Source organism: Lolium rigidum, chromosome 4 (genome assembly GCF_022539505.1).
Source record: "Lolium rigidum isolate FL_2022 chromosome 4, APGP_CSIRO_Lrig_0.1, whole genome shotgun sequence".
NCBI lineage: Eukaryota > Viridiplantae > Streptophyta > Magnoliopsida > Poales > Poaceae > Lolium > Lolium rigidum.
In genome coordinates this window covers 272,676,902-272,748,990 of record NC_061511.1, presented here as the reverse complement: position 1 = coordinate 272,748,990, position 72,089 = coordinate 272,676,902, and the positions used below count along the sequence as shown (strand labels likewise).

General features: G+C 42.3%; 4 protein-coding genes across 4 annotated transcripts; 3 read left to right on the top strand and 1 right to left on the bottom strand.

Annotated features, from left to right (window-relative positions):
- The first annotated feature begins 31,932 nt into the window (after positions 1-31,932).
- On the top strand, positions 31,933-34,264 carry LOC124650595 (acyl carrier protein 2, mitochondrial-like). The gene is made up of 2 exons (XM_047190112.1): positions 31,933-32,187; positions 33,782-34,264. The coding sequence occupies exons 1-2, from the start codon at positions 31,981-31,983 to the stop codon at positions 33,956-33,958; spliced, it is 384 nt and encodes a 127-aa protein (XP_047046068.1). The 5' UTR covers positions 31,933-31,980; the 3' UTR covers positions 33,959-34,264.
- Positions 34,265-35,008: 744 nt separating this feature from the next.
- On the bottom strand, positions 35,009-44,334 carry LOC124648793. The gene is made up of 5 exons (XM_047188500.1): positions 43,773-44,334; positions 43,266-43,466; positions 42,563-42,682; positions 41,438-42,410; positions 35,009-35,350 (listed from the first exon to the last, which is right to left on the bottom strand). The coding sequence occupies exons 1-4, from the start codon at positions 44,332-44,334 to the stop codon at positions 41,440-41,442; spliced, it is 1,854 nt and encodes a 617-aa protein (XP_047044456.1). The 3' UTR covers positions 35,009-35,350; positions 41,438-41,439.
- Positions 44,335-48,181: 3,847 nt separating this feature from the next.
- On the top strand, positions 48,182-57,141 carry LOC124648792. The gene is made up of 14 exons (XM_047188499.1): positions 48,182-48,257; positions 48,325-48,453; positions 48,565-48,597; positions 48,718-48,785; positions 49,187-49,284; positions 49,446-49,497; positions 50,259-50,351; positions 51,823-51,933; positions 53,073-53,271; positions 53,890-54,302; positions 54,476-54,585; positions 54,761-54,819; positions 55,178-55,365; positions 56,770-57,141. The coding sequence occupies exons 1-14, from the start codon at positions 48,182-48,184 to the stop codon at positions 56,968-56,970; spliced, it is 1,830 nt and encodes a 609-aa protein (XP_047044455.1). The 3' UTR covers positions 56,971-57,141.
- Positions 57,142-58,673: 1,532 nt separating this feature from the next.
- On the top strand, positions 58,674-59,548 carry LOC124648791 (dirigent protein 11-like). The gene is made up of 3 exons (XM_047188498.1): positions 58,674-59,122; positions 59,227-59,419; positions 59,522-59,548. Exons 1-3 carry the CDS (start codon positions 58,674-58,676, stop codon positions 59,546-59,548), a joined length of 669 nt encoding a protein of 222 aa, XP_047044454.1.
- Positions 59,549-72,089: the final 12,541 nt, after the last annotated feature.

Below are 72,089 nucleotides of genomic sequence, written 5' to 3'. Positions count from 1 at the left end.
CTGCTCTACGAGGTGGCATTCCTCTCGAGCGTCTCTCCGGTGTTTCTCCGGACTACTCGACTCTCCGTTCATTTGGTTGCGTACGCTATGTCCTTCGCCTCCTCGCGAACGCACCGAACTAACCGCTCAGTCTGTTGAGTGTGTTTTTCTCGGATACAGTGATGAGCATAAGGGCTATCGCTGTTGGGACCCCGTTGGTCATCGGATGCGCATCTCTCGTGACGTCACGTTTGATGAGACGCGTCCCTTCTATCCTCGCCCCACCTTGGGTACTTACCCGGTGGATGATATCTCTTTTCTTCTTTTTCCGGATGCACCCCCTGCTGTCCCTCCTCCCCTCCCTCCTACTTCTGATGCGCCCCCTTCGGCGCCATCCTCTCGTTCGTCTAGTCCACCTAGTACTCCTCGTTCTCCGGCTTCGGCTCCTTCCGATGTTGTCCCTTCTTCCTCTTCTTCTGATGACTTGTCTTCTGCAGATGAGCTTCCCCCTTACGGCCTGTTCGTCGGCGTCGTGCTCCAGCTCGTTACTCTCCTAGTCGGTATGGTCTCTCTGTCGTTTCCGAGCCGACTTCTTATCGGGATGCCGAGCGTCATCCTGAATGGCAGCTTGCCATGGCTGAGGAGATCGCTGCGCTTGAGCGCACTGGCACTTGGGATCTTGTTTCTCCCCCTTCCGGTGTTCGTCCCATCACGTGTAAGTGGGTCTATAAAATTAAGACTCGCTCTTATGGATCTCTTGAGCGCTGTAAAGCGCGTCTTGTGGCTCGTGGTTTTCAGCAAGAGCACGGCCGTGACTATGATGAGACTTTTGCCCATGTGGCTCATATGACTACTGTGCGTACCCTTCTTGATGTTGCTTCTGTTCGCCGCTGGTCTGTCTCCCAGCTTGATGTTCACAATGCTTTTCTTAATGGTGAGTTGAGTGAGGAGGTTTACATGCAGCCTCCTCCACAGGTATTCCGTTCCCGATGGGATGGTTTGTCGTCTTCGACGTTCTCTCTATGGTCTCAAACAGGCCCCTCGTGCCTGGTTTGAGCGCTTTGCCTCTGTGGTGACTGCTGCTGGTTTCTCTCCTAGTCTTCATGATCCAGCTCTTTTCGTTCACACTTCTCCTCGTGGACGTACTCTTCTTCTTCTCTATGTTGATGATATGATCATTACTGGTGATGATCCTGAGTATATTTCCTTCGTCAAGGCTCGTCTTCGTGATCGGTTTCTTATGAGTGATCTTGGTCCTCTTCGCTATTTTCTTGGCATTGAGGTTTCCTCCACTTCGATGGCTTTTTTTATCTCTCGGGAAAAGTACATTCGGGATCTTCTTGCTCGTGCTTGCTCTTGGGGATGAGCGCACGGTCGATACTCCTATGGAGCTTAATGTTAAGCTTCGTCCTGCGATGGTGATCCTCTTCACGAGTCCCACCCGTTATCGCCATCTTGTTGGGAGTCTTGTTTATCTTGCTGTCACTCGTCCTGATATTTCTTATCCTGTTCATATTCTGAGTCAATTTTTCTCAGCTCCTACCACTGTTCACTATAGTCATCTCCTCTGTGATCTTCGTTATCTTCGTGGCACGATCACTCGTCGCCTTTTCTTTCCCCGTTCCAGCTCTCTCCAGCTCCAGTGCTATTCGGATGCTACGTGGGCGAGTGATCCTACGGATCGTCGTTCGCTTTACGCTTCTTGTGTGTTTCTTGGTGGTTCGCTTGTTGCTTGGAAGACGAAGAAACAGGTCGCGGTTTCCCGTTCGAGTGTTGAGGCTGAGTTGCGGGCTATGGCTTTGTTGATTGCTCGGGTGACTTGGTTACGGTGGTTGCTTGCAGATTTTGGGGTCGCTGTTACGACACCCACTCCACTTTTGTACGACGATACAGGTGCTATCGGTATTGCACGTGATCCGGTCAAGCATGAGCTGACCAAGCATATCGGTGTTGATGCTTTTTACACACGTTCACGGGTACGAGGATGATGTTGTTGCGGTTCATTATGTGCCTTCGATTTGCGGTTGGCGGATTTCTTTACAAAGGCACAGACTCGAGCGCAGCATGATTTCTTACTCTCCAAACTCAGTGTTGTGGATCCACCATGAGTTTGAGGGGGGGAGTTAGATGTATATATTTGTCTATTGTAGTTTCCCCATATGTTAGGGGGCTTTCTGCATATGTGCACCTATACATGTTTGGCCCCCTAGTAATACATCAAGAATATTGCCCTAACAACAAGTACATGTACATTCATGCATACGAGCGAGTACAGTCGCGCAGACGAGCGAGTACAGTCGCGTACACGAGCGAGTACAATAGCGCACACGAGCGAGTACATGTAGAAAGTACAGTGATGCACACGGGCAACTACAGGTACAGAAGTACAGTCACGTACACGAGGAAGTACTGGTACAGAAGCATAGGTACAGTAACGCACACGAGCACGAGTACAATTAGGTACACACCACGAGTACAATCACACTAGTATTGGGAGTACGAAAAAAAAAAGTATCTTAAAACCTATCAGCATGGGACCTAGTTTTGAAGACCTCGACGCGATGATCTCAAAAGTGGAAACGGTTGTTAATTTGTACTTATGGTTCACAAGATATTTCATTTTAAAAAAATGAATCTGCAAAAAAAAAACTAGATCATTCCCTGTCCTTCTCTCTCATCTCCTATCTCTCCTTGCTTCCCCTTGACACTTAACGAGCAGAGAGACCACTTTCCACCAAAATTCTGGCACCACAACACACCAGTGTCGCATGCGGAGAGACTTTTAGACTTTGCGAAGACCGGCCTTTTTTTAGAGTTTTCGGTGGGTAGGCAATGAGACGCAGTTGTTGCCTTGTTGGCTAGTAGCCGCAGCCCGACGAGGGAAAGATAGGCCGGTAGAAGATGAGTGTACTCGTTGGTGGGCTTTAGCCCAAAAGGGTCTTGAGTGTACCTATTTGGCTCAGTTATAATAATATCCTAATATGTAATTAACACTTTTCTCTCAAAAATGTAATTAACACTTCATATATAACGCACACGTTACTCCATGCGTCAAAAAAGTAAAACGAAGATACGACTTTGACTTGCCTAAAATTAGCAAAAAGATATATGCTAAAATAATTTAACAGTACTATTGCAATATGTATAATATTATACGTCTATCCTCGATGCATAGTCCGACGGCGCATCTGAGCGGGGAGGTGTGGCGGCGGGTGAGCTTGGCGTGGCGGAGGAGGCAGCAAGGCGACGGGATGGGGGACGCCGGCGGTTGGGCGGCGGCGGCGCGGGCCTGATCTGGGCCCGATGTGGGCCTAGAGGGCCTGGCCGTTCTGCTTCGGACCATGCAGCGCCGTCGGGTTCCTGGCCGGAGATCGCAACTTGCTGCCAAGTCTTCTTCTTTGCAGTCGCCATGGGCTTGGCGGCGACGGCTTAGCGAGGCTACCTCCTTCGTCGTCGTCGGGCGGCGGATGGCAGCGTGGGGGCATGTTCATCCGCATCGAAGAATAAAGGTGACGGTTCTAGTATTCTTCTCGGACCAAGTTTGAAGATCTGTCGGATGCTTGTTCCAACCAGTCTGGGTGAATTGTCGTGTTCTAGAAGGCCCTGCCGGCGAAATTCATTGTGCGAATGCCTGAAGGCTGCTGGATTGGGTGGTTTCGGTCGTGCGCACCCATATTTTTATCTGGCCGTTTGATTTCAGAGGGGCGCTTGAAACTCTGCTTGGTTGTTAATATCATGGAGCTCGTTTTCTTTCCATGGTGCTAGCGGAGAAGGTCATCAAGCCGAGATCGCTGGAATTGTTATGATGGTCGGATCTTGGTGTTGAGGTGGAATTGGCTTGGCGATTCATGACTTGTAACAGCCACTGGTACGTGGGGGCGACTGCATAGGAAAAGTTCAGGGTGAAAATCCAAGGTCTGGCCTTAATTGGTTGTGTCTGGCAATGTTCTTGTTGAAGACATTGTTTTAAAAGAGATGACTTTCTTCGGCCGGGCGAAGACAGCGTTAGTGCACTGTTTCCTTATTGGAGGTGTCGCTTATGGAGAAGCTGAGCTTCTGGTGTTGTCTTGGTGGTGTCAGTGTTGTTGTTTCAAGTTATGGATCTCTGTAGTGGAACCTTTTATTTTCTGTAATTCTTTTTCTCTTTTTTGACTGTGTGCATCCTTTATGTCATTAAGGCATGATGTTGTTGCAGAGGCTGGGTGTAATTAGTATTTCCGCGATATTAATATATGCTCTTTATCGAAAATAAATAGTTCATGACATATTAGTGGCCAAAGTGTCATCAGCACTTCAAATGGATTCAATGTATATATGGTTCCTGCATTTCGTAAAATATTTCCAACTAATACGATGTGATGAAGTGCAAGCACATTCTGACAATTTAGTATAATACTACTATACCAGATTTTATTTTATTTTGGCGAGAAGAGCATACCGAAATTATGAGATCGAGAAAATATGTAACACGCAAAGTGTGGAGCGATAGTGCCAACATTTGCATATGTGTGCATCTGGTGCTGGCATTATTTATATATATGCATTTTGTTTTTTTTCTCTCTGGAGATCAGTTATATGTGCAAATAAACTACTCTTGTATGTATGTTTTCACCACTTTTTTTTGTCTTGACTTGTGTTCTCACCAATTCTTGTTCATGTCCTCACATTATCGGCTATGAATCCAGAGAACAGAGGTCAACAAACAACCAGGCCCTCGAAGCTTCAGGTTAGAAGGAACACAACTACGGAGGAGGGCTCTTCAGCAAATGTGTCGAACCTCCATGACGAGCAGGCGCCCGCTGGATCAGTGTATGCGGCAGTACCCCTCAAGATGGCGTGGACGGTGGATCTCAGAAATGGACTTCATGAAACGATATTGTCGGCGGTGCCTCCAACGCCTACTCCGTGGATGATGAACCCCACGAACATGTCATTGTTCCGATCCGTGCTAGCACCTGCACCACCGGGAGCTGCACCTGCAGCATGAGTATGAGAAGCATGGGTTATTCCTCATCAAGATGTTGCACTCATGCTGCTGCAGCGGTGGCTGAGGGGAGACGGAGCTACTGAACATCGGGTTGAAGTGGATATCCTGCAACGTGTCAGACGACGGTGACGAGCCCATACAGCGTCTGGTGTCCTTGTTCGCCGACGTGCTCGCGCGGCGCGTGGTCCACCCGTGGCTGCAGCACAGGATCACCGCCCCGGCCCATGAGGCCGCTGCCGCACACCGCCACTTCGCCGCGATGTGCCCGTTCCTCCGTATCTCTGGCGTCATGGCCAACCACGCCAAGTTGTCTGTCTGCGCATTAGCTTCCTGTTGCACCCGGTAAGACTCAACATTGATCGGTTCTTCAGCGTCGATGCACTTCGTGTCAGAAGCGGCAAGGTGTTGGTCATTGTCTCCACCCTGCAGCTCCACCGTTTGCTCGTCGACGAAATCACGGAAATGTCATATCCGCCTCAGTATAGGAAATTAAGGGAAGAAAATACAGGCGCATGGAGCGGTGGGCAGCGCGGATGAACGCTGCTGTGTTCGCACCCGCCGCGGCGATGAGACAGATGTGGTGGCGCAGGTGACGATGTTGGCACAGGAGCTGCTACCGAGTGGGGCGTACAGGGTTTCCAGGGTAAATGACGGGCGCCTCTTCATCTGCCGCAACGCCATCCCCATGTTCTCCATCTCGACTTGGCACGCGATTTGATAACGATGCCATCTCATGAAGTTGATTGGCTTTACTTTTGATTATCCAATAATGCATAGATTCGAACTAGTTAATGATTTGTTGTTATTGTTGTTGTAATGCTAGCCGTTGTTTCATCTTATACTACCAACAACAGATCAAACTTGTAATAAATGTTGAAGACATTTTTTATTAATAATGTTGAAGACATTTTTTTTATTAATAAGTGGTTTATTTAATATATTGCATTCATAATTAGTAAAAAATGTTAGACAGGAAATCAACTATTATATGCTTGAATCTGAAGCACAACAAGGAGAGGACAGCCATCTAGCTACTGCTATGGACCCATGGTCCCGTGGAGGACTACTCACGCATCACCTCGGATGAATACATGGCGATGCAGAGGCCTCTCCGGCGGTGATTTCCCTCCCCGGCAGGGTGCCGGGATGGACTGCAGAACCCTCCCGAACTAGGGTTTCAGTTGACGGCGGCGTTGGAACTTTTCGTGGATGGAGGCTCTCGTCTCTGGAGTTTTCCCGATACGAGGAATAAATAGGCGGAAGGGCGGAGCAAACGAGGCGACGAGGCGCTAGTACAAGGGTCAGGCGTGGCCAAGGGTGGGGCCTCGCCTGCCCTATGTACTGCCATGTGGCAGCTCTCCTGCGCGTGTCCTTCTGGCTCCGTCTTCGTCCTGGAAAAATAAGACTCTGGGCTTTTGTTTCGTCCAATTCCGAGAAACTTTCATGTACAACTTTTCTGAAACACAAAAACAGCAGAAAACAAGAACTGGCACTGCGGTACTGCGTTAATAGGTTAGTCCCAGAAAATGCTAAAAAGTGTGGAAAAGTGCACATAAAACATATAAGAATTGTAACAAAACAAGCATGAAGCATCAAAAATTATAGATACGTTTGGGACGTATAAACATCCCCAAGCTTAACTCCTGCTTGTTCTCGAGTAGGTAAGTGATAACAAACAAATAATTTTTGAGGTGACATGCTATCACACTACTTTGATCAATCTAAGTGTAAAAGCAAACATAGCTGGAATCATAGAATCCTAACATAAGCATGATAGATATAATCAAACAATGAAACTTAATAACCACGCTAAAACATGAATAGTAATCAAACAAAAGAAAATGTATAACTTGCATGGAAAGCAAACTGATTGTCAAGAGCATAGCATAGATACATAATAAAGTGGTACTCAGCTTGTCCCATAAGTGGAAGCAAAACGTAAATGCTTGGACACCTTTAAAAGATTATAAAGATGACTAGAAATAAAAAGTTTGAACAAGTAATACCATAATTATGAATCAATCAATAAAATCTTGGGACCATGCACATAAAACTAAGAATGACAACTATGCTCGCATAAGTGGTGCATAAACTAGAAGGTGGAGACTCAACATAAAAGTAAAAGAAGGCCTCACTTTGGTAGGCAAGTAAGATCAATCATGTTCTAAAACTTTTTATTGAAACAACAAGAGTATAAAATGCACTTTTGAGAGGTGGTTGTTCATGTCAACGAGTAGTAAAAAGAGCTATTGTCATCTTCCATACTAAGCAAGTTTGCGAGCGGTTCCGAAATATTTGGGCGAAGCCTCTTTTCATTTATACTACTTATAGAATTGTGACACTCCTCCTACCCTTTGCTTACACATACCATGGCTAACCGAATCCTCGGGTGCCGACCAAGCAATCGCAAACCATGGAGGAGTGCCCTTTTCTTATAATTTTCCTATTTTCTTCCCCTATTGGAAGTTGTGGTCAAACTAGCTCTTCTTTTTTATATACTTTTTTATGTGAAAAGCAAGATGAAGCTCGCGAGTCTTTGAGTTACTTAACTAGTATGGAAGACGACAACCACAATTTTAATTTACTTCCTCATAAGCTAAAAACAATGTCACAAAACGAGGAAATGTTTGAATGTTTTAAAGGTAGCACACTAGCAAACTACTATGGAATGGCAATAAAATGCCACATGTATATATGGTGGACACTTTGGCATATTTGGTTTTTGGTGGTTGGATGCATGAATAAAATACTCACACAAATGGAGGCTAGAAAAGACCAGGTGCGACCAACTAAGAGAGAATAATGGCCATAATAATGCACAACGACAAAAATATTAATCAAAGCATAAATTGATACACAAGTTGCAAACTAAATGATCATAGAGTCAAGAATTGACTAGAATGTAGTCATAACATATTGCAAAACATGTGCCAAGCCGACCCAAATAAAAACATTCGCAGGAGAATATATACCACAACATTATGCTTTTCTATTGTATGCTAAAAACAATGCATGAAACCTTCAATGGCACACTAAACACTCTCAGTATTTGAGAGTAATCATAATGAAAACATAATTAACAAGATCATCATGAGAATAACATCTAGCAAGATATGCAAAAATAACTATGCCACAGTCGAAAAATGCTTCCATTTGCATCACATACACATAAAACTTTTTTTCATGCTTACAACGCCAACCAAATGAAACCAAACAACTCACATATATGAAAAACAAGTAAATGTCCAGAGAGCTATTGAAACTCAAATAAATATAAAAGTGGAGCGTGTCTCTCTCCAACGCAAAATTCATAACAGTGGAGCGTGTCTCACTCCAAAATAAACATGCAAAACAGCGGAGCGTGTCTCACTCCAAAGTAAATATGCAAAGCGGTGGCGCGTGTCTCACTCCAAAGTAACAGAATGAAGGGATCCAAATTTATGAAAGTAAACACACAGCAAAAAGTAAAAACGCTCCAAGGATAACACATATCACATGAAGGAATAAAAATATAGCATGTTGAAAAATGACCTGGTGCTTTTTGTTGATGAAGAGGGGATGCCTTGGGCATTGATACGTCTCAAACGTATCTATATTTTTTTATGTTCCATGCTAGTTTTATGACAATACTCACATGTTTTATATACACTTTATATCATTTTGATGCATTTTTTGGCACTAACCTATTAACAAGATGCCGAAGGGCTAGTTCCTGTTTTCTGCTGTTTTTGGTTTCAGAAATCCTACACAGGAAATATTCTCGGAATTGGACGAAACAAAATCCCACGGTCTTATTTTCCACGGAGCCTTCCAGAACACCGAAGAGGAGCCGGAGAGGGGCGACGAGGCGGCCACACCATAGGGGGGCGTGGCCCCACCCCTGGCCGCGCCGCCTTATGGGGTGGGCCCCTCGAGCGTCCCCCGACTCTGCCCCTTTGCCTATATAATCCTTCCATCGCGAAAACCCTAGTAGCGAGAGCCACGATACGACAAAAGTTACTGTGACGCCGCCGCCGCCAATCCCATCTCGGGGGATTCAGGAGATCACCTCCGGCACCCTGCCGGAGAGGGGAATCATCACCGGAAGGCTCTAAATCACCATGCCCGCCTCCGGACTGATGCGTGAGTAGTTCATCCTTGGACTATGGGTCCATAGCAGTAGCTAGATGGTTGTCTTCTCCTCTTGTGCTATCATGTTTAGATCTTGTGAGCTGCCTATCATGATCAAGATCATCTATTTGTAATGCTACATGTTGTGTTTGTTGGGATCCGATGAATATGGAATACTATGTCAAGTTGATTATTGATCTATCATATATGTGTTGTTTATGATCTTGCATGCTCTCCGTTGCTAGTAGAGGCTCTAGCCAAGTTGATACTTGTAACTCCAAGAGGGAGTATTTATGCTCGATAGTGGGTTCATGCATCCATTGAATCTAGGACAGTGACAGAAAGTTCTAAGGTTATGGATGTGTTGTTGCCACTAGGGATAAAACAACAATGATTTGTCTAAGGATATTTGTATTGTTTACATTACGCACAGTACTTAATGCAATTGTCTATTGTTTGCAACTTAATACTGAAAGGGGTGCGGATGCTAACCCGAAGGTGGACTTTTTAGGCATAGATGCATGTCTGGATAGCGGTCTATGTTCTTTGTCGTAATGCCCTAAGTAAATCTCATATTAGTCATCATGATATGTATGTGCATTGCTATGCCCTCTCTATTTGTCAATTGCCCAACTGTAATTTGTTCACCCAACATGCTATTTCTTATTGGAGAGACACCACTAGTGAACTGTGGAGCCCGGTCCATTCTTTTACATCTAAAATACAATCTACTGCAATCATTGTTCTCTGCTGTTCTTTGCAAACAAACATCATTCTCCACACCATACGTTTAATCCTTTGTTTACAGCAAGCCGGTGAGATTGACAACCTCACTGTTAAGTTGGGGCAAAGTATTTTGATTGTGTTGTCCAGGTTCCACGTTGGCGCCGGAATCCCTGGTGTTGCGCCGCACTACACTCCTCCACCAACAACCTTCACGTGGCCTTCACTCCTACTGGTTCGATAACCTTGGTTTCTTTCTGAGGGAAAACTTGCTGCTGTGCGCATCACACCTTCCTCTTGGGGTTCCCAACGGACGTGTGCATCACGCGTCATCAAGACTGTTTTCTGGCGCCGTTGCCGGGGAGATCAAGACACGCTGCAAGGGGAGTCTCTCACATCCAATCTCTTTACTTTGTTTATTGTCTTGCTTTACTTTATTTTATTTTCTGTCTTGTTTGCTTTCTTTATATCAAAAACACACAAAAAATAGTTACTTGTTTTACTTTACTTAAATTAGTTTGCTTTACTTATTTTTATTATTGTTAAAATGAATACTCCTGAGAACACTAAGTTGTGTGACTTCACTAGCACCAATAATAATGATTTCATATGCACACCTATTGCTCCACTCGCTACTACGGCAGAATTTTATGAAATTAAACCTCGCTTTACTAAATCTTGTTATGAGAGAGCAATTTTCACGGTGTTAGTACCGAGGATGCTGCTGCCCATCTTAATAATTTTGTTGAACTTTGTGAAATACAAAAGTATAAGGATGTAGATGGGGACATTATAAAACTGAAATTGTTTCCTTTCTCCTTAAGAGGAAGAGCTAAATATTGGTTGCTATCTTTGCCTAAGAATAGTATTGATTCATGGACTAAATGTAAGGATGCTTTCATTGGAAGATATTATCCTCCTGCTAAAATTATATCTTTGAGAAGTAGCATTATGAATTTTAAGCAATTGGATAATGAACATGTTGCCCAAGCATGGGAAAGAATGAAATCTTTGGTAAAGAATTGTCCTACCCATGGACTAACTACTTGGATGATCATCCAAACCTTTTATGCAGGATTAAATTTTTCTTCGAGGAACCTATTGGTTTCAGCTGCTGGAGGTACTTTTATGTCCATCACTTTGGGTGCTGCAACAAAGCTTCTTGATGATATGATGATCAACTACTCTGAATGGCACACTGAAAGGACTCCCCAATGTAAGAAGGTAAATTCTGTTGAAGAAACCTCCTCATTGAGTGATAAGAAGGATGTTATTATGTCTATGCTTCTTAATGGTAGATCTAATGTTGATCCTAATAATGTTCCTTTAGCTTCATTGGTTGTCTCAAGAAGAGCATGTTGATGTGAACTTCATTAAAAATAATAATTTCAACAACAATGCGTATAGGAATAATTTTGGTAACAACAACTATATGCCATATCCTTCTAATAGTGGTAATTCTTATGGTAATTCTTATGGTAGATCTGTTTTGCCTAGTGAGGAAAAGATGCTAGAAATCGAAAGAGCTACTGATACGTCCCAAACGTATCTATAATTTCTTATGTTCCATGCTACTTTTATGAATATACTCACATGTTTTATACACATTATATGTCATTATTATGCATTTTCCGGCACTAACCTATTGACGAGATGCCGAAGGGCCAGTTGTTGTTTTCTGCTGTTTTTGGTTTCAGAAATCCTAGTAAGGAAATATTCTCGGAATCGGACGAAATCAACGCCCGGCATCTTATTTTTCCACGAAGCTTCCGGAACACCCGAGAGCCACCAGAGGGGAGCCCTGGTGGGCCCAGATGATAGGGCGGCGCGGCCAGGGCCTGGGCCGCGCCCCCCTACTGTGTCGTCGCCTCGTCAGCCCTCCGACTCCGCCTCTTTGCCTATTTAAAGGTCTCTGACCTAAAACCTCTATACGAAAAAGCCATGGTACGAGAAACCTTCCAGAGCCGCCGCCATCGCGAAGCCAAGATCTGGGGGACAGGAGTCTCTGTTCCGGCACGCCGCCGGGACGGGGAAGTGCCCCCGGAAGGCTCCTCCATCAACACCACCGCCATCTTCATCAACGCTGCTTGTCTCCCATGAGGAGGGAGTAGTTCTCCATCGAGGCTCGGGGCTGTACCGGTAGCTATGTGGTTAAATCTCTCTCCTATGTACTTCAATACAATGATCTCATGAGCTGCCTTACATGATTGAGATTCATATGAGTTTTGTATCACTATTAGTCTATGTGCTACTCTTGTGATGTTATTAAAGTAGTCTATTCCTCCTTCACGGTGTAATGGTGACAGTGTGTGCATCGTGTAGTACTTGGCGTAGGCTATGATCATAATCTCTTGTAGGTTATGGAGTTAATTATTACTATGATAGTATTGATGTGATTTATTCCCCCTTCGTAGTGTGATGGTGACAGGTGTGCATGCTATGTTAGTACTCGGTTTAAATTGCAAAGATCTACTATGCTCTAAAGGTTACTTAAATATGAATGTCGAATGTTGTGGAGCTTGTTAACTCCGGCATTGAGGTGCTCTTGTAGCCCTACACAACGAATGGTGTTCATTATCAAACAAGAGTATATGTAGCACAAAGGAAGAGAACTTATTTATTTATGTGATCAATGTTGAGAGTGTCCACTAGTGAAAGTATGATCCCTAGGCCTTGTTTCCAAATACGCAATCATCGCTTGTTTCATTGTTTTACTCGCATCTTTACTTCCTGCAATATTACTACCATCAATCGCACGCCTGACAAGCACTTTTTTGGCGCCGTTACTACTGCTCATATTCATTCATACCACTTGTATTTCACTATCTCTTCGCCGAACTAGTGCACCTATACATCTGACAAGTGTATTAGGTGTGTTGGGGACACAAGAGACTTCTTGTATCGTGATTGCGGGGTTGCTTGAGAGGGATATCTTTGACCTCTTCCTCCCCGAGTTCGATAAACCTTGGGTGATCCACTTAAGGGAAACTTGCTGCTGTTCTACAAACCTCTGCTCTTGGAGGCCCAACATTGTCTACAAGAATAGAAGCACCCGTAGACATCAAGCACTTTTCTGGCGCTTTTGCCGGGGAGGAAAGCTAAAAGGCACTCATACTCCGGTCCCAGGTAACTAAGTACTTTTCTGTTGCCGTTGTGTGTGTGCTCGAAGCTATTTTCTTTAGATCCTGCAATTGCATCTTTTTGTTTCTTGTTTTTATTTTTCACTAGTTAGGCATAATGGAAAACAACGAGTGAGCTTTTTAATCTATTTCCTGAGTTAAGATATGAATTGTTTGATGCGAAAATTAAAAAACCTATGGAACCTTATCTGCATGATAGTAGCAATGTTATTAGTATGAATGCAATTACTGCTAATGCTATGGAAAAGTCTAAGCTTGGGGAAGCTAGTTTATATAAAAATAATATTTTTTGCTCCTCAGCTTTGGAAGAAATATTTTGCTCGATAATGCTTTATCTCCCATATGCGATAACTCTAATGATGCTTCGATATTTTAAATCCACTCGCTGAAAGTACTCCGTATAAAATACCTATGAAAATTATTGAACGTGTTATGGATAACCGCCGAAGGGGATGGAACCTGTCCATCCTGGAGATCATTTATTGTTTTTGCATGAATTATGCGGGTTATTCAAGTGTGCAGGTATCTCTATGGATGAAGTGAAGAAGAAACTATTCTCTATGTCGTCTGTCTCGGTAAAGCGGCGCATTGGTACAAACTGCTCGAAGGATGCGCATTCTCTTGATTGGAAGTATATTGTGCCTCTATTTTACTCTAAATTCTATCCTCCAAGTGAAATTCACAAAGACCGGAACCGCATATATAATTTCTGGCCTCATGATGGAGAGAGTATTGCCGAAGCATGGGGGAGATTGAAGTCTTTAATGCTCAAATGCCCCAATCATGAGCTTCCTGGTAATATCATCATTGATAATTTCTATGCAAGACTTTCTTTTCAGGATAAAACCTTGTTGGATACTACTTGTTCTGGATCATTTGCACGCAATGAAGAAGAGTTTAAAAGGGACCTTCTTGATCGGATTCAGGAGAACACTGAAGGATGGGAGAACAACAAAGGTAAAGAGTCAGGTATAAACTATGATTATGAATGCATTGAAACTTTTATGGATACCGATAAAATTCGAAATATGAGTGCTACTTATGGTCTTGACTCTCAAGTTGTTGCAAATCTTTATAAAGCTTTTGCCTCTCATTTTGAATTGCCTAAGAAGAATTTTGATAAGTATCATGAACCTTTTAAAGATGCTTGCATGAAGGATGAAATTGTTGTTAATGATTGCAATAAGCATGTTCAAACTCCTAAGAATGATATTTCCTATAAGCACGTTAATTTTTGTGGAATGCATAGACCTTGTGGAATTAATCAAATCGAAGATGAATATTGTATCCATCATATTAATGAAAAAACTAGAAAGTGGTCTAGGGCTCTAGATGATCTTGGTAAAAAAGTTTGTGCCCGCTATCCTTTTATTTGTGAACTTTGCCATGAAGTGGGTCATTTTAATTTTCAATGCTCCTCCAATTATGATTCGCACCCCATGAGTGCTGCAAATTTGTATTGTAATGATGAAATTACTCTTAATCAGCATGATGAACTTACTTTATTTTTGTGGTGTGAAGAGTTATCAAGAAAAATCTCTTTGTTACATATGAGTGATCTTGATATTGATGATGTCCTGCGTGGGTGTTTTTCTTATTGCATTGATAATTTCCATACAAATACTTACATACAAAATATTTTAGAAGATGACACTTTGCCAAAATATGATAGGACCTCTGTGTGTTTTGAACTTATTAATGAAAAGGAGGAATCCTCCCAAGTTTCTTCTATTGTTTCTGGAAACAAATCAGGTTATGCGGAGGAGCCCCTCATCAAGCCTCTCCCTGCTAAAGAAGGTGACGAGGAGAAGGAAAAGAAGAAGAAGAAGAAGAAGAAGAAGAAGAAGAAGAAGAAGAAGAAGAAGAAGAAGAAGAAGAAGAAGAAGAAGAAGAAGAAGAAGAAGAAGAAGAAGGGAACGAAGAAGAAGAAGAAGAAGAAGAAGGGAAATAAAAAAGAAAGAGGTAACGGCATATCCCCGCGTGTATGAGATAACGATAGGTAACCGTAAGTATGTTGCTCCTAATGATTATTATGATAATGAATCTGAGTATAATGATCTTCCTATGCCCTTTGCCTACATTAGTGATCATGATTTGAAAGAGCACACTACTTTTGATATTGGAAATCTCTGGGAAACTAATTCTGAAAATGATGATGTTAATAATTGCCATAGTATCAGTACTATCCATGCTTCCTCCCATAATGATATAGAAAGCTCTAAGCTTGGGGATGAGGTGTTTGAAAATCCTTTTGCTACTGATCATTATATATTTGATACATCTTCTTCTAGTAACAACGATGGTATGGTCACAGATGAGCATACTGTGAAAGATAACTATTCTATTTCTTATGATGACACTATGCCTCCAATCTTTGATGATTATTATAAAGAATGCTATGATATAGGTTATAACTATCCTTATGAAACTTGTCATAGTTATGATTGGATTGCTAAAAACAATTCCCTTAATATGCAACTTGTTTACCATGTTCAAATTCTTGATAATAATCTTGCTCCAATTACTATTAATGAGAAGAACTCTTCTTACGCCAAAATTAATGATACCTTTATGCATATGAACCATGATAAGAATGTTTTAAGTGATGGTTATATTGTGGATTTCAACAATGATGCTACTGAAAGTTATTACGAGAGAGGGAAACATGGTTATATGCATCTTAATAATATTAAGTTTCCCCTCTCTATGTTGAGAATCTTGAAGTTACTCGTGTTTTATCTTCCTATGCTTGTCACTTTGTTCTTCATGAATTCATTTGTGTACAAGATTCATATGCATAGGAAGTGGGTTATACTTAAATGTGTTTTGAACTTGCTTTTTGATGCTCTCTTTGGCTTCAACTCTTATGTCTTGCGAGTGCATCATTAAAATTGCTGAGCCCATCTTAATGGCTATAAAGAAAGCACTCCTTGGGAGATAACCCATGTGTTTATTTTGCTACTGTTTTGTTGTGTTTTGGAAGTTGTTACTACTATAGCAACCTCTCCTTATCTTTATTTTATTGCATTGTTGTGCCAAGTAAAGTCTTTGATAGTAAAGTCAATAGTAGATTTGGATTACTGCGCAGAAACAGATTTCTTGCTGTCACGAATTTAGGTATGATTCTCTGTAGGTAACTCAGAAAAATCTGCCAATTTACGTGAGTGATCCTCAGATATGTACGCAACTTTCATTCAATTTGGGCATTTTCATCTGAGCAAGTCTGGTGCCTCTTTAAAATTCGTCTTTACGGATCGTTCTGTTTTGACAGATTCTGCCTTTTATTTCGCATTGCCTCTTTTGCTCGTGTTGGATGGATTTCTTTGTTCCATTAACTTCCAGTAGCTTTGTGCAATGTCCGAAGTGTTAAGAATGATTGTGTCACCTCTGAATATGTGAATTTTTGATTATGCACTAACCCTCTAATGAGTTTGTTTTGAGTTTGGTGTGGAGGAAGTTTTCAAGGGTCAAGAGAGGAGGATGATAAAATATGATCAAGAAGAGTGAAAAGGCTAAGCTTGGGGATGCCCCCGTGGTTCATCCCTGCATATTTTAAGAAGACTCAAGCATCTAAGCTTGGGGATGCCCAAGGCATCCCCTTCTTCATCGACAAATTATCAGGTTCCTTCTCTTGAAACTATATTTTTATTCCGTCACATCTTATGTACTTTACTTGGAGCGTCTGTGTGCCTTTATTTTCGTTTTGTTATTTTCATTCTCTGAATAAATACATGCTTGTGTGGGAGAGAGACACGCTCCGCTGTTGCATATGAACACATGTGTTCTTAGCTTTTAATGTTCATGGCGAAGGTTGAAACTGCTTCGTTCATTGTTATATGGTTGGAAACAGAAAATGCTGCATGTGGTAAATGGTATAATGTCTTGAATAATGTGATACTTGGCAATTGTTGTGCTCATATAGATCTTGTTTAAGCTCTTGCATCATGTACTTTGTACCTATTAATGAAGAACTACATAGAGCTAGTTAAAATTTGGTTTGCATGATTAGTTTCTCTAGAGTCTAGATATTTTCTGGTTAAGGTGTTTGAACAACAAGGAGACGATATAAAGTCTTATAATGCTTACAATATGTTCATATGTGAGTCTTGCTGCACCGTTTCATACTTGAGTTTGCTTCAAACAACCTTGCTAGCCTAGCCTTGTATTGAGAGGAATTCTTCTCGTGCATCCCAATCCTTGAGCCAAAAACTAAGCCATTTGTGTCCACCATACCTACCTACCACATGGTATTTCTCTGCCATTCCAAAGTAAATTACTTCATGTGCTACCTTTAAACAATTCAAAACTTTATTATATCTTATTTGTGTCGATGTTTTATAGCTCATGAGGAAGTATGTGGTGTTTTATCTTTCAATCTTGTTGGGCAGCTTTCACCAATGGACTAGTGGCTTCATCCGCTTATCCAATAATTTTGCAAAAAGAGCTGGCGCGGGGTTCCCAGCCCCCAATTAATCAACCTTCATTAATAATTCTCTTCACATGTTTTGCTCGATTCATCAGTAAGCAACTTAATTTTGCAAATAGACACTCCTTCATGGTATGTGAATGTTGGAAGGCACCCGAGGATTCGGTTAGCCATGACTTGTGTAAGCAAAAGGTTGGGAGGAGTGTCAACCATAAATAAAACTAAAATACATGTGTAAACAAAATAGAAGAGGGATGATCTACCTTGTCTGGTAGAAATAACGTCCTTCATGGGAGCCGCTCTTTGAAAGTCTGTTTGGCAAGGGGGTTAGAGTGCCCACTACCATTCGTTGACAACAACAAACACCTCTCAAAACTTTACTTTTATGCTCTCTATATGATTTCAAAACTTAAAAAGCTCTATCACATGATTTAATCCATGCTTCCCTCTGCGAAGGGCCATTCTTCTACTTTATGTTGAGTCAGTTTACCTACTTCTTTCTATCTCAGAAGCAAACACTTGTGTGAACTGTGTGCATTGATTCCTACATGTTTACTTATTGCACTTGTTATATTGCTTTATGTTGACAACTATCCATGAGATATACATGTTACAAGTTGAAAGCAATTGCTGAAACTTAATCATCCTTTGTGTTGCTTCAAAGCTGTTTACTAAGAATTTATTGCTTTATGAGTAACTCTTATGCAAGACTTATTGATGCTTGTCTTGAAAGTATTATTCATGAAAAGTCTTTGCTATATGATTCATTTGTTTACTCATTATCTTCATCATTGCTTCGAATCGCTGCATTCATCTCATATGCTTTACAATAGTATGATCAAGATTATGATAGCATGTCACTTCAGAAATTATCCTTGTTATCGTTTACCTACTCGAGGGCGAGTAGGAACTAAGCTTGGGGATGCTTGATACGTCCCAAACGTATCTATAATTTCTTATGTTCCATGCTACTTTTATGATGATACTCACATGTTTTATACACATTATATGTCATTATTATGCATTTTCCGGCACTAACCTATTGACGAGATGCCGAAGGGCCGCTTGTCGTTTTCTGCTGTTTTTGGTTTCAGAAATCCTAGTAAGGAAATATTCTCGGAATCGGACGAAATCAACGCCCGGCATCCTATTTTTCCACGAAGCTTCCAGAACACCCGAGAGCCACCAGAGGGGAGCCCTGGTGGGCCCAGATGATAGGGCGGCGCGGCCAGGGCCTGGGCCGCGCCCCCCTACTGTGTCGTCGCCTCGTCAGCCCTCCGACTCCGCCTCTTTGCCTATTTAAAGGTCCCTGACCTAAAACCTCTATACGAAAAAGCCACGGTACGAGAAACCTTCCAGAGCCGCCGCCATCGCGAAGCCAAGATCTGGGGGACAGGAGTCTCTGTTCCGGCACGCCGCCGGGACGGGGAAGTGCCCCCGGAAGGCTCCTCCATCAACACCACCGCCATCTTCATCAACGCTGCTGTCTCCCATGAGGAGGGAGTAGTTCTCCATCGAGGCTCGGGGCTGTACCGGTAGCTATGTGGTTAAATCTCTCTCCTATGTACTTCAATACAATGATCTCATGAGCTGCCTTACATGATTGAGATTCATATGAGTTTTGTATCACTATTAGTCTATGTGCTACTCTTGTGATGTTATTAAAGTAGTCTATTCCTCCTTCACGGTGTAATGGTGACGAGTGTGTGCATCGTGTAGTACTTGGCGTAGGCTATGATCATAATCTCTTGTAGGTTATGGAGTTAATTATTACGATGATAGTATTGATGTGATTTATTCCCCCTTCGTAGTGTGATGGTGACAGTGTGCATGCTATGTTAGTACTCGGTTTAAATTGCAAAGATCTATTATGCTCTAAAGGTTACTTAAATATGAATGTCGAATGTTGTGGAGCTTGTTAACTCCGGCATTGAGGTGCTCTTGTATCCCTACACAACGAATGGTGTTCATTATCAAACAAGAGTATATGTAGCACAAAGGAAGATAACTTATTTATTTATGTGATCAATGTTGAGAGTGTCCACTAGTGAAAGTATGATCCCTAGGCCTTGTTTCCAAATACTCGCAATCATCGCTTGTTTACTCGTTTTACTGCATCTTTACTTCTGCAATATTACTACCTTCAATCGCACGCCAGCAAGCACTTTTCCGGCGCCGTTACTACTGCTCATATTCATTCATACCACTTGTATTTCACTATCTCTTCGCCGAACTAGTGCACCTATACATCTAACAAGTGTATTAGGTGTGTTGGGGACACAAGAGACTTCTTGTATCGTGATTGCAGGGTTGCTTGAGAGGGATATCTTTGACCTCTTCCTCCTGAGTTCGATAAACCTTGGGTGATCCACTTAAGGGAAACTTGCTGCTGTTCTACAAACCTCTGCTCTTGGAGGCCCAACACTGTCTACAAGAATAGAAGCACCCGTAGACATCAGCTACTAAGAGCTTTATGCAATCACAGTATGAGCAAAATCAATTGTTTACTAAAACTATGAATGAACAATCTACCTTATTGAAAAATATAGGGAATCAACTTGAAAATTTGAATATGGAAATTTCGGGTTTGCAAACTAAACTTTCAAATGCTAAAAACCGAATCTCATACATGTCTGAGTCGCAAGCTTCTTTAATTAATAAAATGGCTGCTAAACCTAAGGATAATGATAACAAAATTCTTACTACAGCAAACGCTATCCAAGTTCGAATTAATGACAATATTAGAATGATGGCTGAATTGCATGCTAGGTGGGAAAGAGAAGAAAAACTTGCTAAAGAAAATAATGTAGTTAAAGTTTGGACTATTACCACCACTAGTAATGATAATGCTTCACATGTTGCTAAACCTCCTACTATCAATGGTAAAATAATTGGTGTTGGCAATGTTTCTGCTCCTAATACAAAGCGTGCAAAATTGCCTGAAACTACTGAAACTGTTTGTGATAAAAGTGCTGAAATTTTTCAGAATATTGGGGACAATGATCCCATTGCTTTAGATCATAATGGTTTTGATTTTGATGTCATATCTCTGAAGTTATTAAGTTCTTGCAAAACTTGCTAGAAGTCCTAATGCTAGTGCTATAAACTTGGCATTTACAAAACATATTACAAATGCTCTCATTAAAGTTAGAGAAGAGAAATTAAAACTTGAAACTTCTATTCCTAGGAAGTTGGAAGATGGTTGGGAGCCCATCATTAAAATGAAGGTCAATGATTTTGATTGTAATGATTTATGTGATCTTGGTGCAAGTATTTCTGTTATGCCTAAGAAACTCTATGATATGATTGACTTGCCACCTTTGAAATATTGTTATTTGGATGTTAATCTTGCTGATAATTCTATAAACAAACCTTTGGGGAGGATTGATAATGTTCACATTACGGTTAACAATAACCTTGTCCCCGTTGATTTTGTTGTCTTAGATATTGAATGCAATGCATCTTGTCCTATTATTTTGGGAAGACCCTTTCTTCGAACTGTTGGTGCTATTATTGATATGAAGGAAGGAAATATTAAGTACCAATTCCCTCTTAAGAAAGGTATGGAACACTTCCCTAGAAAGAGAATGAAGTTACCTTTTGATTCTATTATTAGAACAAATTATGATGTTGATACTGCTTCTCTAGATGTTACTTGATTTACACTTTCTGCGCCTAGCTGAAAGGCGTTAAAGAAAAGCGCTTATGGGAGACAACCCATTATTTTATTTCTGCAATTTTTGTTTTATATTTGATTCAATGTGCTTGTTACTACTGTAGCAATACATTTGTATCTTTACTTTATTGCATTGTTGTGCCAAGTAAAGTCTTTGATAGTAAGGTTGATACAAGATTTGGATTTCTGCGCAGAAACAAATTTCTAGCTGTCACGAATTTGAGTAGATCTCTCTGTAGGAAACTCTAAAAAATCTGCGAAAATTCATGAATTATCCGCAGATATGTACGCAACTTTCATTCAATTTGAGCTTCTTCATCTGAGCATGTTAAGTGCCTCGAAAAAATTCTTCTTTACGGACTGTTCTGTTTTGACAGATTCTGCCTTTTATTTCACATTGCCTCTTTTACTGTGTTGAATGGATTTCTTTGCTCCATTAACTTTCAGTAGCCTTGGGTAATGTCCAAAAGTATTGGGAATGATTGTGTCCTCTCTGAACATGTGAATTTTTGATTATGCACTAACCCTCTAATGAGATTGTTTTGAGTTTGGTGTGAAGGAAGTTTTCAAGGATCAAGAGAGGAGGATGATATAATATGATCAAGAAGAGTGAAAATTCTAAGCTTGGGGATGCCCCCGTGGTTCATCCCTGCATATTTCAAGAATACTCAAGCATCTAAGCTTGGGGATGCCCAAGGCATCCCCTTCTTCATCAACAACTTATCAGGTCACCTGTAGTGAAACTATATTTTTATTCCGTCACATCTTATGTGCTTTACTTGGAGTGTCTGTGTGTTTTATTTTTGTTTGTGTTTGAATAAATTCGGATCCTAGCATTCCTTGTGTGGGAGAAAGACACGCTCCGCTTTTTCATATTGAACACTGGTGTTCGTAGTTTTACTTTTAATGTTCATGGCGAAAGCTTAAAGCCGCTTCGTTTATTGCTATTTGGTTGGAAACAGAAAATGCTTCATGTGGTAATTGGTATATGGTCTTGAATAATTTGATACTTGGCAATTGTTTTGAGCTCTCAAATAGATCATATTTAAGCTCTTCATCATGTAGTTTGAACCTATTAGTGGAGAATTACTGTAGAGCTTGTTGAAATTTGGTTTGCATGATTGGTCTCTCTAAGGTCTAGATATTTTCTGGTAAAAGTGTTTGAACAACAAGGAAGACAGTGTAGAGTCTTATAATGCTTGCAATATGTTCTTATGTAAGTTTTGTTGTACCGGTTCATACTTGTGTTTGCTTCAAACAACCTTGCTAGCCAAAGCCTTGTACTGAGAGGGAATGCTTCTCGTGCATCCAAAACCTTGAGCCAAAACTTATGCCATTTGTGTCCACCATAACTACCTACTATGTGGTATTTCTCTACCATTCCAAGTAAATTGCTTGCGTGCTACCTTTAAAAACTTCATTCCTTGTCTTTGCAATATATAGCTCATGGGAAAGTAGCCTAAAAACTATTGTGGTAAAGAATATGTCGCTTATGTATCTAATTTCTTATAAGTTGCTTATTGAGCAGTAACCATGTTTCTGGGGACGCCATCAACCTGTTACACCTTTGTTGAATATCATGTGAGTTGATATGCATGTTCGTCTTGTCTGAAGTAAGGGTGATTTGTCATGATTAAATGGTTTGAGTATGCATATTGTTAGAGAAGAACATTGGGCCGCCAACCAAAGCCATGTATCATGGTGGAAGTTTCAGCTTGGACATTAATCCTTAATCTCTTATGAGAATATTATCTGTTGTTGAATGCTTAAGCATTAAAGAGGAGTCCATTATCTGTTTTCTATATTGTCCCGGTATGGATGTCCTCAAGTTGAGATCTATCAAAATCGAGAAATCAAATGCGATTTATCTCCTTGGACCTTTGTACAGGTGGCATAGAGGTACCCCTTTGTGACACTTGGTTGAAACATATGTAATGCAATGATAATCCATGGAAATCCGAGCTAATTAGGACAAGGTGCGAGCACTATTGGTATTCGATGCATGAGACTTGCAACTTATAGGATGTTTTATGCATAACACATATGAATTATTACTACCGTTGACAAAATTGTTTCCATGTTTTCAAAATAAAAAGCTCTAGCACATGAGTAATCCCTGCTTCCCTCTGCGAAGGGCCTTTCTTTTACTTTATGTTGAGTCAGTTTACCTACTTCTTTCCATCTTAGAAGCAAACACTTGTGTCAACTGTGTGCATTGATTCTTACATACTTTCTTATTTGCACTCATCATATTACTTTGTGTTGACAATTATCCATGAGATATACATGTTGAAAGTTGAAAGCAACTCGCTGAAACTTAAATCTTCCTTTGTGTTGTTTCAAAACCTTCTATTAAGAATCTATTGCTTTATGAGTTAACTCTTATGCAAGACTTGTTGATGCTTGTCTTGAAAGTACTATTCATGAAAAGTCTTTGCTATATGATTCAGTTGTTTAGTCATTATATTTACCATTGCTTTGAATCACTTCACTCATCTCATATGCTTTACAATAGTATTGATCAAGATTATGATAGTAGCATGTCACTTCAGAAATTATCCTTGTTATCGTTTACCTACTCGAGGGCGAGTAGGAACTAAGCTTGGGGATGCTTGATACGTCTCAAACGTATCTATAATTTCTTATGTTACATGCTAGTTTTATGACAATACTCACATGTTTTATATACACTTTATATCATTTTGATGCATTTTCCGGCACTAACCTATTAACAAGATGTCGAAGCGCCAGTTCCTGTTTTCTGCTGCTTTTGGTTTCAGAAATCCTACACAGGAAATATTCTCGGAATTGGACAAAACAAAAGCCCACGGTCTTATTTTCCACGGAGCCTTCCAGAACACCGAAGAGGAGACGGAGAGGGGCGACGAGGCGGCCACACCATAGGGGGGCGCGGTCCCACCCCTGGCCGCGCCGCCTTATGGGGTGGGCCCCTCGAGCGTCCCCCGACTCTGCCCCTTCGCCTATATAATCCTTCCGTCGCGAAAACCCTAGTACCGAGAGCCACGATACGAGAAAAGTTACTGTAACGCCGCCACCGCCAATCCCATCTCGGGGGATTCAGGAGATCGCCTCCGGCACCCTGCCGGAGAGGGGAATCATCACCGGAGGGCTCTACATCACCATGCCGGCCTCCGGACTGATGCGTGAGTAGTTCATCCTTGGACTATGGGTCCATAGCAGTAGTGATGGCGTGTAAAGCACACGTCCGTTGGGAACCCCAAGAGGAAGGTGTGATGTGTACAGCAGCAAGTTTTCCCTCAGAAAGAAACCAAGGTTTATCGAACCAGGAGGAGCCAAGAAGCACGTCGAAGGTTTATGGCGGCGGGATGTAGTGCGGCGCAACACCAGGGATTCTGGTGCCAACGTGGAACCTGCACAACACAACCAAAGTACTTTGCCCCAACGAAACAGTGAGGTTGTCAATCTCACCGGCTTGCTGTAACAAAGGATTAGATGTATAGTGTGGATGATGATTGTTTGCAGAAAACAAGTAGAACAAGTATTGCGGTAGATTGTATTCAATGTAAAAGAATGGACCGGGGTCCATAGTTCACTAGAGGTGTCTCTCCCATAAGATAAATAGCATGTTGGGTGAACAAATTACGATCGGGCAATTGACAAATAGAGAGAGCATGACAATGCACATACATGATATAATGAGTATTGTGAGATTTAATTGGGCATTACGACAAAGTACATAGACCGCTATCCGAGCATGCATCTATGCCTAAAAAGTCCACCTTCGAGGTTATCATCCGAACCCCTTCCAGTATTAAGTTGCAAACAACAGACAATTGCATTAAGTATGGTGCGTAATGTAATCAATAACTACATCCTCGGACATAGCATCAATGTTTTATCCCTAGTGGCAACAACACATCCACAACCTTAGAACTTTCTGTCACTGTCCCAGATTTAATGGAGGCATGAACCCACTATCGAGCATAAATACTCCCTCTTGGAGTTAAGAGTAAAAACTTGGCCAGAGCCTCTACTAATAACGGAGAGCATGCAAGATCATAAACAACACATAGGTAATAGATTGATAATCAACATAACATAGTATTCTCTATCCATCGGATCCCGACAAACACAACATATAGCATTACGGATAGATGATCTTGATCATGTTAGGCAGCTCACAAGATCCGACAATGAAGCACATAAGGAGAAGACGACCATCTAGCTACTGCTATGGACCCATAGTCCAGGGGTGAACTACTCACTCATCACTCCGGAGGCGATCATGGCGGTGAAGAGTCCTCCGGGAGATGATTCCCCTCTCCGGCAGAGGTGCCGGAGGCGATCTCCTGAATCCCCCGAGATGGGATTGGCGGCGGCGGCGTCTCCGGAAGGTTTTCCGTATCGTGGCTCTCGGTACGGGGGTTTCGCGACGAAGACTATATGTAGGCGGAAGGGCAGGTAAAGGGGCGTCACGAGGGGCCCACACACCAGGGCCGCGCGGCCAAGGCTTGGGCCGCGCCGCCCTGTTGTCTGGCCACCTCGTGGCCCCACTTCGTAAGTCCTCCGGTCTTCTGGAACCTTCGTGCAAAAATAGGCCCCGGGCGTTGATTTCGTCCAATTCCGAGAATATTTCCTTACTAGGATTTCTGAAACCAAAAACAGCAGAAAACAACAACTGGCTCTTCGGCATCTCGTTAATAGGTTAGTGCCGGAAAATGCATAAATATGACATAAAGTATGCATAAAACATGTAGATATCATCAATAATGTGGCATGGAACATAAGAAATTATCGATACATCGGAGACGTATCAAGTAGCTAGATGGTTGTCTTCTCCTCTTGTGCTATCATGTTTAGATCTTGTGAGTTGCCTATCATGATCAAGATCATCTATTTGTAATGCTACATGTTGTGTTTGTTGGGATCCGATGAATATGGAATACTATGTCAAGTTGATTATTGATCTATCATATATGTGTTGTTTATGATCTTGCATGCTCTCCGTTGCTAGTAGAGGCTCTGGCCAAGTTGATACTTGTAACTCCAAGAGAGAGTATTTATGCTCGATAGTGGGTTCATGCCTCCATTGAATCTGGGACAGTGACAAAAAGTTCTAAGGTTATGGATGTGTTGTTGCCACTAGGGATAAAACAACAATGATTTGTCTAAGGATATTTGTATTGTTTACATTACGCACAGTACTTAATGCAATTGTCCGTTGTTTGCAACTTAATACTTGGAAGGGGTGCGGATGCTAACCCGAAGGTGGAATTTTTAGGCATAGATGCATGTCTGGATAGCGGTCTATGTTCTTTGTCGTAATGCCCTAAGTAAATCTCATATTAGTCATCATGATATGTATGTGCATTGCTATGCCCTCTCTATTTGTCAATTGCCCAACTGTAATTTGTTCACCCAACATGCTATTTTTTATTGGAGAGACACCACTAGTGAACTGTGGACCCCGGTCCATTCTTTTACATCTGAAATACAATCTACTGCAATCATTGTTCTCTGTTGTTCTTTGCAAACAAATATCATTCTCCACACCATACGTTTAATCCTTTGTTTACAGCAAGCCGGTGAGATTGACAACCTCACTGTTAAGTTGGGGCAAAGTATTTTGATTGTGTTGTGCAGGTTCCACGTTGGCGCCGGAATCCTCGGTGTTGCGCCGCACTACACTCCTCCACCAACAACCTTCACGTGGCCTTCATCTCCTACTGGTTCGATAACCTTGGTTTCTTTCTGAGGGAAAACTTGCTGCTGTGCGCATCACACCTTCCTCTTGGGGTTCCCAACGGACGTGTGCATCACGCGCCATCAGGCATCCCAAGCTTTGACGCTTGTACTTCTTGGATATTTCTTGGGGGGTCCAGGGGACATCCCCAAGCTTGAGCTCTTGTCCATGCTTCATCTTATTGGATCATTCTTCTCTCTCTACACTTGAAAACTTCCTTCACACAAAACTCAGCACAATTGATTAGCAACATTAGTGCAAATAAAAATATATCAAACCAGCAAGGCTTCAGTAATGACACATATCAAACACTCATTTTAACATATGATACTGTAGCTACTTTTTCCCAAAGCTCTTTTTCACAAAAGAACTCAAAAAGACAAAGCACGCAAATGCAAAACATGGCAGAAATCTATCAAAACAGACCAGCAGGCAAAGATCAAAATTAAATAAATAGTTCTGTTTCTCAAATAGAAAAATTCTAAACTAATGAAAGTTAGCTAACATACTGGGGCATAAGCAAAAAAAATTGGAGCTCAAAATAACGTTTTGGTGATTTTTAAGAATTTTTTTCGTGACCAGCACATAATCTGTTTCAGAATTGCAAATACCCCAAACACTGCTTTCTTTTTATTAGAGGCTACCCTTGGCAGAAAAACAAAATAAAAACGATAAGGAGAGGTTATTACAGTATAAATAACTTCCAAGACTCAAGAAAGCAAAAATAACAGAAATAAAACATGGATTGTCTTCCATAGGCGGTTTTCTTTAACGCCTTTAAGCTAGGCGCAGAAAGGGTGCAAATCAAGTATTATCAAGAGGTAAAGCATCAAGATCAATTACGTCTTCCAAAACACAATTTGTATCATCAAGTCCCTTAGACACCTATGAAGATTCAACATGCAATTTAATCTTAGTTGCACTAAAAGTTTTATCAAATTTAAACATATCACGGGTTTTTGGTTTGGGTGCCTTAGGGACATACATAAATTTTGTTCTTTCCCAACAAAAGCTCTCTCCTTTTTGAAACCAAGAGAGGAAAAAGTTGAACTCAAAGTTTCCATAGCTTTTTCAAATTTACCAATTCTAATTGTTCTATCATTATTTGCAATGCTACCCTCCAAAACAACAATTTTTTTATTGATTCCTCCTATCAACTCATTAATATGGATAGCATCAAAAAGTAAATTGGGCAAACTTTTCTCTAAAAAATCTAGTCTTTTTACCACCTATTCTAAAGTGATATAAGTTTTAGCAATATTAATGGGAGGACTTCCTACTAAACTTTCAATTAAAACATAGGCTTCCGAAGCGGGAGCACCTAGGAAATTACCACCAATAAGAGTATCTAGAACATATCTATGCCAAGTAGAAATACCAACATAGAAATTCCTAAGAAGAATCATAGTAGAATATTTCTTAGTACATCTATGATGAGCATCACATATTCTATACCAAGTATCTTTCAAACTTTCACCTCCTTGTTGCTTAAAAGTACGAACCTCAACTTCAGGGACATTCATTTTGCAAAGTAAAGTAAACAACACAAATAGAAACTATACTAAATTTTTTTGGATTCTTGATATAAAATGCAAACAAGGTAAAAATAAAATATGCAAGAAAAACAATAACAAAGTAAAAGAGTTGAGAGCGAGAGACTCCCCTCGCATAAGAGATGCTTTTCTCTCCGGCAACGTTGCCAGAAAAAGTCTTTGCTGAGCGCGGAGTTGATGAAGGAGAATTTATGTGCAACGTTGAGTGGAACCCCAAGAGGAAGGTATGATGAGCACAACAGGAAGTTTTCCCTCAGTAAGAAACCAAGGTTTATCGACCAGTAGGAGAAAAACGTTCTCTCCCGAGGTGTTGCGAACCAACTCGTGGCAGGGCGCACTACCGGCGTTAGCAGCAACGTGGATACCTGCACACAAACAACTAAGTACTTTGTCCCCAACTTTCAGCGAGGTTGTCAAGCTTACTGGTTTTCCTGAAAACAAATGATTAAACGAACCGTGTGGAAGAAAAATTGTTTGCAGAGAACAGAACAGAAAAATGCTGTAGAAGATTGCAATTAAAAGAAGAAGGACCGGGGTCCACAGTTCACTAGAGGCGCCTCCCCAGTAAAATAAATATGCTGGGTAAACAAATTACAGATGGGAAATTGACAAACAGAGATTCTACGCTAATGGTTGGTGCAGAATACATGCTATGAAAGTATGCGGGTATTACAACAATATGCATAGACCGTAATCCAACTGCATCTATGCCTAATAATCCACCTTCAGGATTGCATCCGCGACACCCTCCAGTATTAAGTTGCAAGCAACGGACTATCGCTTTAAGCAATGTGTGTAAAGTAAACGATGAAACTACCCTTAAATAGAACACCGATGTTTTCTCCCTAGTAGCAACATCACATCTACAACCGTAGAGAACAAGATCACTTCCCATGGTTAAATAGAGGCATGAACCCACTATCGAGCATAAATACTCCCTCTTGGAGTCGCTAGCATCTACTTGGCCAGAGCATCTACTAGAAACGGAGAGCATGCAAGATCATAATAATATAATAGAAAATCTTAACCAAAGCAATCTCTCTATAAATCGGATCCACATCAAACCAACATGTAGCAATTACAAATAAATGATCTTGATCATGTTAGGCAGCACAAGATCTATACATGAAGCACAACAAGGAGAGGACAGCCATCTAGCTACTGCTATGGACCCATGGTCCGTGGAGGACTACTCACGCGTCACCTCGGATGAAGACATGGCGATGTAGAGGCCTCCGGCGGTGATTTCCCTCTCCGGCAGGGTGTCGGGATGGACTGTAGAACCCTCCCGAACAAGGGTTTCGGTTGACAGCGGCATCGGAACTTTTCGTGGATGGAGGCTCTCGTTTCTGGGGTTTTCCCGATACGAGGAATAAATAGGTGGAAGGGCGGAGCAAACAAGGCGACGAGGCGCCAGTACAAGGGCCAGGAGCGGCCAAGGCTGGGGCCGCGCCTGCCCTATGTACTGCCACGTGGCAGCTCTCCTGCGCGTGTCCTTCTAGCCCTCCGTCTTCATCCCAGAAAAATAAGACTTTGTGCTTTTGTTTCGTCCAATTCCGATAAATTTTCATGTACAACTTTTCTGAAACACAAAAACAGTAGAAAACAGGAACTGGCACTGCGGAACTGCGTTAATAGGTTAGTCCCAGAAAATGCTAAAAAGTGTGAAAAAGTGGACATAAAACATATAAGAATTGTAACAAAACAAGCATGGAGCATCAAAAATTATAGATACGTTTGGGACGTATCACCCATCTAGCCACGGATCAAGCCATAATAGGGCACCTTCTCCATCCCCTGCGGGGAAGGTAATCCCCGTCCTGATATTGTGCTTCATGTCCTGGAGGGTTGTTCAAAACTGAGATTGCAGCCGTCGCTCACACACCACTAGTGGCCGATCCCAGATGTACTTGCTTTAATAAGTTTGATCCATAGACCCCCGTCATCTCTAAGGATCAACCAGGCCCATCTAAGCATCAGATCACATTCATGTGCCGAGACCTAGGAGAATCCCCAGACTTTCGAAGTGCCCCACCACCATGCGTGCCCCCAATTCAGAATGTTGATATAAAAAGGGCAAATGCAGAGGATTAAGGAACAGATGTGGGTGCTAAAGCTAGGATACCTATGCCCCCAAGTTTTTTGGGATGTAAACATCCGTCCACTTCACTATATGGTACTTTTTCCTGCCTGTCCGATCCTGCGCGTAGTTAGGATTGTAGTCCTCTCGTTGGAGATTGCCGATCGTCAGAGAGTTCAAAAAACCATACTCCTCTAGTTATTTATTTATTGTTACATAATATCTTTTTTGAAGCATTATATATATATATATATATATATATATATATATATATATATATTAACCAGCTAGCAAGCCGCCTCATTAAAAATCTTCCAGTCCCCTTCGGTACCCTGGTAAGGAAAAGAGTGCGTCAAAAACTTGCAACCCACAGTCACACACCATTACAATCAGCCATAAGGCTGTGAACCAACCAAGGGGGTGGCTCAGCATCCCAAGTAGCATGTTCACCATTGACAACAGCAAATTTGGCGCAACAGTGAGCCACTTGGTTAGCCTCGTGACCCTCATACAAAAAGTGAAAAGAAGAAAAACTACTCTTCAACTCACTAATCTCATCTAAGATAGTTCTAATAACTGATTGATCAATCTTCCTCTCCGCCCAATGCTTCATCAAGACTTGACAGACCGTTACAAGAACAATTTTACCAAAGCCTCTTTGAACAACATAGGCACAAGCATCTCGAGCCGCAAGAGCCTCCGCTGCCAAGGGCTGCAGAACCCCCTCATATACCTTGGTAGACGCTCCAAGGAAAGCAATGTGATCACGCGCCACCACACCGGACGCCGCTCGACCATCAATCTCACAGATCGCCCCATCCAAATTCAACTTAACAACACCTTGGGCCGGGGTACTCCACTTACATGGCTGGCGCACCCCCTTCTTAACCTCTTGATTCTTTGGTAGCTCCAAGAATTGCAACGTCTCCTGAATTACCTCCATGGTTTTGGAAGGGTTGTACCCACTCTTTCCATGTGTGATATTGTTTCTTGATGTCCAGATATTGTACATCACAGTGATGATCCTTGCCCGCTCCTCAGGTGTATATCTAGGATCACATAGGATATCGCGTGTCCATGTCAAGGGGTGCAACTTAGGGAGCTTCAGAAAGAGAACTTCTCTGGCTGCACACCAGAACTGAGATGCTATCACCAGAACCCACTCTTTTGATCATCCCAATGTCAACAGCTTCTCTACCAGCCAAAATCGCCCGCCAAGTCTTAGATGCAGTACTTGGTGCCGACACTTCCATCAAGTTTTTATTGTTACATAATAGCTGAGATGGGATCTTTTTATTTTTTAATTCTTTAGGCTATTTTTTACTCCCTCCGATCCACACTTATCATGGACTGGAGGGAGTAGAATACTTCTTCTGTTGTTTCTTAGGTGTTCTATGAATGATGAAGTGGATAATATCACATCGAGCCCACGAGCGACTTTGTAAGGCCGGGTTTAGTCGGGATGGGCCCAGACGTTTTCGATTGATCACGCATTGTATCAGCCCGGACCACCGCAGGTTGCCTACGTTGCCCTTCTCCTACCCACTCGCTGCAGGCCTGTACCAACCGAGAGGAGAGGAAATGGCGATGGCGGCGGCGAGGAGAGCCCTCCTGAATCACCTTCGCGTGCCGGTGGCGCGCCCGGCGACTGCAGCGGGAAGCGTCCCTGTTGCCAGGCTCCTGTCTTCGACCACGGAGGTGGAGAAGGGGTCGTTCCTCGACAAGGACGAGGTCGCCGACCGCGTTGTCTCCGTCATCAAGAACTTCCAGAAGATCGAACCTTCCAAGGTAACCGCGAAACAGTGCGCTCGTGTGGCCCGTACGTTTGGTAGATGTTATGGATCTCCTACCGTTTAGGCATGTATTTAGGGTTTTTGGCTCCAATCGCGGTATGTTTGCTTCGTGAACTGGATCTCCCAGCAAGAATTGGCCATAAAGTAGGTGGGTTTTCGGAGTTTTGCGCAGTACAAGGCGTTGCTTTGACAAATCGCCCATTTTTTTGGAGGTTCGAAGAGAAGGGGGCGAAGGGAACTGTGGCGTTTTTGCTATTTTATTGACCATTACACAAGATAGTTAAGAAAATACATTCGGAGACCTCTGATTAGTGGCTGATTTGTCCAAACTGGACACTGGCCGCCCCTGCAATGATTAGTTCCACATCGACTTGTGGAGATCAATTGACTGTTCGATGCCTTCAGTATCAATTTCACTGCATTATGTTCTTGCTTGTTAGTTACCATTAGGGGATATTTGTTTTCTGTTGTCTCCTCTAGTTTCATAGTATTAATTTAATACTGTTTCTTCGTTTCTCTTATCTATACATATATCATGACTGTGAAGTGGAAAAATGTTGATTTACCCCGTGATAAGTAATAGACCAGTATCGATGAGCCAAATATGTATTCCTAGGACCTGATTTGTTATTTATGTATGCATATTTGAAATTAGGACTATGTGTGCCATGTAGATATGTTGGAAAAATTATTTGGTGTCTTATGTCAGTGGATCCATCTTATTTGCAGCTTTCTGTTTATTTGCTCTGTAAACATCCTTACTATTTATTGCCGTATGAAGTGTCTCTGTGAAGTATTTGAGCATGAATTTTTGGTGTGAATTGCACAAAAACTCTAGTATATGAAATATGTGGAAATGATGTCAGTGCTAGCGGGCACAGATAAAGTCATTACTCAATAATGCTAAGTTCACCCCAAAATAACAGCATGGCATACTGATACCTTCTCTGTTTACCGTCAGCCTTGCCGCATTCCTTTGAGCTAAGCTTGAGCATGTCAAGCATGCTAATTAAGTTCATATAAGCAGTTTAGTCAAGCTTAGTGTTGTAGTTTAGCTAATCATGACTGCACTATTGATAGGGTCGTTTAAAACCATTGCTTTGAGTCCTAAACATGACTACACTCGACAGGTAGCTCAAAAATGTGCAAGTTTGGCCATTGGATGCAGAGCTAGTATTTTGTGACTACTGGAAACTCTGTGGTTGCCTACAAATTGCTTTTGCTGGACTGAGAAACAATTACGGGTTTTCTTACTGTCAAGAATTTTAGGTTAGAGATTGGCGTGGTAGTCTGCCTGCACGCTGACATTTTCTGGTCCACTTTCCAGGCATTTTGTGTTTAATTGTTTTGGTAAACAGTGGTACTTTTATTGCCCATCTACATTTGCATTAGTTCTCTATAAACCGAACCTGACTAGTATGAAGTGGTGTTTCTAACATTTGCATTAGTTCTCTATAAACCGAACCTGACTAGTATGAAGTGGTGTTTCTAATTTTCTGTGATGTTTGTTAAGAGAAGATTAATTCGTACTATGCAGATGCTTTAAACTGCCATTAATCCGCTCTCATGTTCCCGCGAAACCTTTGCAGGTGACTCCTAATGCTCATTTCCAGAAGGACCTCGGGCTGGACAGCCTGGACACGGTCGAGATCGTCATGGCCTTTGAGGAGGAATTCTGCTTGGAGATCCCTGACAACGAGGCGGAGAAGATCGATTCCATCAAGACGGCGGTCGACTTCATCGCCTCGCATCCTCAAGCGAAATAAGGATGCTTTCTTGCAGCATTTCTCGGTTCCCACCTTGGACGTGCTCTGTCTCTGGGAAGGACAGGTTTTTTTTTGGTCGTAGTTTCCCGTTAGGTGGAACTATGTGAGGATTACTCTGCTGATTTTGTGCCTGGTCACTAGCAAGCCTATGCTGGTTCCTTTTCTGTATCTGCTGGAATAAATAATGCACCGCACCATTTGTTGGCGATGATAGCTTCTTTTGCAGCCAAAGTTGCGTTCCTGGCTCACACTAATTCATATGTAATGAGAAATTGTAGCCTCAGATGGAATTTGTCAGTTTTTGCCTCGGTTGACGGTCACGCTACACTAGCCATCGCCAGTTAGGCTTTAGTTAGCAGTTAGATCATGGCCTCTGATTGCACAACCTTGAGTACAGTATTTGTTGTGAATCCAAGTGTTCAAAAGAAATCCCACTCTCAAGCCAAATTTTTAGCCGTACACAAAGGAGACCGAGAGTCCGACACGCCCCAAATTTAAGGTTTAGATTCTGCGACGTGCAGGCGCACGCGCAGTGTGAGGCACACACACGAACAGGCGTCACCACATTTGATCTGTCATGTGCACGAACGCTCACATGGGCAGGGCAAAAGGGCTCGTTCTGTTATTGGTCCCCTTTGCCGCTAGCATCACCATACGTACTGCGAATGAAGCTTTACACTTGTTAGCAAAATCAAGCTGCGAAATAAGAGTTGTAATGTTGGCCACGGTGTAGCACCGGCTTTAATTGTATTCCAGTTGAACTTGGACTTTGTGAATTAATATAAATGGCAACGACAGATTCTCAAAAAAAAGGTGGGGTTTGGATACAACCGCACAAGGCTAGAAGAGTACATTTGACAAAAGAACATCGAATGGACGATAATCACAAGGAAAATACGACCTGAAATTACCAGAATATTAGGAATAAATTACAATAATATTACCAAAAAAATTAAATGGCACTATATAATATTAGGATTAGGAATGTATTGCATCGCAGTTACGTTTAACAGCCTGTTAATAGCAGACTAAATAACAAGGATTGCATAATTTCCGCACAAAGTAGCATGGAGTCTTTTGGGCAAAATATAGCTGCTACTCGGGTTGCAAGCGGACGCCCCGTACAAGCCTGCATAAACAGGGGCTAATTCAAACTAGACTAATTTGCCAAAAGATGCTACAACTAGCCTAACGTTTAGACTACAAAGCGGGCTGGATCCAGGCGCAGATCTGCATCCCTAGCTGCTACTTGAGTGACAGTCAACAATTCCAGACATCAAGTAAAACAAAGCTCATCTACGGAAGCACTAGGATCTCAACAACATCTTAGAAGTCCTTGACGACAAACACATGACAAGTGCTCCATCTAGAGCCTCCTTGCAGCATCTTAACCTGAGAGTTCTTTTGTGGTACCCTCAAATGAATTATGGCCATTAATTTCCGTCCATCCAATGGACCAAATCAATTCATACCACGGTTCAAAACTGGAGTGGTATGTTACATACCTCTGCAAATTTTCTCACCTCAAGAAAAAAAATAGAGACGGGCCCGGCCCAACAGAAAGGACCAGCCCGGTAGTTTTGTCCAGCCCCAGATCTGCCAGTAGTCGATCCGGGCGTCATCTACTGCAATGCTGGGGAGCTCTCACCACCGCCACCGCCGCCGCTCTCTCCTTTCCCCAACTCCGGCGCCACCGTCTCCTTGCCCCCGTCTTCTGTTCCAACACCAGAAGCTCATCCTCGACACGCAGCCACCCCAGCGCATTTCCGACTATGTCATGGACGTCCGTGCGTGTCACCGCGCCAGCCAACGCGCATCCTCTCCTCTCCGGCATCTCGTCTCCCTTGCCGGTCTTCTCCGCTCGCACGTCAACAACGCTGACCTGCTTCCCGTCGGTGTCCCCTAACTCCCTCCGCCATCCCCGCAATACAGTCTCGGCGGCAGCGGCCTTGGCCCTTGGCCTCGCGTAGATCCAAGATCGACGGTGCCGTCCTCGCCGCTCGCCAACGCGGCCAAGCCGACCTCGCGATTCCGGGAGCGGTGTCTGGCTGTCATCGCGGCGCGCCGCCTGTGTCGTCTCGGCGGAGGTGCGGGTGGTGGTAGGAGGCCGACGAACTCCTTCCATTCAAGGTCAAATGGAAGAAGCCGATGGGAGGCGTCGCCTTCTCAACGTCTATGGCTTCCATTGCAAGCTGCAGGTGCGGTTGATTCTTGCTTCATGTATTTTTTCGATCTTAAATTAGGTGCTCGTTACATGCATCGTCCTCTGTACATTTAGACTTTTGATGAGTTTGATCTGCATACGGACATGCCGGTGAGAGATGAGATGAGGTATCTAAGAAATTGACTCAACATGCCTATATACAAATATTTTTCTGTTCCATGAGAATTCAGTAGAATGTGAAGTCACAATTTTACGAAGACCAAATCAGAAAAGTTTTCAACGAGAATTACGATTGATTAGCTTTGTCACACAAAGATTGACAACACTATTACAGTTTTTTCTCCAAAGACAGCTACTAATTGAATTAGTTCAGAAGCATCTCTCCAAAAGAGTATGACTGTATGACACAATTAAGTTAACCGAACAAATTGTGGCATTCAGGGATATCGGACAGATTCTCCAACCCATTTAGAAGTACCCCAGATTGTATCTCTTTCATTCATTCAGGTTAGTCGCTAGCAGATCCATGGCATCTTGCTTTCCTTTCAAATTTTGATGCACTTGGTTAGCCATAGACAAAAACTTCCCAACAACACATAATTGACAGTATAAGTGTAGCACCTGGAGAATATCAACGTCGGACATGATATAAATTTGTGTAGTTGGTATATTTGTTTGGTGTTCCAGGAACAAGTAACAATGCTTGAGTTCCATATACATTAGTATATATACTGTAAAATTTGAACTCATCAAATTAAGTACCTGAAACCCATTTGGAAATAAGCAGGCACAAAAAGGATATGGCTACACAAGATGCCTCGAAATTTAAATAGCTTACAAGCACATTACATCACATGCCCCTTAAAAACTTACAGTTATCAGGTTATCAATAGTATGAAATGATATCATTCAAGTACACCGGACATATATCTGCAACCCTACTGAAGTCACCAGAGGCCTGCCGTCATATTGATATCATATCATGCATGTCCTCCGTCTTGTAGCCTTTTTGTACACTTCCTTATAAAGCTCATGTCTTTTGGTCGGAGCTTCTATTTTACCCACAGAAACAAAGTGCTACATTTTTACTTAAGATGGTTTTTGTTGAACAGTTGAAGAAGCAGGGCAGAACCGTTCGGGAACTGAAAAGGAGGGTTCTGAAGCTTGAGTTCTGCCTCGAAGAATCATGGTCTCGTGTCCGAAAACTTCATAGAATAGCGACTTTTATTAACCTCATTTGTGAGACCTATAACAGCTCTATGTCGTTCTGTTACGCAGAGGCTGAGCATTTTTTGTGTGGAAAATGTGCTCAGGGAATAGCAAAGCAACTGGTTAGGGTGGCGATATCTGAAGCCGCCAGGAAGAGATAGATAAAGAAGTCACCTACATGCTCCATAAGAAGGCCTTGCATAAGATAACCACATAGATTATTTCTCCTTTTCAAGCTATATAGTGCCCATTTCCCATCTCCAGAGGACATTGAATCACCGCCAGCTCCACTCTCCCCTACAGAGAAGCGCACGCAGGAGTACAATCTGCTTCTACATGTGAACGAGGTGATCGACCGCGGCCCTTTGATGATGGAGGGCACTGATTTCTACCTTGACGAGGATGAAGACGTGAGCTGCAAGCACAAGTTTGAGACCTGATGGGCAAGATCGACGGCACAGGTCCTGGTGTTTATGGCGAGGCATGATTGGAGTTTGCTATGATCATCTTATATCCAGTGTTTAATTCAGTTTCTTAGGGTTGGTAGTAGTAGTTTTTAATCCAGTTTGGTACTACGTGTATTTAATTCAGATTGTCATTTGGTTTGATTCTAGTTATCTTGTTTGATTCAGAATTTTTGTTATTCAGTAAACAAATTTTGTTGTTTTGCTTATTGCCAGCAGCAGCATCTGTATTTAGCTTCATAGTTTAAAGAAAAGCAAGACTACACATTTTCATTTGCTTGTGATAGCCAACCTGACACTTCAAACTATATATCCACCCTAGAGGATATCCAAAAGAAAAAGGAGATACCTGAGTATCTCAAATAGCCAACCCCAGCTTTCGTCTCAACTCTGATGCTCATGTGCCCACTAGAGATAAAGTGACAGGGTGATGGCCGGCGTTGTTTACATTGTGCCCAAGGAAATGGAAGAATCCACCTCTCAAAAGTAGTGAATTCGAAATATATACATTCATCTAATCATGAATCATTGCGATGCCCAGTCCATTCGATCAATGATCAAAACCGACAGAGACGCTTCAGTGTGTACACACGCAGCTACTTAGTCATTCAGCAGGGTAACACTGCAGTGACTGAACTGAAGAACATATTCATTTGGTTGACAAAACTGAGTAACTAAAACTAGTTCATGTAATAAAAGCATCTAATGGTCGCACTGACGGGGTTGCGGTCAACGCCAATGTCCCTGCAATCACCTTCTGTCAGGCTCCAGCGGTGCACCACCAGAAGCGATATCTTCTGCTCCTACAAATCAGGAGAACGTTTCAAATTTCAGTTTCATATGTTTATAGATTATCTACCATCGATCTGCTGCAAATTATCAAATAAACTGCACATGTGCAAATGTGACTCTTGCCCCGTTATCCACCCTGACCTGATCTTCAATTAGTGAGTCAACCCTGACCTGATCTTCAATTAGTGAGTACGGTACTTACAACATAAAACTATTTTTTAAGGTACCTCTTCAAATTTTAAGCACACGACATGACATTACCTTCAGATTTATTTAGACAACTCAGATGCTATTTAGATATAACCAACCGATTTGGCAACGTGAAAATCCATGTCACACCCCCCCTAATGAGGAACAAAATGATCTATCAGTAAACCGCAAGGAGGCTATGACAGGTAAAAAGGTGTACCAAAAAGCAACTTTCTGTTCCATTCTGATAACGTGCAGCAAAAGGTGCAAATCTACAATATAAATATATCTCCAAGAAGGTATTTTCTCTAAGAGGGAAATTGGAGCATTCATGCACACCATTTACCTGATAATTGTCACACCCAAATGAGGAACAGATGCAAATTTTCTCGAAAAAGGAACAGATGCAAGCAATGGATAAGACTGTACTCAGGAACAAGTAGCTCAAACCATTTTCATATGTGACGATCACTGGACAATTTGAGCTGATTTTTTTTCTCACGTATTTGCTCTTAAATTGTTTCCAGGAAGCTATTTCGGGATTGTTGCAGCTATCCTTAATTAGCGGCACTAAATTTCGCAAGGGGGGAAGTTGATTCCTCTGTTTTGAAAGATGCATGGCAAATCCAAGTTCCATGTTGACATAGCTGCTGAACTTCTTATGTTACCTTTATTCGTTCATGTTCTCTACTATGTGCTTGCTCGAATGACTATCGACACGTACTATATGTAAAATGTGATCCTAGAACCTTGACATATGCTCTCTGTAATTGTGTCATGTTAACATCGGAAGTCATGATGTTTACAATGCAAGTATCAGCATGGATGTTCGAAGTCGACAACCTAAAGCCTGAAAGTGTCACCTAATCATATTGCCTAGAATGTTCATTCATATGCGATATCAGTTAGTTAGTTAACTTGAACACAAAGGACCAGTAAAATAGCATCTTGAGTTTAACAAGAAAATATTTAATGCTACCCAAAAAAAGGAGATGTTAGCCTATGGTATTACCAAGTATTAATAAGAAATAAGGCTTTACACAATAATAATAATCAAATTATGTGATGACAACGAATCAACTGCATGAATCTTGTGATGATTTACCGTTTCTCTGCAATTTATCTAAACGCACTTGCTATCCTGGTTTGTTCTTCACATCACCAAAGGAGAAAAATTCAGGAAAAAAGAAGAATGGATGATAGCCCACGTCAATTTTAAAGATGGATGATAGCCAGAGCAGTTAGCAAAAGAACTTCAGAATATGCTCATAGTGGTTCATCATTCCAGCAAATGAAAATCACAAAAATAAGAAAGCAAAGCAGAACCATATTCATTGCGCTGGCGGATTAGAGCAGAGGGTATGGATTATTTACTTCAGATCAACAAGAAATAGAGCAATATGCTACCTAGACTCGGCGTCCCTCGATGTTGCAGCGGCATCGACCTGGTGCTGGCCATGCAGGACCGGGCTGACCCGGTGGTGGTGCCGGTCGCCCTCGATGAATGACGACAGGGATTCGATGGCGGCGGCGGTGGTCGCCCTCGATGCAGGATGACGACGAGTCCATGGCGGCAGCGGTGGTCGCCCTTGATGCAGGACGATGGGGAGTCTACGGCGGCTGTCGCCCTGGATGGACACCGGCGAGTCGATGGCGGCGCCAGCGGTCGGCCTCCATGCAGGAGGCCGGGTTATCGATGGCGGCGTGGTCGCCCTCTATGCAGGTTGAGGGGATGTCAATGTCGACGGCGGCGATTGTCACGTACGGCGCCATGTGCTGGGCTAATTGTTGGGCCGGTTGGAGTAGTTTATTTTTTTAATACCAACCTATTGATGGGCTGCCGGACCTAATCTAAATCGGTTAATCGTGACCGTTGCTGAAATCATACCTCTCCCCTTCCTAGAAGTGGTAAAAGGTACTGTAAAAGAAGCCTAACCTGAAGGGCATAAAGAAGAGTCAGGAAATTTCATTAAACCAATGGTCTCCAATAATTGAATTTTGCACGAGCCCTCTCTTCATGGACAATTAGTATTGATTTCTGGTAATTTGCATCTAACCATGTTTTAAATTTAATCAGTGTTTGAACACTAAATCAACATGTCATTACCAGGACAGATAAAAGCAGGAAAAATATAACCATAAACTATGATACTTGTAAACCACTCTACATTTCTACAACCAATATGCTTAATCAATATAAGCAACAATAGCTAGGATCAGCTGCTTGCTGCCATTGGCAGAAAAACTTTAAAAATACCAAGTGAGAATTAGATAATTTAATCAGCTAACTATCTCTACCTAATGTGCAAATTATAAGCTCATGTCCAAATTATATCTACCTAATTAGCAACTTAGATAAATTCAAGAGCTAGCTCTCGCTACAACTACCTTGAAATGCGACACTCAGATTAAGAAGTAATCGATCTGAGCTAACTGATACTACAATGAATGAACTAGCGCATGCAGAGACATAGTACTGACAATATTAATCAGATCTAGACGAAGAATTAAGCACCAGATATTAAACATATATATTAAGTTTTCAAATCAAAATCCAAGGAACTAGTACATTTTTCAAATGACAGTATAAACAACCATCGTGAGAACTATACGGAAATAATAACAATATATGATGCGTGCCTCAGCAAATAGAAGACGTACCTTCACACCACTTGTGACAGCTTGGCCACTGCCTTCCTTAACCAAAGCAGAGCCACTCGGGGGTCATCTTCTTTTGAGCTCAAGAAGATTTCTCTGTTATCTGGATCCTTGAATACATCAGCTGCTGTGACCTTCTCATCGGTTGACAATGCCATTGTCATCATTTCAGAGATGCATCTCTTGATCGAGTAATCTCCAGCTTGAGCAACCTTATTTTTATTAGCCAACTGAGCAGGTTCTATCTCAATTTGTTTTTCTCTCATGAAAATGTATCTTTCCATACTTCCTGCAATGTCATTGGAACTCTGCTTCTTTGACTTCTTACTCTCTTTCTCTTCTTTGTTCCTTGTTGTAGTAGGAGCTCTCTTATTTATCCTCTGTAAAGTCCTTGCCACACTTTCATCTTCATCATCGATAGTAATGTGGTCTCTTAAATTTGCATCTTCTTGTACATTGTAAGTCCAACTCTCTTCAAAGCCTGGAAATGTAGACTCGTTGTGACTGAGCTCATCTCTATTATCAACTTGTGTAAGATTTCGATGTTGTGGTGGCTGGGTAGAATTGACATTGTAGGTTCCTTCGGCTATTTGCCTATCGTACAACTCTCCCAATGCATCAAACAGCGGGAAGGACTTAGTTTTGAACTTCTTGATTTTTGGGAATGAAATGACTAGGTTGTCCCAAAGAGCATCTTCTGCTTCAAGCATAGACCTTGTATCATTCCATCCTACTCCACTTTGCATCCTTGCATCTTTGAGCATTTTATATTGTCTTTTCAGCTCCTTCTCTTTTTCTTTGATTTGGCTCTTTGTGTAAGACACATACGTATTTCTTTCATGAAACTCCTTGACAATTTTGCTCCAAGCTTCAGAAGACCATCCAATCTGACCCCTGTAGCGAGCAGTGTTGTGTTCATGTAGCAGATCAACAAGAGACTTCTCTAAGTGCGAGTTCCAAGCAGCTCTTTCGTTTTCTACATAAGACAAGGTAACATAATGGTTATAGCAGAATGGAGATGTAATGAAATAAAATAAAAACTTTCTAATGGATGCAAAAAGTAATATTACAACTATATATGAAACAAATAGAACAATGAGTTCAAAAAAACAAAAACAAAAAAGATACCTTGATTGTTAGCCTCTTTTGACGAACCTACTTTAGGAGATATTCTTTTGCTTTCAGCTGCCTTCTTCACGTTCAAGTTGTATCTGGGGGAAACTCTTGGAGCCATTCGCCAAGGTACTTCTACAATTCTTAACAGCCAATAAATGGTTATTTGAATGCTGATTATTTCATAACTAACATGTCTGGTCACGAATCTGAACTAACCCATTACAAATTATTTCTCCTATTTCCCCCGACACAATTAAATAGGATAGTCACACCAATTGAACATTGGTGTAAGTGACATGATAAGATTTGTACTTATTTCTGTTTTTATTCGAGAAGAGGATCAATTTTCCAAACTGCCAGGATATAGTAGTATTGTGTGGTGGTCCGGAACTCATGTGCTGATCTTTCCTTTACCAGACTGATATAAATTGAGCATTCGTAGTGAGATTAATACTATTTCAAGCATGAAACTAAACGGCAGAAGCTAGTGACACCCTTTGACGTTCTCCTTGATCAATACATAAAAAACAATTGCAAGGGCTAGCACAACAGGGTCGACAGCTATACTTCCACGGATACATCACCACCGGCATAATTGTTTAAGAACAGGAACAGGAAAACGAAAGAAAACCGGAACCACTGTAACCCTAGCCGGCGGACATGGACAGGACAGCTACCCCAAATTCATAAGAGGAAGAGAAGGAGACGAGCTTACCGGCGGGAGGAGAGGTGGCCGTCAAGCCGTCTTCTCTGCTGATGTCGCCTTCTACTCCGCCGCACCGGTCGCCTCTCTCCGCCCCGCCGCACCGCCGGCCCGCGTAGCTTCCGTTTTCCTCGCCCGCCGCGGCGTCAGCCTCGTTTTTCCTCTTCCCATTCCACGCCTCCACCCTGCTGAGCTCGATATTTCTATGGACCCCTGCAAAAGAGTGGGTTTCAATGGAGTAAATTACATATACATACCACAATTGGAACACCGGTTACAGAATGGTACCATTTTTTTATAACTTTTACAAGTAAATACCACATTTGGGGCATGTCGTAACAGATTGGTCCAATTCTCGTCTAATGATGTTTTTGACAACTTTCCTAATTATTTGGACCCATTTGACAGGGCTGAGTTGGCAATGGAGGTGAGGAGGAGCTCAGGTGGATGTGTGGCCCAAGTGTTAGTGGCCCATCCTATTTCCCTAATCTTCTTCTGGCTCGTCACTCGAGCCCGCACCAGTCCGGAGCTCGCCGGCGGCCGCCCCAACCAGAGCTCGCCCGTGGTCGCCCAGCCCATGTCGGAGCTCGCTGGTGCCGCCGGCGCCTAGGCTCGACCGTGGCCGCCGTGGTCGCCCTAGCTCGCCTCGGCCAGAGCTCGCCCGTGGTCGCCCAGCCCACGCCGGAGCTCGCTGGTGGCCGCTGGCGCCTGGGTTCACCTGTGGCCGCCGTGGTCGCCCTAGCTCGCCCCGGCGGCAGCTCGTTCCCGCGCCCGTCCACCTGCTCCCCATCTGACAGCCCCATCGTTTCTCCGGCAGCTCGTGCCCCCGCCTGTCCGCCTCCTGCGCCAGCCCGCCGGCTCCGTAGCTGCCGGCCCCGCCGCTGCTCCGGTGTGGACGCCCGTGCCCGTTCGCCTTCTGCGGCGGCCCTCCGGCTCCGAAGCTGCAGGCCCTTGCCACTGGCCGCTCGTGCCCGTGCCAGAGCTTGCATGTTGCCGCCGTGGCTGCCCGTGCCGGATCGAGCATGAGCAACTCACAGAGGAAAAAGCTCGATGCTCCCACGGCGGCGCGCCTCTTCCTCATCCGCGGTGGACGGCGGCGCCGCTCGCGATGGTCGCCCTAGCTCGCCTCGCTGGCGGCATGGTGGCCGCCCTAGCTCGCCCCGAGCTGCGCACGATGGGAATGGCTTTAGAGGAGAGAGAAATAAGTGGAGAAGAAAAAATAGATGAGGCTGACATATGGGCCCCACCTCCACCTCAGCTCTATGTCCACATATGCTGCCAACTCAGCACTTACAAATGGGCCTCACTTGTCAGATTTGCAATCAGAACCGTGTAGAAAAACCATTAGACAAGAATTGGACCAATCTGTTACGACATCCCCAGAAGTGGTATTTACTTGTGAAAATTACCGAAGATGGTACCATCCTGTAACCGGTGCCCCAATTGTGGTATGTATATGTAATTTACTCGTTTCTATGGGATGCACCGGGAAAGAATACCCACCGGGCCTGGAACGAAACCAGGTCGGTAAATTTGATGGGTATTGGACCCCAGCCGACCATGCCTTACCTGGGCAATTTGAGTGAACAATCTACAAATGTTAGTGGAAAAAAATCGTCCGCCCGTGGGCCGTCTGATCTGATTTTTTAAGAGTGAATTTCACTTTTTACTTCATAGTTGTGCATTTGTGACACATATTATCCTATTTAGTGAAAATTCATCTATAATACCCTCTTAAGAAAATTCTGACCCTCAACTTTTGATGTGTGTTCTTTGAGAAAGGTGTGAAGTGATGCACGGGATTCAAAATTATCAGAATGATGACAAGGAGTGGAACAAAAAGCTACACATTTTGTCGTTACACATTTTGTCATGCCACATCTTCGTAGTATCTAACCAAACAAGAAAAATGATAAAGTGGGATAAAACCATGTTTAAGGTCTCCTAATTTAGATATTTCGGTAGAAGTTACACTAGATGGGGTAATATGAGTCATGCACACTTACGCGGTAAAAAGTGGAATTCACTCATTTTTTAAATTCATGACTCAAGCGTCCGATCTACACAAATTCCTATATTTATGTGTTATTTTTTGTCCTGAGCAACATGGCAACAATACTTTCCGAAAGTGCAGAAGTGTTATACCAATTCAAACATGTATGCAACATATCCTTTTTTGTCGCACTAAGTAAGCGAGGAAAATGAGTGCAGCATAGAGGCCAATGTATTCAACAGGAACAAAAATACATATGCATCACAAAAACAACGTTTGAAGCATACACTCAAGCACATCACATGGGTCCATCCATCGTCTTAGATCCGGCAAATCACCTTTTTTCCCCTAGCTAGATGACACAAATTATTTCAGCCTCCAACTCAAGCTCCCACTTTGACGTATGTGGGTTTGAGGCCACAATACCCAATCCAGGGCGAATGAGGGGAAGAACCGACGCAGAGAAGAAACCCTCACATGGAGTAGTGAAGGAGTAGAACCATGTTTTCAAGGTAGAGTAAGATGATGAAGAGATATAAGAGAGGAAGTGTTTGCAAGGGTGTGTGTCTGTGTGCGCTTCATAGGAGGTCCTTGTGCGGAGCAGGATAATGTGTTTATCTTTTTTGTTTCTATAGGAAATACTCACGTTAATTATCAATCAAGGTGCTCAGAAAAGTGTGCTAGCAACCATATCCGTAAATGATATCGGAACGATGGTCATCCCATAGAGACATTCGAATAATCACCACAATCTGCCAAAATGTGTCGTACCTTAATACAACATCGAAGGAAAAAACCGAGTAGAATGATTTGATACCATGAGATGACGACGAGGGGAAATATCAAGGCTTTTTATGCTGAAAATGGATTCTCGTACGTGGTCCATGATGTATTGCTCCGCCTTGTTCCTCGCGATTCCTCTCCATCTCCATCTAGTTTCCTTTCCAATCTCCATAGGTTGTGCTCCTGCACCTAACACTACCTCATCTCTTCCAAAGGAACTCCAGCGATTGTCGATGTCCCATCCATTTTTCAACGAAGGTTACAAACACTAGGGTTGAGGATGCACAAGGTGGATGACCCTGGTATGCTACCTCTAGTTTTCTTAGGAGTTTATATCCATGACAACACCTCAAGGATGGATGTGTAGGTAGGAGGGAACTAGTGTGGGCACACCCGATCCGACAACCTTGCAACTGCACCGAGCCAAATTCATGGCAACAAGCGGAAAAAAGGCAAAGGATGGTCCCTCAATTGCTAATGGTAGAGGTTAGCGATTTATTTGGGAATTTCTTGTACTGCAAAGACTATTTTTGACATGCTGCAAGTGTGTAAGCCATTTGTTGACATGTTGCAAATATTCTAGGTGTATGCTTAAAGGGTTTTTCTCATGTTGCAGATGCATTTCCTCGTTGTTGTTTGCGTTTGTCACATATGTTGCTCTCATGTTTCATATGTTGCAACACATTTTTCAATGTCTTATTGCAACCAATGTGGATTTGTTGCATATGAGGAATCTATCATTGCATGGACGCTACAATGATTTTGGATGACCTTTTACATGACTTTGGGAGATTTGTTGCAACACCGTTGCAAGAGAATAAACAATTACTGCAAGATAGAGTTTTACCTTTAAATAATCAAGGTTCACAATTTTAAATAGATTGGACTGTCAAGGTCGGGGTTGGGGTCGACTGAATGACTGATTTTCCTCTTGCTACAACCAGTTGAGTTATTTTTTCAGGTAGGAGTAAGTTTTGGAGATTTTTTTTAAGAATTAGGTTTTTAGGGTGTTTTGAGAATTAGGTATGATTAATAATAAGTAAATAAATCATAAATGATCGACTTGATCATTCTTTCCAGCACCTAGCCCAACTGAGCCTAGGCGGTGGCTCCAACTCCTCCTGATCTCTTCCACCGGCCAAGGCGTTGCCGCGTTGGCCTTGGTCCCCTATTCCTCCGTTTGCCGCTCCGACGACGGCAGGAGGGAGGGGGGCCTAGCTTGTTCCTCCATTCTGGCCTAGTAGTTAGGGTTAGGTTTTATCTGTTGTGGTGCGTCATTGGGGTGGTGGGAGTGGCTTCCAGGTTATTAAATCTGCATCTACTCTACTCCCACACCGACGACGATCTTCTAGGCGGCGTCTCGGAGTTGATGGCAACGTGTGCTGATCGGTCCTTCAGATCGTCAGCTTGTTCTTCTCACCATTCTTTAGATCTGGCGAGATCAGTTTCTCGGTGTGTCGCCGGCGTTCGTTGTTATCCGTGGCGACGCTGGCGGCCAAAACGAGGTGGTTCTTCTCGAGCGAAGATGTTGGTCCGAAGGTGGTGGATATGTCATTCTTCTCCAAATCCGTCGATGGGAGGTGGCATATCTTGGTCCAAGACAGCACGGGGACGTTCCCCGATCGACGTGCCACAACGACATGTGTCTCGCTGCTTGCAGCAACCTGTTCATTGACTCACAAAGCCTCATTGGCAATGATTTTTTTTTGGATATTGCAATGGTGGAGGCTCGACGTCTACTCTTGTGTCCGTCTCGGTGGTGTTGGAGTTGGGCCGCGGCCGCTGGCTACGGTGGTTACAGAAAACCCTAAGAATTGTTTTATATTTCTTGATCTTTATGATTTTATCTGCAAATTCAAGATAATTATTTTTATCTGGTTTGTCTTTTAGTTTTCACTTTCATGTAACTTGATTTTAGATTAATGAAATATATGGGTGCTCTAAAAAGAAAAATCGGTCATTGGCTACATCAATAGTCCGCGTATTTTCTTTTCGTTCCCGCGCGTAAAATCCCCGCCAAACTCCAAATTCGCGCCGCCCACCCGCCGCCCCCTAAATTCCACCCCAGTCAGCCATAGCTGCAGCACGGTGCCTTACTCGAGGTTCCAGTCCCCGCTGACCCCGCGAACCATCCGAGCAAGTGGATCACCAGATGGGGAGACCGCGGAAGACGAAGGCGAAGGCCGCCGCCGAGGCCGAGGCCTCCTCCCCCGCCGCATTCTCCATCGGTACGCGCAACCCTGCTCCCCACGCAAAGATTCCCCATTCCAGCGGTAGATCGTGTCTTGCTCACAGGGCAGAGCAAACCGCCCCCTTCCGCAGGCAACTGCAAGGTGGAGATCCGCGGGAGCGGCCTAAGGTGCGCGTCCACGGAGCGGAACCTCACCATCTCCGGGACCAATGGCGCAAAGATCGTAATCGCTGGTAATATGCCGCGCGCGAGGAGAATCCCCCTCTCCCGCATTTTTCATTCTTCTGCTCTCTGTCATATAGATGATGCTACCCCTTTTGTTAATATGATCGATCCTTGCGCAGTCGATGGAGCCAAGACTTCTTCAGATGTGATCGGTTAGTGTGAGATTATCTGTTTTTTATTTGGTTGCGTTATGGGAGGAGATAACTGAGGGAGTTGGACCAGTGGTGGTTCTGTTCATTGGTACGATGTATTAATACTTGTACTACATGTAGGTGATGGCTCTGATTTCATCCTTCTGAACCCCAATGATATCGATAGCCGAAGCAAATCTCTACTTCAGGTAATCTAGCTTATATTTCAATGTCTGTATTTTAGCTTTTCGTTGCTCCAAGGGAAAATGAATTATATCTTATCGGAGTTTTACGTTTTCTATTTTGATGGAGCACTTGGTTGTAGACCCAAAAGATTTACTCCCGCTTTCTCAATAAATAAATGAAAGGTTTACATGGACGCATATTGGTTATGCGCGCTTGTACAATTAGGCAAGGCATTATCATACATGTAGCTATAGTAGCAACATTCGTTGAATTGTAGTAACTGCAACGTTAGGTTTCTCAAAGCTAGACCTCAGACATTAATTGTCCAATATCATATTGCAGGGATAGTCTATGATGACAGAGTTTTGATGATTGTATCAAAATATTGTGGTTACTGATGCGCATTTTGCTCTTAATTTTGTAGGAAGTACTAATGCTCTATAAGAATGAACTGCCAACTATGGATTATGCTGCTAACACTGGGAAAAAATCAGGATTTCTCGAAAAATGCGTAATGGGCGGGTACATTTTTTTTTTCTCCTGTTTATTTCTTCTCTACCAATTGTGATCGATGACAGCGACAAAATTCTTGCTATTTTTTTGCTTCCACGTCATACTATTTTGGTTTGTTTTTGTAAGAGTAGAAAGAGCTAACATTTTGGTTTCATGTTTTTCCATCCCAGGAAGTACAAGACTCTAATTCTGAGGTCTACCTCACTTGCAGGGCTTGAAGAGGTAAGCATTAAATAATAAACTAAAATAAGAGTTCATCCATAGTTATTAAACTGGACCAGACTAGCCGTTCAATCAGAAAAAACCGGAACCATAGCCCACCTTGTCTGGTTTCCTTACCGGATTGTCTATGTTCCTGAGCCACTTGACGGGCGATTCCATAGTTTTACTGTCCAGTTGTTTGCGTGAACCGCTAGAATGCCGTTATGATTTGGGCAGACATCAGCTATGTGCATGACTGTCGTGTTGTATTAGGAATAGAAACTTCAAGAGACACATCTGACCAACCAAAGATTTTTGCTGGTCGTCATGGTTGCCACTAGTAATCTATTACCTTATATTGAACTGGCGGTCCAGCCTGCGAAATGTTGGCTGGACAGACAAACCAGCGAACCCGATAATCAACCGTTTTGATGACTGGTCCAGTTTCAGTAACTACGTGTTCACCATTCACTACAATCACCTGAAGCTTGGTGTCCGATTGATAGTTTGACATAGCAAATTTTGAATTCAAATTCAGTTAACCTCCATTTCCCCATGGGTATATCACTTTTTTTTATCACTTCTAAATAATTTGAGCTTTTGATGTGCACTATCATAGTGGCCAATGAAAACATATAAATGACCCTAAAGAACTGCAGATACAGGTGAAGTTGATTTACCGTGAATTTTCTATGTATAATAGAAATGTCAACTTGCTTTTACAAGTAAGAAAGCATATTGAGTTTGGTTGAAGTTCAAATCTAACCACTCTTATCACACAGATCATAGCTGCTGTTTCATATCAGATAGTGCCAGCTGACACACAATATGCTGAAATACCCCTGACAGTTGTGACATCAGCTTTTCAACGTGTGGTATGTCATTCCTAAATTCTTTTATACTTCAGAACTAGCATTCATTTTGCAAGATTCATTCCAATCTCATGTTACTAGAGCCATTGGCGGACGCAGAAATTTTTTGGAGGGTGGGCACACCTCAATATTTTTTTTTTGCATTCCCCCTGTTGTAATAAAATTTGCTAGATGAGTAATATATATAGCTAATAGATTGTCAACATTGAAATTCATTACATATATATCTCAAATGTGCAAGATTGCAATACAAGCAGTTCAAGACATGAGAAAGTCTTACAGGCTATCCCCATGCCTCTTCATAATTAATTCTACAATAGCAATATAAACAATAAAATTATATAAGATATTAATTGCCATTTTCAAACATAAATCATCTATTCTTATTTTACAATCTACAATCAAAGTCAGTTGATAGTAATCCTAGTCAAATAAAAAGAAAAGAAACTAGCCAAACATAGAACAGAACAGCTGAACAGAAAAACATATACAGTAGATGTTCATGGGCTCATGGCAAGTCTCCTGCAAGCATGACGGGAACAAAGAAATATTCAGAGCTTGGGTCGGTTCGCGGTTGGGCCTGGGACTGAGCTAAGCGGCGCGTGACCGAGCCTGGCCGGAAATAGTGAAGCGTCGACCTGCCGGAGCGGCTACGCCAGCGAGTGACCTAGTGGGCTGAGCGGAGGTGCACTGGCATCTGGTGGAGGGCAGACCTGTCTTCCATCAGATCGATGGCGCGGCGACCGCCGTGGTGGCCGGGGAGTTCGGGAGGGGCCGAGCAACCGAGCCGGATAGGGCGCGAGGCGATGCACCGGCGAGGGGAGGCAACCCGGAGGAGGGATCGATGGCGATGGGACGAAGCAGTCAAGCGGAGCTGCGGTTTTCGGTCCAGGGAAGTCCACGATATTTTCTAAGGTAGTAAAAAATCCTGAAATTTTGGGGTGGGCCACGGCCCACCCGGCCCACCCTGTGTGTCCGCCCATGACTAGAGCTGAATTATCTCTGTATGCCTTCTTGCTACATTTGTTTTTTCCTTACTATTTCCTATTGGTTATTTATAATTCATATTACATGTGTACTGTCATCACTCAATAAAATTACTTACATTCTACAAAAAATTATATGATGCTTACAATTCATCTAATCCAACACACTTTTTACCCTGACCAATCTTGGATTACAAGGGAACACTATATTACTAAAAGGTAAACAAGTCACCTGAAATGCTTATTGTTCTTCCCAGACTGCACTTAGGCCTTTTGTGGTATGCAAACGAGCAAATCATTCAATTATATTTGTCTGACATTCTCAGTCCAAACTAGAAAGATACTGCCAACTAATTATAAACCCATTATGCTGTTCTTGGTAAATGCCATTTCTGCATTCTAAAGTGTGCATGATGAATCATATGTACACAATTGTCTATTTTTTTCCCAAAGTTTCATAACCAATGTAGTTCTAATATTTATCTCAGGGTTTTGGTCATCTCTTGTATAAGGAACTTAGCCAGCGTCTTCAAAATGTTGGTGTCACAACTATATTCTGCTGGGCAGATAAGGACTCTGAAGGATTTTGGTTTAACCAGGCAAGTGAAAATGGAAATCTGGCAACACTGTTTGTTTCAGCTTTCTTCTACATTATGATTATATCTTAATATTAAGTTTGGAATATGATATATAGTTTAGCAATCTAGTGCTTGTGTTACTGGTTAAAGAAATAGGCAGCAAACAAAAATGAAGATACACAGGAGGAACTATATGTTCTGTTAATGGAGCAGGCAATGACCCTGAATTCAAGCCAAGAGGACATAATCCTCTACCTTTCACACAGGCAATAAAAGACTACCTACGAGGGGAGTCACAACACACAAAGAGAACCTTAGTGGTGAAAACTATGGGTGCTCACAAGGTGAATATTGTATGACCAGAGAGAAGTATGCTTATTGCAAGGAGGCTTGCTATTTTTTTTTCTCTTCAATCCCTTCTAAATGGACTATATAGGGGTATAAAATGACTTCGTGTAGGAGCATAACTTAAGTTGTAAAAGAAACAAACCAGACGTGAATGCGGGTTACAAATAAGAATAACGCCGCTTTAATGATTATATGTTGCAAATAAAAATCTATTATTGATTTCTCATTTAGTGTTCTGACATAACTTGGCGATTTGTTGGAAAAAAATGCTTGACTTGTTATACTTTTTGTATTTTTTACAGTCCTTAGTATCTTGAGTCTTATGCTCCTGATAGGAGTTATATTAAACTACTATAATTGCTCAATGCCATTAGCAAACCTTAGCTACTTTTAAGTTTTAAGTAGACCTGATCATGGGTGTCCCAGCTTGTTTTTTGGCCTGAAATCCCCTAAAAGACTGAGTAGTTCATGGGAAAATAACTACTAGTTTGCTGAGACTGATTAGAATATTGTATTTATAATCCGCAGAGGCTAGTTTTATGTGTGTTGGCATTGTCTAGCTGGCCTCTTCAAACCTTGACCAAAGCCCAGCTGGGCTCAGGTTTTAAGCAGGTCTACTTATAAGGAAACATATAATTTTCAGTTCAGAGTAATTGAACTTTCTTTGCTCTTATTAAGTCATTGTTCTGTTAGAACATTTTCGTTGCACAAGATCCTCCTGTACCTTGTCCTACTTTAACAACATGGTTACCTAAAAAAAAACTACAAGGATCTAATGATATAACTGCTTTGTACTCCTGAGTGCATTACAGGGTTTTGTATCTGTTGGAGAGGTGGACACTAAAGGTAAGATGCGCAGAATTCCAGTAAGAGCTGATATCAAGAGAACATTATGCTTTCCAGGAAGTTCAACACTTATGGTTACACATCTTAAGAAGGTTTTGCCAACTGTGCCAAAAAATTCAGTGGGAGAACAGCAAACTTCTCAGCTCCACCCTGTGGTACCAGATAGTAAGTCTTCATGAACCCATAGGTGTTTAAATTTTTTAGGTTCAGATATATCTCGAACCCACTAATTCCAGTAGAATTGATGTTTCCATGCAAATATAGCTGTAAAAGAATTTACATGTAATATGCTAGCTGAGAGGGTTAAGCAGATAAGATATCCTTATTTTGTATAACATTACTTGATATGTAAGCTGTATAATTAAGAACTTCACTAAGAACTTCTCTAAAGGAAGAGGACCCATGAAACACACTGGCTATGCAGATCCTCTCTCCTTGGCGTCATGCCATTATCTATCCAATGTGATGGTCCATTTGTTTGTTTGAGTAAATCTTTTATCACGCAAACTGTAGTATATTAATTTTTATGAATTAACAATGAAAGTTCTGCTGTTCTGCAAAGAGTGAAAAACTGAAATATTGACCAATGATATTGCTGCAAGCAAATATTATACATTGCAATATGACCTAGAAAGTCCGTAACTTATTGGTTTATCAAGTTTGATTGCATCCAACCTTCGGAACATGGATAGTGCATCTGTCTTAGTTGTATACGCATTGGTGCATATTCCAGAAATATCAATTGTTATCTCTAACGCTGATGTTTTGCTATATTTTTTTCAGGCATGTCTCCTGGTGATACTGATAGCGCAGTACCCTCCTGTGAAAATTTGTTTCCCCCGACATCTGGATGCCACAAAGTCAGCAAGACTGCAAACATTTTAAGAAGTGAAGCTTTTGCTGCTGGTGAAGGATGTTCATTGTCTGACCAACAACCAAAGAAACGGACATATCAATCTTCATCATCTTCACTGAAGTCAAAAAGAGTGAGATGCAGTGGTCATGCTGACCATAAACAAGGCCTGGGGCGAAGTGATATCTGTGACAAATCTCTATCTGTAAATACTCCTACTATGGCAGTTCACGTTGAAAACAACGTATCAGGAGATGCTAAGGCCACTATCTGTTCCAGCGGAAGGCCTTCAGTTATGCTAATGAATATTGCAGATGAAACAAAGAAGATACGGCTTACAGAGGTAGTCTCTATATAAACTATACTCTTATCTTTGAGAAAATGTGAGTGGCATTTCTAAAATGAAGGAATGTATGAGTATATGCTTACTCAAGGAACTGACACTCTGGTGCACTGAAGCAAACTGCAGGCTACTTATTTTGCTAGCTTCTGAATGTGTTGTGACTCTTGCTGCAGGTAGTTGAAATGCTTGGGGGATTTGTTACCTCTGAAGGAAGTTCATGCACACATGTGGTAACTGGAAAAGCTCGTAGGACTATGAATTTTTGTATGGCTTTGAGCTCTGGGTTAGTTTTCATCTAAATTTTCCTTACACCCCAGTTCATCATGTTTGAAACCATAGTATGATTTCCATTCCTTGTTCTACACTGAATTAATTCAACATTTCAATTATAGATGTTGAAGCATCGTAGTCACTGTGTAGTAATAGTTTCAATTGACTAGACTATATACTGATTGCAGGGCTTGGATAGTTTCTCCAAACTGGCTAAAACAGAGCTTCCGTCAAGGGAAATTTGTAGGTGAGTCAAGCAACCAATTCTTGCCATGTGTCTGTACCTTTTTTTCCGAGGATACACCCTGGAAAAGTGTATCAACCAACCAATTCTTGCCATGTGTGTCTGTACTTTTTTTTCCGAGGATACACCCTGGAAAAGTGTATCAACCAACCAATTCTTGCGATGTGTGTCTGTACTGGAAGACATGAAATGTATGAGTGTAGTCATTGTAAGCTCGTGGAGCTGTTGTTGCGATGAATTAGGTGTTTAAACCCTAGCACTTGATCCAAAATGAAAAAATGTACATGTTAGATGGTTGCTGCTCTTCCATAGTAAAAGAAACAACTTATGCTGTCTTCTCCTCTTGCACTTCTGTTTCCAGGTGAAGCAGAACATGTTCTAGATGATGAAGAATATAAGATGGAATACAAGTCTGAAATAAGAGATGCGGTCATGAGGGCTAAAGAGAGGCCTTGCTTGTTATTTTCTGGCTACACTTTCTGTCTGACCAAGTACATCCAACCGTCTCCTGGTGTCCTCTCTCCAATTATCAAATCCTCTGGTGGCAAGGTAACTTCAGATCATCCTGCCATGCAAAACTCATGCTTTTTTTTCTGATAAAGATTATATATTAATATCGCGAAGATACGAATTACACCCAGCCTCTGCAACAACGTATTGCCCTAACGGCACTACGGATGCACACAGCCAAAAAAGAAAGAAGAATTACAAAAAAAAAGAAAAGTCCCGCTACAGTGATTCGGTCCTTGAAACAACAGTACTAACACCACCAGGAGTCCAAGACAGCTTGAAGTCTAGCTTCTTCAAAAGCGACGCCTCCAAGAAGAAAACAGTGCACACACACACCGTCATCACCCGATCATAGATCTTAGGTTTTCACCCTCAAGAAAGTCCTTGCTCTCAAAACAATGCCTTCAACAAGGCCATTGCCAGGCACAACCAACTAAGGCCAGACCTTGGGTTTTCACCCTGAGAGGTAGGACTATGACCTTCTCCTGTGCAGTCGCCCCTACTTACATGCTCCAAGTCCTAGATCACCAAGCCAATTCCTCACCACCGCATAAACTCGAACCACCATTGTCAGTCCACCGGATCATGGTCTCCATGACATTCTCCGTCAGCTCCATGGAACGAGAACATGCCCCATGATATTAACAGCGACCGAGCTTCAAAGCGCTCCCTCTGAACCTAAGCGACAAGAGAAAAACATGGGTGCGCACGACCGAATACCATCCGATCCAGCAAACTCTAGGCAAGAGATGCACTGTTACATTTGCCGGCGGAGCCTTCCGGAACACGACACTGCAACCAGATCACTGAAGACAAACATCAGGCGGATCTTCATCTTGGCGTGAGAGAAACCCTAGGACCGCCTCCTTTATTCGACCAAGCCAGCAGCCCCCACGCCACCAGCCGGAGGCATACGAGAAGATGGTCCAGCCTGCCACGCCAGAACCAAGCACGCAGCTGCCTCTTAGCCGCAAGCTCAGATCGAATCCGGGTCAGGCAAAACTCATGCATGGCCAAACTTTTTGAACAAGTTACAAATTTAGCAGAACTCTCAATACAAATTGATAGATCACATTACAACCTGAGGGTGTTCCAACTTCTATTCTCTAACGCAAGTACTATTTTACCAGGCATGGAGTTCTCTTGTACCATCTTTCAATAGCACATGTTACTGTTAAAGTTCAAATGCAAACTTATAAACTACAGTTAGAGACATGTAATTTGATGCGTGAAAATTGTTTAAAATGCTTTGGTTACATACAGATCATACATAAACTTAAGTATTGACTATATGTCATTACTAGTAAGTTGCTGAGAACAATTTTGGGTCAAACTACTATTTTTTTCATAAGTCCAACATTTGAAATATCTCTAATTTTCCTACTCAGAAAACACAATTACCTGGTCTATTCTAAAGTATTTTCACATCTATTAACTTTGCAGATCATCAATAAGCTTGATGAGCTCTCGGAAGATTCGGATGAGCTCTCAAAGACAATCTTCCTGGCGTGTGAAGAAGGCATGGAGCTTGCCATGGATGCAGCAAAAAGAGGCATAAAAACATTCAGCACTGACTGGCTCATGACCTGTGTCATGAAGCAAGAGCTTGATCTTGAGGCGCCACAGTTTGCAGAATCTCTCTAATGTGCCCCAGTTTATAGTTTAGGGCCCCGAACTGAATAGTCACTTTTGCTAAGTTATTGCCTTGTTGGCTATTGTAAATCCTTAGTCTCCTGTCTCAAAGGTTTAGGGTTTCTGTGTAAATATGCCCACCATGTGAACACATTTAGAAACTATGAATCTAGACAACTTGATGCAGTGTTACCTTTGCATAGAACTTTGTAATCTTCTGCAAAACTAGTTGTGCTTTGTTTGAAAACCAGATTATAATCTTAACCACAAATATACTAAAGATAGATACTATACACTATTTGAAACTCTTTTTTGTGAATCATACCCCTGAAATATGCATGTGAAACTATACACTATTTGAAATATGCATGTCAATTGATAATTTCTGAAATATTTTTTTAGAGAACCCGCAGGAGATCTGCGCGTCATTGTATTAAGCTTTAGAGCGGATGGAAGAAAGTCCGAGGCAAAGAAAGTGCATAGTACAACCCAAGAGGGAACACGATGCACACCCTGCCAAACCACCACTGGTTAACGAAGCCTACTCTATCTCTCTCGCTGTCCTGCCGCGGGTAACCAACCAAGACGTCCACTCGTCTAACAAGAGGGATAGGGTGGACGTCATGGGCATGCGCTTGTTCTCAAAAACACGCGCATTGCGCTCCAACCAGAGGGCCCTCATGGCGAGCATGATCAGCGAGTTTGCTTCTCTCCTTCTACCTGCACCAAAACGGGAGGCAACCTGCACCCACCAGTCGCCTATACCCAGATTGCCCACCGGCACGATATCGGGAAGGGCTAGGCGCTGCACTAACCCTCGCCATATGCCCTGCGCATAGTTGCAGTGCAGGGAGATATGGTCGATAGTCTCATCGGCGACGTCGCAGAGCGGGCACAAGGTGTGGGTTGGGAGGCCCCGTCTGAGCCGCCGGTCGGCAGTCCAGCACCGTCGTCTTAGCGCAAGCCAAGCATGGAACCGGTGCTTGAGCGGGGCAAAGGAAGCCCAGATCAAGGGCGCCGCCATGAGCCCGATGGTGCCGTGGAAGAGCATTATGTAGGTAGTGCGAGAGGAGAAAGATCCGTCTCCACTTCACTTCCACCTGAAGACGTCGTTACCAAGGCCTTCATCGCAGACAACAGCCGCCGCGCGAACCGCATCCCATAGCCGTAGGTACTGCACCGTGGCATCCACGGACAGCTCACCGGAAATATCGAGCACCCACGCGTTCTGAAATATGATGATAAGTGGAATGAATGACAACAATGCAATAAGTTCTGCCAAACATCTGCAATGCCGGCGGTGTTTCCTGTTGGATGATATCCAACGTGATTCACACACATTGTTGTCACTCCCATCACATCCATACATACTCAACACACTGTTTGGATTGGATTATACGAAGCGTGATACACGACGACCGGACCACCAGTAATAATCGTAATCATGGACGTCCAGAACCACCTCTCGATCGATCCAGCGCTGTCCTCTCCGTCTTTTGTAGCCAATGCTCTGCCTCTTGTCGTCAGCCTGCCACTCTGACCCTGACAGGCGTCGTGGCTTCATCACGTACGTGGCCTCGTCGGGGTGACGCAGTGGAGGAACACCAGCCTCACATCTGCTTCTGAAAACGCAGATGAGGGTACTACAAATACACAAGGTGCTCGATCGATCGGTGGAGCGCACATACACACTTGTCTCAACATACATAGCACAGATGGCTTGCGGTGCTCAAGCGGCGAAGATGGTTGCGATGCTGGCCATCCTGCTCATCGCCATGGCCGACTCCCATCCCCAGCCGGAGCGGACCTGCAGCAGCTCCGTCGAGTGCGCCTGCGCCGAGAGGTGCGTCCGCGAGTACCCTAGCGTCGACAGCGATCCCCCTTTCAAGATCTCTCCCGTTTGCACCCATCGCACGGAGCACGAGCTCTACACTCGCCTCTACCTGCATCACGCCTATTTAGGACACCACATGAGCCAGCACAAGGTACTGTCTACCGAGTTCAAAAACGGTTTTGGATCCATGACTGTCAATGACTGGCTCGTCACCGATGGACCTAGCCGTGACACCAAGGTTGTGGCCCGTGCCAAGGGCGTCCATATCCAGGCTGGAATGGACACCCATAGCTACTACGTTTCTTTCAACATGGTGTTCGAAGAGGGCAGGTAAACGCCTCCAAGCTCTTTCATGGTTTTCCTCTCGATCGTAGCAGACAATTCACACTTCCTCAATTCGCCCCGCCTTAATTACCATGATCTGATCGATGCAGGTTCAAAGGCTCTACACTTCAAGTCATGGGAACCGTTGTGGAAAAAGGTGAATGGGCCATAGTTGGTGGAACTGGAGAACTTACGTTAGCTCGTGGAGTCATTTATAAACATGGCTCGGAGTTCGTTCGTGACGAGGGTGACTGTATTGAGCTTGACATTCATTGTCTCTACACCCCTATGGAAAGATCAAAGGTAACACAAACATTTCGACATGGATTAACTGTGGAAACACAATTAATAATTTCTTGGGCACCGACAATAAGGTTAACCTTTCATGCATATGTCACCATGTAGGGTACTTCTTGGACATTCGAGGCATGAGCAAACCATCTAGGTCTGGCGAGGCCCAAGGACCCTACCTGAACAGTGTCTGCTGATTTAGCAATTACTAGCACTTACTTTTTTTAGATGTTATTTAGCACTTCCGTTGGAATAGAAAGTTGCAAGAAACTGCCGGCAATAACCGATCTTGGTCTGTCGAAAAAATCAACAAAGCTCTCAGAGAAGGCTTGTCCAGTAGATCTGCGTGTGATCTCAGGTGGGACCAACTCCCGTCAAACTTATGATGGATTGTGAGAGAACGTTATAAATAAAATATTTAACTATTTCATGTCGATTGACTTTATAATTCTTATGTGCAATATATCTCTAACGTGCAACTAAAAAACCCAACTTTTACAGTTTTTTAGGACATGCCACTCCTCGAGTCTGGCTAATGAGTACATATTGTTTGTAATTCAGTTTTTTCTTTCTTTCGAAATGGGAATAAAAACCCCGGCTTCTGCATCATGATGGTGCACGCGGTCTTTTATTAAAAAGTCTCAAACATTTGGTTTTACAACTCAATCATCGCCTACAGTTGATACACGAATCAACCAGCGAAACAGATAAAACATAGTATCACTACACATCACTGTAGCCTCCTAGTATGACGCCAGCCAGTCTGACACAAGATATCCGGAGCGACCGTCTAAAGTTGTGTGCATCCAGAAGCCATGGCATCCAACTGTCCCTCCGGAGAAAGGAGGGTCCATAGCTGAACCCAATATGACATCATATGGATAACCTGCAAGAAATGAAAAGATTGTTGTTTGTTAAAAATGATATCATTTCTTACCCTCCAAATAGATCAACATAAAGCTGAAACCCCAATTCGGATGAATACCTTAGATTGTCTATCTACTCCATTTAACCAATTACCAAACATATTGGTAATATTGGTTGGAGGTGGAAGATCAAAAGTGAAATTAACCGTGCACCAAAGAAGTTTAGCTAAAGGACAATCAATAAAAAGATGTTCAATGGTTTCCCGTTCTCCGCAGAAAACACATTTCATACACCCATTCCAATTTCGTTTAGCTAAATTGTCTTTAGTTAACAAAACCTTGTTACTTAGAAACCACATGAAGATTTTTATCTTTAATGAAACTTTAACTTTTCATAAATATTTTCTCAGAAAAGGGGTATGATCACTCATAAGATCCTCATACATAGACTTTACCGTAAACAAGCCATTGGTTGTCAGGCCCCAAACAAGATGATCATTCTCATCATTTAAATTTACCCTCATTAGTTTTTGGCATAACTGTAACCATAAAGTCCATTTGTTTCCCAACAACGTCCGTCTAAAACTAATATTCAGCGGAGTTTGAGCTAACACATGGGCTACCGTTACATTTTTGTGATGCATTATATTATATAACGATGAGTATTGATGCGCTAACGGTGTGTCCCCTAACCAAGTATTTTCCCAGAATCGAGTATTCACTCCATTGCCAACTTTAAAGAATCCTATAATAAAAAATTCATCCTTCACCCCCATCAATCCCTTCCAGAAGGGAGAATCTGTGGGCTTAACTTGCACCGCCGATAAGGTCTTCTGTCTTAAGTATTTATTATGTAGCAACTCTTGCCACACCCCGTCCTTATTAAGCAGTTTAAAGAGCCATTTACTAAATAAGCATTTGTTTTTCAGTTCGAGTACCTCAATACCTAAGCCTCCTTGATTTTTGGGCCAACAGACGATATTCTATTTTGTAAGCCTATATTTTCTCTTGTTTTCATCAGGCTACCAAAAAAACCTAGATCTATAGAAATCCAATCGTTTCCTTACCTCAACAAGTATCTCTAAAAAGGATAACATAAACATAGGTAAACTGGTTAAAACTGAATTGATAGGGACAAGTCTATCTCCATATGATAGTAATTTTCCTTTCCAACAACTCAATTTACTTTCAAACCGTGTCTCAACCGGATACCAATCAGAGTTCCTAAGTTTTCTGTAATGGATAGGAATACCTAAGTATCTAAAGGGAAGGGATCCAGCATCACATCCAAAGATCTATTTATACTGATCCACCTCATCCTTTGCCTTACCAAAACAAAAAAGCTCACTTTTGTGGAAATTAATTTAAGTCCTGGGAGTTCTTCAAAAATACATGATACGTCTCCGACGTATCGATAATTTCTTATGTTCTATGCCATATTATTGATGATACCTACATGTTTTATGCACACTTTATGTCATATTCGTGCATTTTCAGGAACTAACCTATTAACAAGATGCCGAAGTGCCAGTTCTCGTTTTACGTTGTTTTTGGTTTCAGAAATCCTAGTAACGAAATATTCTCGGAATTGGACGAAACGAAGACCCGGGGCCCTATTTTTCCACGGAGCTTCCGAGAAGACCGAAGAACACACGAAGTGGGGCCACGAGGTGGCCGAGACTATAGGGCGGCGCGGCCCAAGCCACGGCCGCGCCGACCTATAGTGTGGGCCCCCGTGACGCCCCTTGACCTGCCCTTCCGCCTACTTAAAGCCTCCGTCGCGAAACCCCGAGGCGAAAAACCACGATACGGAAAACCTTGCTGAGACGCCGTCGCCGCCGATCCCATCTCGGGGGATTACGGAGATCTCCTCCGGCACCCTGCCGGAGAGGGGATTCATCTCCCGGAGGACTCTACACCGCCATGGTCGCCTCCGGAGTGATGAGTGAGTAGTTCACCCCTGGACTATGGGTCCATAGCGGTAGCTAGATGGTTGTCTTCTCCTCATTGTGCTTCATTGTTGGATCTTGTGAGCTGCCTAACATGATCAAGATCATCTATCCGTAATTCTATATGTTGTGTTTGTCGGGATCCGATGGATAGAGAATACCATGTCATGTTAATTATCAAGTTATTATACATGTGTTGTTTATGATCTTGCATGCTCTCCGTTTCTAGTAGAGGCTCTGGCCAAGTTTTTACTTTTAACTCCAAGAGGGAGTACTTATGCTCGATAGTGGGTTCATGCACGCATTGACACACGGGACGAGTGACGGAAAGTTCTAAGGTTGTGTTGTGCTTGTTGCCACTAGGGATAAAACATTGGCGCTATGTCCGAGGATGTAGTTGTTGATTACATTACGCACCATACTTAATGCAATTGTACATTTGCTTTGCAACTTAATGCTTGGAGGGGTTCGGATGATAACTCTGAAGGTGGACTTTTTAGGCATAGATGCGGTTGGATGGCGGTCTATGTACTTTGTCGTAATGCCCAATTAAATCTCACTATACTTATCATGTCATGTATGTGCATTGTTATGCCCTCTCTATTTGTCAATTGCCCGATTGTAATTTGTTCACCCAACATGCTTTTATCTTATGGGAGAGACACCTCTAGTGAGCTGTGGACCCCGGTCCATTCTTTAATACTTGAAATACAAATCTGCTGCAATACTTGTTTTACTATTTTCTCTGCAAACAATCATCTTCCACACAATACGGTTAATCCTTTGTTACAGCAAGCCGGTGAGATTGACAACCTCACTTCGTTTCGTTGGGGCAAAGTACTTTGGTTGTGTTGTGCGGGTTCCACGTTGGCGCCGGAATCTACGGTGTTGCGCCGCACTACATCCCGCCGCCATCAACCTTCAACGTGCTTCTTGGCTCCTCCTGGTTCGATAAACCTTGGTTTCTTTACGAGGAAAACTTGCTGCTGTGCGCATCATACCTTCCTCTTGGGGTTGCCCAACGAACGTGTGAAATACACGCCATCAAGCTCTTTTACGGCGCCGTTGCTGCGGGGAGATCAAGACACGCTGCAAGGGGAGTCTCCACTTCTCAATCTCTTTACTTTGTTTTTGTCTTGCTTTATTTTATTTACTACTTTGTTTGCTGCATTATATCAAAATACAAAAAATTTAGTTGCTAGTTTTACTTTACTTACTGTCTTGTTTGCTATATCAAAAACACAAAAAAATTAGTTTACTTGCATTTACTTTACCTAGTTTGCTTTATTTACTATTGCTAAAATGGCCAACCCTGAAAATACTAAGTTGTGTGACTTCACTAGCACAAATAATAATGATTTCTTACGCACACCTATTGCTCCACCTGCTACTACAGCAGAATTCTTTGAAATTAAACCTGCTTTACTTAATCTTGTCATGCGAGAGCAATTTTACAGTGTTAGTTCGATGATCTCTGTTGCCCATCTCAATAATTTTGTTGAACTATGTGAAATGCAAAAATATAAAGATGTAGATGGTGACATTATAAAATTAAAATTGTTTCCTTTCTCATTAAGAGGAAGAGCTAAAGATTGGTTGCTATCTCTCGCCTAAGAATAGTATTGATTCCTGGACTAAATGCAAGGATGCTTTCATTGGTAGATATTATCCCCCTGCTAAAATTATATCTTTGAGGAGTAGCATAATGAATTTTAAACAATTGGATAATGAACATGTTGCTCAAGCTTGGGAAAGAATGAAATCTCTGGTTAAAAATTGCCCAACCCATGGAGTGACTACTTGGATGATCATCCAAACCTTCTATGCGAGGACTAAATTTTTCTTCGCGGAATTTATTGGATTCAGCTGCTGGAGGTACCTTTATGTCCATCACTCTTGGTGAAGCAACAAAGCTCCTTGATAATATGATGGTTAATTACTCCGAATGGCACACGGAAAGAGCTCCACAAGGTAAGAAGGTAAATTCTATTGAAGAATCCTCTTCCTTGAATGATAAGGTTGATGCTATTATGTCTATGCTTGCGAATGATAGGACTAATGTTGATCCTAATAATGTTCCATTAGCTTCATTGGTTGCTCAAGAAGAACATGTTGATGTGAACTTCATTAAAAATAATAATTTCAACAACAATGCTTATCGGAACAATTCTAGTAATAACTATAGGCCATATCCTTATAATAATGGTAACGGTTATGCTAATTCTTATGGGAATTCTTACAACAATAATAGGAATACACCCCCTGGACTTGAAGCCATGCTTAAAGAATTTATTAGTACACAAACTGCCTTTAACAAATGCTGTTGAGGAAAAGCTCAATAAAATTGATATTCTTGTTTCTAGAGTTGATAGTCTTGCCTCTGATGTTGATCTTTTGAAATCGAAAGTTATGCCTAATAGGGATATTGAAAATAAAATTGTTACTACAGCAAATGCCATCCAAGTTAGAATTAATGAGAATATAAGATTAATGGCTGAGCTGCGTGCTAGGTGGGATAGAGAAGAAAATGAAAAACTAGCTAAAAAGGAAAATGTAGCTAAAGTTTGGACTATTACCACCACTAGCAATGCTAATGATTCATATGTTGCTGCACCTCCTACTATCCATGATAAAATAATTGGTGTTGGCAATGCTTCTACTCCTAGTGCAAAGCGCGCAAAATTACACGAAGCTGCTAAAGCTACTGAAGCTGCTTGTGATAAAGCTGCTGAAATTTTTTCCAACCTTGGGGATGATAATCCCATTGCTTTAGATTGTAATGATTTAGATTTTGATGATTGCCACATCTCTGAAGTTATAAAGTTCTTGCAAAAACTTGCTAAGAGTCCCAATGCTAGCGCTATAAATTTGGCTTTCACAAAACATATTACAAATGCTCTCATAAAAGCTAGAGAAGAGAAACTAAAACTTGAAACTTCTATTCCTAGAAAGCTAGAGGATGGTTGGGAGCCCATCATTAAAATGAGAGTCAAAGATTTTGATTGTAATGCCTTATGTGATCTTGGTGCAAGTATTTATGTTATGCCTAAAAAAGTCTATGATATGCTTGACTTGCCACCATTGAAAAACTGCTATTTGGATGTTAATCTCGTTGATAATGCTAAAAAGAAACTTTTGGGGAAAGTTGATAATGTTCATATTATGGTTAACAATAACCTTGTCCCCGTTGATTTTGTTGTCTTGGATATTGAATGCAATGCATCTTGCCCCATTATATTGGGAAGACCTTTTCTTCGAACCGTTGGTGCTACTATTGATATGAAGGAAGGTAATATTAAATATCAATTTCCTCTCAAGAAAGGTATGGAACACTTCCCTAGAAAGAGAATAAAGTTACCTTATGATTCTATCATTAGAACAAATTATGATGTTGATGCTTCATCTTTCGATGTTACTTGAGATACACTTTACGCGCCTAGGCTGAAGGCGTTAAAGAAAAGCGCTTATGGGAGACAACCCATGTTTTTGCTACAGTACTTTGTTTTATATTTGTGTCTTGGAAGTTGTTTACTACTGTAGCAACCTCTCCTTATCTTAGTTTTATGTTTTGTTGTGCCAAGTAAAGTCTTTGATAGAAAAGTAAGTACTAGATTTGGATTACTGCGCAGTTCCAGATTTCTTTGCTGTCACGAATCTGGGTCTATCTCCCTGTAGGTAGCTCAGAAAATTACGCCAATTTACGAGCATGATCCTCAGATATGTACGCAACTTTCATTCAATTTGAGCATTTTCGTTTGAGCAAGTCTGGTGGCCTAATAAAATCCATCTTTACGGACTGTTATGTTTTGACAGATTCTGTCTTTTATTTCGCATTGCCTCTTTTGCTATGTTGGATGAATTTATTTGATCCACTAATGTCCAGTAGCTTTATGCAATGTCCAGAAGTGTTAAGAATGATTGTGTCACCTCTGAACATGTGAATTTTTATTATGCACTAACCCTCTAATGAGTTGTTTCGAGTTTGGTGTGGAGGAAGTTTTCAAGGATCAAGAGAGGAGTATGATGCAATATGATTAAGGAGAGTGAAAGCTCTAAGCTTGGGGATGCCCCGGTGGTTCACCCCTGCATATATTAAGAAGACTCAAGCGTCTAAGCTTGGGGATGCCCAAGGCATCCCCTTCTTCATCGACAACATTATCAGGTTCCTCCCCTGAAACTATATTTTTATTCGGCCACATCTTATGTACTTTGCTTGGAGTGTCGGTTTGTTTTTGTTTTTTATTTTGTTTGAATAAAATGGATCCTAGCATTCACTCTATGGGAGAGAGACACGCTCCGCTGTTGCATATGGACAAATATGTCCTTAGGCTCTACTCATAGTATTCATGGCGAAGTTCTTCTTCGTTAAATTGTTATATGGTTGGAATTGGAAAATGATACATGTAGTAACTCTAAAATGTCTTGGATAATTTGATACTTGGCAATTGTTGTGTTCATGTTTAAGCTCTTGCATCATATACTTTGCACCCATTAATGAAGAAATACTTAGAGCTTGCTAATTTGGTTTGCATATTTGGTTTCTCTAGAGTCTAGATAACATCTAGTATTGAGTTTTGAACAACAAGGAAGACGGTATGGAGTCTTATAATGTTTACCGTATGTCTTTTATGTGAGTTTTGTCTGTACCGTTCATCCTTGTGTTTGTTTCAAATAACCTTGCTAGCCTAAACCTTGTATCGAGAGGGAATACTTCTCATGCATCCAAAATACTTGAGCCAACCACTATGCCATTTGTGTCCACCATACCTACCTACTACATGGTATTTATCCGCCATTCCAAAGTAAATTGCTTGAGTGCTACCTTTAAAATTCCATCATTCACCTTTGCAATATATAGCTCATGGGACAAATAGCTTAAAAACTATTGTAGTATTGAATATGTACTTATGCACTTTATCTCTTATTAAGTTGCTTGTTGAGCGATAACCATGTTTACGGGACGCCATCAACTATTCTTTGTTGGATATCATGTGAGTTGCTATGCATGTCCGTCTTGTACGAAGCAAGAGAGATCTACCACCTTCATGGTTGGAGCATGCATGTTGTTAGAGAAGAACTTTGGGCCGCTAACTAAAGCCATGATTCATGGTGGAAGTTTCGGTTTGGACATATATCCTCAATCTCATATGAGAATAATAATTGTTGCCACATGCTTATGCATTAAAGAGGAGTCCATTATCTGTTGTCCATGTTGTCCCGGTATGGATGTCTAAGTTGAGAATAATCAAAAGCGAGAAATCCAAAATGCGAGCTTTCTCCTTAGACCTTTGTACAGGCGGCATGGAGGTACCCCATTGTGACACTTGGTCAAAACATGTGCATTGCAAAGATCCGGTATTCCAAGTTAATTAGGACAAGGTGCGGGCACTATTAGTATACTATGCATGAGACTTGCAACTTGTAAGATATAATGTACATAACTCATATGCTTTATTACTACCGTTGACAAAATTGTTTCATGTTTTCAAAATAAAAGCTCTAGCACAAATATAGCAATCGATGCTTTCCTCTTTGAAGGACCATTCTCTTTACTTTTATGTTGAGTCAGTTCACCTATTTCTCTCCACCTCAAGAAGCAAACACTTGTGTGAACCGTGCATTGATTCCTACATACTTGCATATTGTACTTGTTATATTACTCTATGTTGACTATTATCCATGAGATATACATGTTACAAGTTGAAAGCAACCGCTGAAACTTAATCTTCCTTTGTGTTGCTTCAATGCCTTTACTTTGATTTATTGCTTTATGAGTTAACTCTTATGCAAGACTTATTAATACTTGTCTTGAAGTACTATTCATGAAAAGTCTTTGCTTTATGATTCACTTGTTTACTCATGTCATTACCATTGTTTTGATCACTGCATCCACTACATATGTTTACAAATAGTATGATCAAGGTTATGATGGCATATCACTTCAGAAATTATCTTTGTTATCGTTTTACCTGCTCGGGACGAGAAGAACTAAACTTGGGGATGCTTGATACGTCTCCGACGTATCGATAATTTCTTATGTTCTATGCCATATTATTGATGATACCTACATGTTTTATGCACACTTTATGTCATATTCGTGCATTTTACGGAACTAACCTATTAACAAGATGCCGAAGTGCCGGTTCATGTTTTACGCTGTTTTTGGTTTCAGAAATCCTAGTAACGAAATATTCTCGGAATTGGACGAAACGAAGACCCAGGGCCCTATTTTTCCACGGAGCTTCCAGAAGACCGAAGAACACACGAAGTGGGGCCACGAGGTGGCCATACTATAGGGCGGCGCGGCCCAAGCCCTGGCCACGCCGACCTATAGTGTGGGCCCCCCGTGACGCCCCTTGACCTGCCCTTCCGCCTACTTAAAGCCTCCGTCGCGAAACCCCTGAGGCGAAAAACCACGATACGGAAAATCTTACTGAGACGCCGTCGCCGCCGATCCCATCTCGGGGGATTACGGAGATCTCCTCCGGCACCCTGCCGGAGAGGGGATTCATCTCCGGAGGACTCTACACCGCCATGCTCGCCTCCGGAGTGATGAGTGAGTAGTTCACCCCTGGACTATGGGTCCATAGCGGTAGCTAGATGGTTGTCTTCTCCTCATTGTGCTTCATTGTTGGATCTTGTGAGCTGCCTAACATGATCAAGATCATCTATCTGTAATTCTATATGTTGTGTTTGTCGGGATCCGATGGATAGAGAATACCATGTCATGTTAATTATCAAGTTATTATACATGTGTTGTTTATGATCTTGCATGCTCTCCGTTTCTAGTAGAGGCTCCGGCCAAGTTTTTACTTTTAACTCCAAGAGGGAGTACTTATGCTCGATAGTGGGTTCATGCCTGCATTGACACCAGGACGAGTGACGAGAAAGTTCTAAGGTTGTGTTGTGCTTGTTGCCACTAGGGATAAAACATTGGCGCTATGTCCGAGGATGTAGTTGTTGATTACATTACGCACCATACTTAATGCAATTGTCTGTTGCTTTGCAACTTAATACTGGAGGGGTTCGGATGATAACCTGAAGGTGGACTTTTTAGGCATAGATGCGGTTGGATGGCGGTCTATGTACTTTGTCGTAATGCCCAATTAAATCTCACTATACTTATCATGTCATGTATGTGCATTGTTATGCCCTCTCTATTTGTCAATTGCCCGATCGTAATTTGTTCACCCAACATGCTTTTATCTTATGGGAGAGACACCTCTAGTGAGCTGTGGACCCCGGTCCATTCTTTAATACTTGAAATACAAATCTGTTGCAATACTTGTTTTACTATTTTCTCTGCAAACAATCATCTTCCACACAATACGGTTAATCCTTTGTTACTGACAAGCCGGTGAGATTGACAACCGATACGTCTCCAACGTATCGATAATTTCTTGTGTTCCATGCCACATTATTGATGTTATCTACATGTTTTATGCACACTTTATGTCATATTCGTGCATTTTCCGGAACTAACCTATTAACAAGATGCCGAAGTGCCGATTCTTTGTTTTCTAGCTGTTTTTGGTTTCAGAAATCCTAGTAAAGAAATATTCTCGGAATTGGACGAAATAAAAGCCCGGAGGCCTATTTTCTCACGAAGCTTCCGGAAGTCCGAAGGAGAGACGAAGAGGGGCCACGGGGGCGCCAAACCCTAGGGCGGCGCGGCCCCCCCTTGGCCGCGCCGGCCTGTGGTGTGGGCCCCCGTGCCGCCTCTTGACTTGCCCTTCCGCCTACAAATAGCCTCCGTGACGAAACCCCCGGTGCCGAGAGCCACGATACGGAAAACATTGCCGAGACGCCGTCGCCGCCGATCCCATCTCGGGGGATCCTGGAGATCGCCTCCGGCACCTGCCGGAGAGGGGAATCATCTCCCGGGAGGACTCTACACCGCCATGGTCGCCTCCGGAGTGATGAGTGAGTAGTCTACCCCTGGACTATGGGTCCATAGCAGTAGCTAGATGGTTGTCTTCTCCCCATTGTGCTATCATTGTCGGATCTTGTGAGCTGCCTATCATGATCAAGATCATCTATATGTAATTCTATATGTTGCGTTTGTTGGGATCCGATGAATAGAGAATACTTGTTATGTTGATTATCAAAGTTATGCTTATGTGTTGTTTATGATCTTGCATGCTCTCCGTTATTAGTAGATGCTCTGGCCAAGTAGATGCTTTTAACTCCAAGAGGGAGTACTTATGCTCGATAGTGGGTTCATGCTGCATTGACACCAGGACGATGTGACGAAAGTTCTAAGGTTGTGTTGTGCTTGTTGCCACTAGGGATAAAACATTGATGCTATGTCTAAGGATGTAGTTGTTGATTACATTACGCACCATACTTAATGCAATTGTCTGTTGCTTTGCAACTTAATGCTGGAGGGGTTCGGATGATAACTCTGAAGGTGGACTTTTTAGGCATAGATGCGGTTGGATGGCGGTCTATGTACTTTGTCGTAATGCCCAATTAAATCTCACTATACTCATCATGATATGTATGTGCATTGTCATGCTCTCTTTATTTGTCAATTGCCCAAGCTGTAATTTGTTCACCCAACATGCTTGTTCGTCTTATGGGAGAGACACCTCTAGTGAGCTGTGGACCCCGGTCCAATTCTCTTTACTGAAATACAATCTCTTGCAATACTTGTTTCTACTGTTTTCTCTGCAAACAATCATCTTCCACACAATACGGTTAATCCTTTGTTACGGCAAGCCGGTGAGATTGACAACCTCACTTTGTTTCGTTGGGGCAAAGTAGTTTGGTTGTGTTGTGCGAGGTTCCACGTTGGCGCCGGAATCTACGGTGTTGCGCCGCACTACATCCCGCCGCCATCAACCTTCAACGTGCTTCTTGGCTCCTCCTGGTTCGATAAACCTTGGTTTCTTTCTGAGGGAAAACTTGCTGCTTGTGCGCATCATACCTTCCTCTTGGGGTTGCCCAACGAACGTGTGAAATACACGCCATCAAGCTCTTTTTACAGGCGCCGTTGCCGGGGAGATCAAGACACGCTTGCAAGGGGAGTCTCCACTTCTCAATCTCTTTACTTTGTTTTTGTCTTGCTTTATTTTATTTACTACTTTGTTTGCTGCACTTAAATCAAAACACAAAAAAATTAGTTGCTAGCTTTACTTTATTTGCTATCTTGTTTGCTATATCAAAAACACAAAAAAATTAGTTTACCTGCATTCACTTTACTTATTTCATCATGTTTCCTTTTAATTTTACTACAAAGAACATACCGGTAGGACGTGGGTCTATAGTTGGGAGAAATAATATAGAAGAATTCTTCAACCATGTTAGTACCATTGAAAATTTTGAAGATAGACACTTGATAGATCTTGCGCCTACTTATGAAATTGCTGCTGCGCATTTAGTTCGCTTGTTGGAAACTAAATTTGTTAATCTTAATCCTATAATCCAACACATGTTTTTCACGCTTGGTGATATGGAAGAAGGGGAAAAGAAAGATTTTGTTTTAGAAACCCTTCTTAGAGAATTTGGTGGTCTAGCAAGAGAAGCTAGAAAGGTGTTTGCTAAATTCAATATGCTTGGTTCTCTTACTAATTTTGCTAGTCTCTTTGAAAAGATGGATATGGATAGAATAAGATACACTAATAATATTGATGATGGAGAGGAGATCAAAGCACCAATACCATGCAAGCTCCTAGCTATGAATGATGCACTAGAAAATAATTATGCTTGGCTTGTTCCGAGAAAATTTGTTTGATGAGAGTAGCACACCTAAGACTAATGAAAAGGGAGATGCTAAAACTTATGTATCTAATATAATATGCCTAGTTGAGAAAACTCCACACCTCGCTGAGAATGCACCACCCTTCGATAATACTTGATACACAC

Excerpts from the sequence above, each read along its gene's own strand:
- LOC124650595 (XM_047190112.1), top strand. The coding sequence starts at position 31,981 with ATGGCGATGGCGGCGGCGAGGAGAGCCCTCCTGAATCACCTTCGCGTG. Across the intron at positions 32,188-33,781 it reads AGAAGATCGAACCTTCCAAG|GTGACTCCTAATGCTCATTT; the intron begins GTAACCGCGAAA and ends AAACCTTTGCAG.
- LOC124648793 (XM_047188500.1), bottom strand. The coding sequence starts at position 44,334 with ATGAGGAAGAGGCGCGCCGCCGTGGGAGCATCGAGCTTTTTCCTCTGT. Across the intron at positions 43,467-43,772 it reads CGCCGGCGAGCTCCGGACTG|GGGTCCATAGAAATATCGAG; the intron begins GTGCGGGCTCGA and ends ACTCTTTTGCAG. Across the intron at positions 42,683-43,265 it reads GGCCACCTCTCCTCCCGCCG|AAGTACCTTGGCGAATGGCT; the intron begins GTAAGCTCGTCT and ends TAAGAATTGTAG.
- LOC124648792 (XM_047188499.1), top strand. The coding sequence starts at position 48,182 with ATGGGGAGACCGCGGAAGACGAAGGCGAAGGCCGCCGCCGAGGCCGAG. Across the intron at positions 49,285-49,445 it reads GAAAAATGCGTAATGGGCGG|GAAGTACAAGACTCTAATTC; the intron begins GTACATTTTTTT and ends TTTCCATCCCAG. Across the intron at positions 49,498-50,258 it reads CACTTGCAGGGCTTGAAGAG|ATCATAGCTGCTGTTTCATA; the intron begins GTAAGCATTAAA and ends CTTATCACACAG.
- LOC124648791 (XM_047188498.1), top strand. The coding sequence starts at position 58,674 with ATGGCTTGCGGTGCTCAAGCGGCGAAGATGGTTGCGATGCTGGCCATC. Across the intron at positions 59,123-59,226 it reads ATGGTGTTCGAAGAGGGCAG|GTTCAAAGGCTCTACACTTC; the intron begins GTAAACGCCTCC and ends TGATCGATGCAG. Across the intron at positions 59,420-59,521 it reads CCCCTATGGAAAGATCAAAG|GGTACTTCTTGGACATTCGA; the intron begins GTAACACAAACA and ends GTCACCATGTAG.